This window comes from Malurus melanocephalus, unplaced genomic scaffold (assembly GCF_030028575.1).
Source record: "Malurus melanocephalus ecotype Western Australia unplaced genomic scaffold, MMel_1.1 scaffold_244, whole genome shotgun sequence".
NCBI lineage: Eukaryota > Metazoa > Chordata > Aves > Passeriformes > Maluridae > Malurus > Malurus melanocephalus.
Genome location: NW_026623476.1, coordinates 36629 through 98393, shown reverse-complemented (window position 1 = coordinate 98393; position 61765 = coordinate 36629). Strand labels below are relative to the sequence as shown.

Here is a 61765-nt window from a genome sequence, read left to right as displayed (position 1 = left end):
TATAATATATAATATATAATATATAATATATAATATATAATATATAATATATAATATATAATATATAATATATAATATATAATATATAATATATATTATAATATATTATATGTTATATGTTATATATTATATTATTTTTATATATTCCAGCAGCTCCCCAATACTGCATTGCATAGAGGAAAGCTGGTGGTTGCAATGCACCCAGAGATGCTGCCTCATCTCAAACCCAGAAAAATCCCTCTGGGGCTGCAGCATCACCTTCTCAAAATGGCATGCACAGAGCAGAGGTGTTTCAGGAGCTCCCATGCCTCGACAGAGCAGGGGGGCAGTGGGAGGTCAGGACTGTGGAGCAGGAAGTGATTCCCCYAAACTCAGCCTGGTTTGAAAGCCTAGCAAGCACTAACACTAACAAACAGTCAGTGTGTTTATATCCCACCTTCCTGCTGGAGAGCAGGGGTTATTTTTGGCATATTTTGTCATTGTTGGAGATGTCAGTGAAGGCCAGGAACAGTGCAGAGCTGTTGGGAAAGCCCAGAGGCAAGTGCCCTAGGCACAGGATGATGAGATGAGGGGTGTGGGAAGCTGCTCCAAGCCATTTACACATTGGGTTTTGCCTGCAAGATGCGGAGCACAGCCCTGGCTTCAATAGACCTGGGGACTAAAAMCATCATGGACCATCCTATTCCATCCCTATTGCAGCCCCACACTGTTCCCATTCCCCCCATGCAGCAAGGGAGCAGGAGCATCATCCTGAGCCCTCACTCACTACGTGTTTCACTCATTGCCACCTTTCCTGCCTGTGCCCAGCTGTGGCCATGCCCTGGACACCAACAGTGCTGCTCTGGCATCAGCAGGCACCTCTTCCAGCTGCTGCCTTTCATCAGGCTTACTGTTCATGCTGGCTCAAAACAGAAAGGAAGAGGAGAGCACAAAGAGCAGCGCTCCTTGCCCATCSTGCTGTAGGGCCTGGCCACGTTCCTTCAGCTCACTGCTGGTTTTAAGATCAGTTCAACCACACACCTCCCCCATTTTCTCCTAGCAAATGACCTCCTTACCAACAGTTTTGGATCTGCTTTGTCCTTCCTGTGAGCACCAGACATCCTCTGCAGCCAGGACTGCTTTTCCTAACAAAACCAGCAAGATCAGCAGGGAGAGCACACGAGTTCCTGCGAGCGCTTGCAGGCTGATGGCTTTGGCAGATTGCTGGGTCTCCTCTCCCAGACATGTAACTAAAATAGGAAGCATGAGTAGCTGGAAAGTCCAGGTTTGATTTGGGCAGAAGTTTAGACTGGTATCAGCCAAGAGCAAAACAGGTAAAATGAGGATTTTGGCAGGTCAGACCTCAGACCAAGTGTGACAACCCTGACTGCCCCATTGCAGCAGGGAACGTGGCTGGAAACACCATCCTTTCACTTGGCTTGTCCACAAAACACAAGATTTAAGCCCAGAAAGCAGGTGGAGAGGTGAAGAGAAATCTTTCTCAATGCCAGCTCCAGATGTGGGGTCTCCCAYCTCCCCCAGCCTTTGCTGCTGCTAATTCCCCATGCATCACCCAAGGATTTGGCCACCCCACACTCCTTGTCTAGCACAAGCAGTTTGGAAGGCTGCATTCTACCTGAGAACTGATCAAGTCCCACAGTTATGCTGCAGCTGGGAGGAGAAAGTGCCATGGAGTCTACTTGGCATCAAGAGCCTGAACTGAGCCCTACCCTTGCACACTCATTCAGACCCAGCACTTCCTCTGTGCTTTTTTGTTGTAACCCCAACCAAACAGATGACATTAAGACCATCCCAATTAATTTGCCCTGCATGTGAAAGCGTTGAGGACTTCTCCCCCAGCTCAGGAGCCCYGTGGCCTCACCCAACCCAGCACTGGCTTCCAGTCTCACAGGCGTGTTCACCTCCTCCTCCCCAGCGCTGAGCAGATAACAGGGCAATTGCCATAATGAGTCTCTGTCTGTCCAGCCCTGCTCAAAGCAATTAAYGAAGCCAGGCACTAATGAACTTGGCTTCAGAGCGTCCCAGAGATGGGCCATTGCCATCTGAAGGGGAGGCAAACCAAGAGCAGGTGGAGTGGCTGACCCTGGTCATGAGTACCTCGGGATGGATGCAGGACAGAGCTCCCTGCCTGCAGCAGGGAAAGGATGGCAGGGTGACACCAGGGTGACCACAGCTCTCTAATGTGCTGTCTGTGGCTGGAGAGACTGGTTTGTCCACGTTTGGGAGGGCAGGAGGGACTCCCCACCCATCCCAGTGCTATCTCATCCTTGAGTGGCTCTGGGGAAGCTGTGTCTCTGCAGCCAGAGCTCCCAACACTGCAGAACTCCCCTGCATCCTGCCCCTCAAGTTTTGCAAGACACGAAATGTGGACATTGAGGCACAATGYGCTGGGTCCCCCTGCAAAAAAACTTCCTCAGTTTGTGACTCACCATCCCATCCTCCCTGGTGTCACTCGTGACTCTGTTTCACTCTGCTACTGAGCATTTCACCATCTCTTATCAATGAGGAAGRCAGAGCAGCCCGACCCGGCTGCAGACACGTGCCCAACATTTCTCCCTGCAGCATTTTGGAACCAACCTCGCTGCTGTTGTCAACTGAACATCCTCTTGCAAACAACAGGTTCCCCTGCAATGCTGAGGGGGTCACAGTGGGTCTCTCCAGGTCTGCCTGCAAGGGTAAACACAGCTGATAAATCACAGGGATGTGGCCTCTGCACCTCATGCTCTCACAGCACACACGTCCTCACATGCACGTTGATGGCATACTAAAAATATTCTTCACTTTTTGACCGATTAAAATTTTCCAGGAGAGTTGGAACCACAGCCCCCACCCTATTTGGACAGCCAGAGGCTTCCCCTCACCTCCCCCAGCCCTGCCAGGAAAACAGAGAATACTGAACAACAGTTCCGGTAATTTGGGGGTTTTTTTGGTTGTTTTAAAAGCCTGACTAAAATACAATCTTTTTTCAATAGTTTATTTTGTGATGTCTGGCACCATCCTAGAGCCAAACTTGGCATTGTGACATCCTGTCTTGCACTCACACTCCCACTGAGAAGGCTGTGGGTGAGCTGGGATAATCCCACTTCCCACCCMAAATCCCATTTTGATGGCTCAGGAWATTAAACAAAGAAAAYACATTTTTAAACCAGTTCCCACCTTGTGTTAGGCAGCAGAGAGCTAACCCTGGTTTGGTGACAGCTCTGAATGATGATGGCCAGTCACGATTTTCTGGTCATATCTTTCAGAGGTGCCTGTTGTGCCAGGTAAAGAAGGAATTTGAAGGRGGTTGTCAAAGCCCTGGCCACTGGCCAGGCCCCTCTGTGCCATCCCTGATGCTTGTGGCAGCATTTGCTTTGCCTGATTTGGCTCTTGGCCACAGAGGAGGAGCAGGGGAGGCCACAGAAGGTGTTTGTACAACATGGGGATTGTCTAGGCGAGACCGGAGCCTTTGCCAAACCCGGAGCTGAGCTGATAGGAAGGAGATGTCATCAGTGTGTTTTTGCTAATTATCACTAATAATTATTTGTGTGTAGYTTCCCTTAGGAGCTCCAGTCCTGGCTGAGCCCCTGCTGCTCTTGCAGCCCTGTGCAAGTGGAACAAACAGGAGGGTCCTACCCCCAAATCCTGCAGGTGAGAGGACAGGGAGGGCAATGCAGAGCTTGGCAATGCCCTGAGCGTGGTGGTCAGCACGATGCATCCTCCCCTTCGATGTTCTCTCCCTGCTCACATCCACGAAATGAATCCACAGCCAGTTAGACCCTGTCTGTCCTTCCCTGGTTTTTCYGAGTGTGTTTGGTGCCTCAGCCTCTTGTCAAAACCCAGATTCATCAGAGCACAGCTATTAGCTGCTCCCTCCCATGCGAGATGTCTTTCTGCTGACATGGCAATCATTCTCCTGTCAACACGCCTTGACAGCACCAGGATTTCTCATTTCAAGTCCTGCTGTGTCCCAGGGTGATTCCCAGCTCCTCCATTAACCCCTGGCCCTGCAGGATGGGGGGAGCCAGCCCTGATGGATGCTCTGCTTTCCCTTCCAACTCTGGTTAGCAGAAGCTGCCTCCTGTTTTTCCTCTCAGCACTTGCCATACCTATGCAGAAGAGCATTTAACCTGGAAGTAGAGGGTGTCAGACTTTTATTCTCCTTTGCTTCTTATTTTCTGTGCTGAGAACAATGGAGGCAAGGTTTGCAGAGGGAGGTAATGTCTTTTTTTAGACTGACTGAAATAATTGGAAGAAAAACCAGGCAGGCTGTTGGGTACATGAGCCCTCCAGCAGGCCTGAAATAGCTGCAGAAGTCTGCAAAGCTGAATACCAGTGGAGAACAATAGCTCTGAGCGTGACTAGTGTTAACCAGTTCTGCCACCAAAGACCATTCCCCAGCTGTTTTCCTCGGGGGAATAAGTGGCATCACCCTCTGCCAAAATCCACTGTCCAGAGGTSACCCACGGCCAGGAGCCACCCCTGTGGCTGAGGGAGCCACASGGGTACAGGGATCTGAGCYCTGGGCATTGCTCCACGCTGGCTTYGTGGAGCATCCCTCACCTCTCTACATTCTGTGCCCTGTCCTGCTGCTCCTGGAGCCCGACCTGACCCACCCTGAGCCTGCCTCACCCCTGGGACCTTGCCTGACCCTGGAGTCTCTGATTTCAGGCACTGTCTTGCTACAGGGGTCTGCCCTGACCTCATGGGACCCTCTTTGAGGGGACCACGTGAGATACCAGGGASCCCCTTGACCCTTGGGACCTGCTGATTCCAGGGATTCTCCTGGAATTCTCCTACCTGGCCAGAGATGTGACCTGATCCCYGGGGACCCTGCCTCACCCCAGGAACTATACCCGACCCAGAGGACCCTGCCTAACCCTGGGGATCCTMTTGGACCCTGGGGACCATGACAGACACTGAGCACCTTCTGATTTCAGGGACACTCCGATTTCAGGGATATTGTCCGACAACAGGGGTTTTTCCTTATCCCTGGTGACCCTATCCGACCCCGGGGGATCTCTCCCACCCCAAGCTCCGTGTCCCGCCGCGGGTATGCTGTCATCTCTGGTTATCCTGTGCCATCCCAGGCTCCATGTCCCACCCCGTTCATCCCGTTCCCTGCGCTCATTCCCAGCCGGTCCCGGGGCTCGCAGCGGGGCCGGGGCCGGGCAGGGCAGGGGGGCCGGGCCAGGAGGCGGCGGGGCCGGGGCCGGCGAAGGGGCATCCCCGCCTCCTCGCTGGCAGCGCCGGAGCTGCCGGAAACCCGGCGGTGCTGCTGCTGCTGCCGCCGCTCCGGCTGCCCGACAAGTTGTTGTTGTTGCGGAGGGAGAGCGGCGGGGCCCGGGCCGGCAGCACGGCATGAGCGTCCGGCCGGAGCCCAGCGGGGCAGCGGGGCCGGCAGCGAGCCCCTGAGCGGTGCCCGGGAGCCATGGAGCGAGTGAGTGCGGGGCGGCAGCGGGACGGGAGCGGGACGGGAGCGGGGCGAGCCCGGGACAGCGAGACGGGACCCCCGTGCCGGGCGGGAGAGGCGCCTGCCGGGGCGGAGGGACCGCACCGCCACTTCGGGGGCTTTTTGGGGTGTTCGGCGGGACATCCCGGGGGACAGCGCAGGAGACGGCGGGGCGGGGGTTCCCCATCGCCGGCAGCCCCGGAGCGGCTCGGGCAGAGCCTGGGCACAGCATCCCCGCAGTCCCCGGGATGCTGGAGCCGGGAGGGGCTCGGGCAGAGCCTCGGCAGCGCATCCCCGCACTCCTCGGGATGCTGGAGCCGGGAGGGGCTCGGGCAGAGCCTGGGCACAGCATCCCCGCAGTCCCCGGGATGCTGGAGCCGGGAGGGGCTCGGGCAGAGCCTGGGCACAGCATCCCCGCAGTCCCCGGGATGCTGGAGCCGGGAGGGGCTCGGCCGGCACTGCCAGAGCCGGGCTCGTTCCACGCCTGTGGGGCCACCCCGAGTGACTCCGCTGGGGTGGTGTCCTGCCCTGCTGGAGCCCAGCCTGCCTCAGATCGCCAGCTTGGACATGTCTACGCACCTTCAGCCTTCTSCACTTCTGTTCTCCTCCTCCTCTCTGCTTGGGACGGGTTTAACTCGGAGAAGGGCAGTGGTGGTACTTCTGCACACGTAGGTTYTCTTGTCCATGGGATCCCACACCCCAATAATCCTTCTCTGTGAGATTGATTAAGATGCCACAAATTTGTTAGCAAGTTAAACAGGTCGTTTTTGCCCCTCGTCTGGCCACGCAATTATTCTGCTTCCTTTCCTTAGATGAGGTTTTGCTGCTCATGCACAAAGAAAGCTCCTGTTAGGATGGACTGCCGGAGGACTTCAGCCTCTGGTACATGCGATCCCTGTAGCTGTGGCTTGTCTCTCCCCCCTCACACCCCCTTATTTCAGCTCCCAAMATTCTGTGGCAAGAATGAAAGCTCTTTTAAAACAGCAGGGAGACGGCAAAGCGGCCCAAGTTGGTAGTGACTGAGAGTTGTTATTATCCGCTGGCATCCATGAAATTAATCCACAGCAGAGAAACTGCTTCCAGCTGGCAGCCGCCGGCCAAAGGGGCTTCGCACCTACCCCAGCACTGACTGACCCTCTCACCAGCTTTACTTTCTTAGTGATCCATGAATCCTCCAGGGATTGCTTGCAGAAGGGGTGTCAGAGACAGTTCCCCAAGTTGCACGTGGATCTGAGCAGTTTGTTTCCAGTGAGGCAGTTCTGCTCCAGCAGGCTGGGGAAAAGTGGCAGTGCTRACAGCCAGGTTTGGGAGATCATGTGGAGAGGGAGAAAAAGAGTGGAGGTGTGGGGATACAGGTTGTGTCCTGGGAGTTGTTCATCAGCGCCTTGGTAGAAAGGAGTGTGTGATAAGTGAGTGCTTGCTTGAAATGAAGTGGATGTAACTGGCTGAGGCACTTCTGTGCTCTGTGTAACTTTGAAAGCACCATCGTGATTCAGCTCTTGGGGGTTTGTTTTGTTGGAAGACATGAAGAGTATGTGGGTTTGTGGGCCTGTAAAATACAGGGCAGGGGAGAAAGAACTGCCTGATTGTTAAAGAAAAAGCCATCTTGTCTGATTTGGGTTCTCTGCTGAGCTGTAAAATGTGAGGCGAAACCAAGCTGAAGGAGTGGGACTCATGTTTCACTTSTAATGCCACCATGATATAAAATGCAGAGGTGGCCCCTATGGATTGGGTTTGGGAGCAATACCTTTGGCATGAGCCAGCACTGGGCTAACTCAGTTCTTCCTTCCTTTACACTGGCTCATTGGCTGATGTCAGGCAGGTTCTTCCCATGGATTTACCGCAGCATCAGGAATGAATCCAGCCCAAGAACATCCCAGGAAGGATATCTTAATATTTCTTTGAGAATGCTCCAATACAGCTGAGTTAACAGCAGCAGCTCATGTCTTTGTGTCATGGTCCCTTTCAATCTTGGAATGTCAGGCAGAGAACACAGGATAGGCACAATGCCCTGCTCCAGGTGCCGTTCCCTGGCCAACCTCTCCTTGCCAGTTCAGGGCAGGGCTGGCATAAAAACAATCTGCAAAAATGTTAGGCACCATCTCCAAGACTCTTCTTGCTTTTTCAGGAACAAACTGCCCAGTTGCATCAKCTGGGATTGTATGTTGTTAAGATGCAGGTGAGGGATTACCTGTCCCCCTCATGGGATGTGCTGGGGGAAGCTGCTGACCCAGAGCCCAGCAGCTCAGCATCCCATGGAGTGCAGGATCACACCCTCASATCTGCCTTGGAGCAGGGAGAAGGCAGCTCAGGTGACTCCTGTGCAGTGTGAGGGGCAGATCCCTCTGCTTGTGGCTGCTGAGACCAGCACTCYCCATTTCATTGCCCCTTCCCTTGCCTGAGCTGCTCAGTGGGGCTCRGAGTCACGGATTCTGTGTGTGGATGCTCCAAGGTGCTGGCACAGCAGCAAGTCCTGCCTGGTGCAGAGAATGCCCCGTGCATGGCTCCTGTCAGGCAGGGGTTCCAGCCAGGGCTCCTGGGTGATCCAGGGAGTTTCAAGGCAACACTTCAATGCCAAGGAGGGGAATTGCTGTCCCTGGAAGGCCAGAAAGCCAGACCCCAACCCAGCTCTGCCCTCTCTGTGCTTTGTGCAGAGGCGTCAGCATGAGCCCCAGTGCTGCTGGGGCAGGGTGTTTTTCAGAGGTAGACATTATGTWTGTGTCTTCACAGGGGATACTTTCATTTTAAAACCAGAGTAGTTTTCACACTGCAGAGCAGAGCACGGATAGACATATCTGCCATGTGACTTTAGCCTTTCTGCCAGGTGGGGGAAAAAACCCAGCAAAAATTCACCTGCCAAGCAAAAAAAAAAAAAGCCTTAAAGAGTAAAAACATTTTAGCAGTTGTTGGTCTGGACTCAGTTGAATAAACTGTTCATACAGTTACATCCATGCACAAGTGCTACGAGGGAGGTTAAAGTCCATGCCCAATTATCTAAAAATGACATCAAAAGGGTTCTCGATCAGGAAACCAGCAGGTCTATATTTGTGCAGGAAYTGATGTTTGCTGAAGTCGCAGATCTCAACTGAATACAACTTCCTGGCAACCTAAAAAGTCAAGTTTAAAAAAAAAAAAAMCAGCCTACGCAGTCCCTCTCATTTCCCGGAAAACTTTTTGATGCTCAGTCATCCTGTATTGTGGCTGTTTCAGATGAAGCTCAGTACATCTGAAATAACTGCTCCAAAARGCGCCAAAGTTGTTGCAGGTTTCAGTTATTACAGTTGTGTTACCTAAAAAACACAGTTTATTTGAGTTTCTTGTTCCCAGTCTGCACCCAAGACAACCTGCAATGCCCAGCCCCTTCCTGACCTTAGTCAAAATAAATGTGGCTGCATGGGGTGTTTAAGCTGTTTTTTCTTCTTTTCATGGATGCAAGCCCCCTCTTTGGAATGAGAGCTTACCCTGATGAAAGCTGCAGTCCAAGGGTGTGTTCAGTGGGAGTTTGGTGCATGAAAACAGATTCGTTAGCAAGGCTCTCCTCCAAATTTGTGAAGCTCGTCCGTACACACTTGCTCTGTTCTGGCTGTGGGAGTGTCCAGCTCTGACTCTGTTCCATGCACTTGGGATTTTCTCATGTTATGAAACAAGATGCCTGAGCTCCAGCCGGTGCAGTTTGTGCAGKGAGGGCCATTTTGGGATGTTTGGGGGCCTCTTCATACATCCTCATTTTGTGTGCTGGCTGTCTGCAGCAGGATTGCTGCTATTACATAAGGGGACATGGACAAAACTGAGTCTGGGGGACAGTGGGGTTCCTGGAGGAGGCTGGAGGRTTTGAGCTTGGCCTCTCCTGACAAGTCACAAGGCTGGTGAGGTGTTTGTGTAAGGGGATTTGGCTCAGTGAGGGATTCCCTTGCCTTGCTCCRGGGAAAGAGGCTTATTGAGGGATCCATGGGGTGTTGGAAACAGCAGGGTGCTCCCAGCTCCACAGGGATCCTGCCTTTTCACTCTGTCAGTGCACKGGAGAGGAGCAAGGCTCTCATCTGTTACCTGCTGGGAACATTTTAGTGCTGGGATGATGAAGTCCTGTCCCTCCTGCCACAGGAGYTGGTTTGAGGACAATGACCAAGCATAGACACCCAGAGGAGAAGCTTGCAGGAATGGCCTTGGGCTAAAATGTAAATGTTGCTACTGATGGCAGCAGAGTCCATCCTGCTGGGATACATCAGAAAGCTGGAGGAGCAAAGAGGAGAGGAGGTTGCACTTTTCCAGGATCACAAGTGAGCAAGGATTACCTCCCTAGAGAGGGAAGCAGAGCCCCTGGGGGAACAGAGGGGCAAGGTGAAATTGCTGCCATGCCAGCAGGATCACCAGGGATGGCTGGCTGGGGTCTGTGCCACTCCCCAGTCCTGTGGGAGCTGGTGGAATTTTCCTCTGGAAGATGCCAGTCTCCCATTGTGATCTGGTGGGGAGAGATCACGTTTGGTGTGTGCCAGAATTGTCTCTGGGCAGGCTTTCTGATAATGGAAAGTACTTTAGATGTAACTCCTTATCCCTTCTGTCCTTGCAGGATACAAAGGAAGGCTCAGAGAAASCAAAGTCTGCTCCAAGTGCAGAGAAGCATGGTTGGATTAAAAAAAGCAGCGGGGGCCTGCTGGGACTGTGGAAGGATCGTTACATCCAGCTACGGAAAACGCAGCTCGTGGTCTACGAGGACGAGGTATGGTCACAGCAAACGGCCTCGAGTGAGGGGCAGGAGCAGGGCCCTGGGGACACATCCATCTCCCTGTGTTCTTTACTCTTCCCTCCAGCCCATTCCTTTCAAAAGGCTTTTCCAGTTATCTCCAGGAAGGGWAAGAGCTGTAAAAGAGACGGCAGCTGCGTTTTTAAATATATTATATTTCATAAATAYTTTAGCCACTGAATATTTTGACAGAGTCATTGCCAAAACGAGGGGCAGGACATCCTGTGAGAAGGTGAACGGGGTAAAGCTTTGGGAGGAAGCAGGATATGTGCTGTGAGGTTTTGGCTTTTGAAGGATAAAAGTGATTGCAGCAGGCTGACTTCCCACCTTGAGGAGATGGCAGGCAMCCCTGCAGCTGTTTGGCACCCCTCAAGCAGCTCCAATTGTTGCCAGCCAGACTCTTCAGGGTTTCTTTTAGCCACTGAAGGATGCAGAGTGAGATTGTGAGTGCTTGCTGTCCTCCTTAAGCACGGACAGTCTGAATTTGGCTCATCTTTTCCCTTTACTTGAGCCAGTTCTGAGCAAGGCACCCCTGGGAGCCTTGTCCTGGACTTCCCTAGATAAACTGCSTGCCTGAAGTTCATGGCTGCACTTAGAGCTGTTTCCAGACAAATGAGGAATMAGAGCCAAGCCAAATCTGTCCTGCATTTTCAGGCGAGAAGAATGGAAAGTGCGGGGCTGGTCCTGCTCTGATGCAAAGGTGGCTCTTTCCTGAGTCAAGCCCCTTYTCCTGGGCTGGAAGCAGCTTCTGCAAGAGCTGAGTTTGCCCCACAAGTTAGAAATTACAGTGCAGAGCACAAGCTACAGCCAAGAGAGGCTTGAGATGAGGTGTGGGTAGGTCTGAGCCTTGTGTGTGCAGCAGGGTGGGGAACTGTGATCTGCACAACGTGCCTGTGAGTGTCTGGCCCAAGAGGATCTGGGTCATGTGTGGCCATCAGGATGATATAAAAGCAAAATCATGTAAAGCTTCATGTGCACTGTCAAGGGAAGAAGAATGGGGAAATGTTTTAGCAGCTGCATTGCTGCTGAACAGCAGTTTCGGCATCAACAGGCCTGACATTGAGTTCAGTTCTCTTTTTTTAAAAACATACTCTTGCCTAATAAAGAAGATTTGTTATAAACAGTTTAGGTTAAAGGGTATTACCTCTTCACTTGTGCTGTACACTTCTGCTCTTCCCAAATCCCAAGGCTTTCTGGTGTCATTTGTTCTTAGCTGTGAAATGTCATGGGGAGTGTGAGAATAATGACAGGAGAAGCCAATGTCAGGTGATGAGCGGCTCGAAAGGCAGGAAAAGCAGGGGGTTCTCTTCCCCAGAGGGATGCAGCCTGGTCCTGCAAACTGTTGRCTCTCTGTAGATCATTTCCCAGTGCCCTGGACACCTGTTGACTCCAGCTGAAGCTTCAGGAACTTGCAGATTCAAAATCTATAAACATGACGTCGGGTTTTTTTTAAAGGGCATGCCTTTAAAAACAAGATACATTGAGGCTCTCATTACCACAAGGGAAAAGGAGGCTTTTAAAGTAAGATTAATTTTCACAGAYATTCAGAAGAAGGAAAAATCCCAATCATTGAAAGGGTTATTTTATTATCTCAACAAGGAAAATGGCATTTGTAACAACCAGGCATAATGTTTTCTGGTAGCCTGCGGATTGTGGTAACATCCTGTAATAAATTGCATCTGTARGCTACAGTAGCTGCAAGGTCCCATTATTGTGAATAAGGGATCATGTTAATATCTATAGGCTATTAAACTGGCTTACAGTGAAGTCAAATGTCTTAGGAGAGGAAATTGCTGCAAAATTATCTGGTAGCACAATAGGATAACATGTGATTGTACAGACTTACTACGAGGAAACCAAAGGAAATGGCAATTTTCTGCACTCAGGAGGGGTCTTGTTGCCGCAGAATTGAGGCAGTTCATGTTTATTACTGTATTTATCTTCCTTTAATGTGAGTCAGGGCAGTGTGGCTGTCTCTGTCTTACAAATGAGGAACAAAGTTTTTGAGCTTTTGGGAAGGGCTGATGTCTAAGTAGAGTCTTTGTTGCAGTGTGCTGTGGTGGTTAGCGTTTCTGGAGCTCAAGGTGCAATTTTTCCCATTTGACCCTCTCCACATATCTGCTCTGTGTGACCCTGGAGAAGGACAGAGCATTCCAGACCATCCTCAGGCTGAAACATTTACAAAYGGGACTGTTCAGTGCTTGCTGAAAAGAATCGAGATAAAAACATCAACAGCAACAGAAGGCATCTCTCCTTATGTATCCTAAATTAGAGTTGGGTTAAACGGGAGGGAGGTCAGCTTCCATGTGGGCAGGAAGGTTTGGAGCTGAACATTTCAGCTGCTCCGAGCCCATCAGATTTCCAGGAACTGAGCTGTTGCCTTGCACTCAGTGTGCTTTTCTCAGTGCCCCCGTGTCCAGCTCTGCACAAGGACGTGCTGATGTTGCCTTTAGCAGTTGCYTCCCATGCAGGACACCCTGTTGATGCAGTGGCATGAGCCTGGCTGCACTTGCAGCTGAGCTTTAGGTGCAAAACAAGAGTGGAGGGGGCGGCCAGCACAAGATACAGGCAAGAACATTGTCCAGTGTTACTGGAAAGTACAGTCTGAGCTGCACACAAACATTGTACATCACCATCAGCAGCAATCTCCAGGAATGCGCTCCTGACCTGCCCTGGGAATGTGTTCCCATTCTGCATCTGCYAGTCAGGCTTTGGGTTTGGTTTAAAGCAGAGCCACCTCCTGAAGGCAAATGGCAAATGGCAAATGGCTCTTGTGTTACCTGGAGCAGATGGGCTGAGAGTCATCCCACAGGGCTTCAGGTTTCTGTCGGTGCATGGGGAAAGAAGTGAGATGGGTTTCTTGTTCTCTGCTGTGCCTGCATCTACAGCAYCCTGCATCTGTACCCTCACCTAAATAAAGACTCAGTTAAGCAAGATGTTTGTATGATATTACACACCCAAATGTCACGAGAGGAGGCACTGATGCAAATACAGGGTGCTTGGATCTCAAGCAACTGCTGTGCAGGTCCACAGAGAACAAAGCAGGTTATTTTGTAATGGTTTTTCTCGTCTTCTTGTCTCTGCATATTCTTGCCAGAATAAAAAAAACCTACAGAGAGCGTCTGAAGACCAGGCAATCCTATGTAGAGTGACCAGACAGATCAGTATTATCGCTTCATGGATAGAAAGCATCAGTCTTCAGTTTGGATTTTGTTGTCCTTTAAACAGTGCAGCTACTGCTTAGAGCTGTTTTCTTGTTGTTTTAGGGTTTCTTTGTAAGTGTATTTGACAGAGAAAGGTCTTCCTGTGTTCTAGAGATCAGAGGATCCACTTGATGTTCAATAGTTGGACATTTAACATCTGCTTTTTGTCCCTGATAAAGTGATAGCAAGTGATACACAAAAGTGATTTATTAAAACTTTGAGAACTTCAAATACAGAAATAAATTATTATTTCATGCCTAGATGTTTTACACTGAATGGAGGGTCTCAGCCCATGAGTGTGTGTCAGTGAGGAGGAGTTTGCTCTGAATTATACCTTCATATAAAAAAAAGGTTCCAGAAATACTTTTTCCCCACTTTTTATTAACTTTTTGTTAATGAAATTGTTTGCCAAGTGTGGTTTTTCAGCTAAGCACATGCATTAATGTGTCCAGGTGTTCGGTACTTTTCTTCTTAAGGGCCAAGCCAACAGACACAGATATGTTTATGCCAGAGGATCTGCTCCACAAAGAGTTAATGGAATAGTTTTTCTCTGCATTAAATAATGAATTTAGGGGTTGTGTACCAGGATTAAACTTGGGCGTGTGTCAGGGCAGTGCTCTGGAAGTGACCTTGTCTCTGCCTGGTGCTGAGTGTCCTCCAGGTCCCAGGAGGCTGAAGGGACCTGGGGACCTGCCTCAGGGTTGGGTCTTTCGTTCTTTATCTTAGCGGTGCAGGACAGACATAAAGGCTCTCTTTGTGACCCAGGTAGGCTCACAGAGAGGGGATGGCCCCTTGCCAAGGGTAAAACASAGACAAAAGCCCCATTCTGGTGCTCCCTGAACTCAGATGCTTTTCCTTTACCTCAGACATGGAGTTTTTATGTTTCTCTGGCTGCTTTCTTCCCTGCCCTGCCCTTCCCTTCCCTTCCCGAAGAGGATAACTCACTTGATGAGTTCAGATCCTGAGATGATGGAGCCATAGCCTGCACAGCCAAGGTGTCCCTAGCAGACAGCACCTGCATGTCCCTGTCCTCTCTGCCCTTGTTCCTGGCCAGCTCGCAGTCCCCACAGCCTCCCCAGGGAGAAGAGAGGCAGCTGCAAGGCAAGAGGCAATCTCATGGCAAAACCACATCTGTCCATGCTGCCAAATCCTCCTTGTTCCCCAGCCCAGTGCTTCACAGCCCTTAGTGAAGCTCCATGTGGGAAGTGGGAGCACAGCTTGCACGGGATCAGAGGAGAAGTTCCTGTCCCAGAGGCAGAAAGCACGGTGTGAACAAGGAGAGTGGCAGGGGCTCTGCTGGGGACAGAGCTGCTCTTGGGAGCAGGAGAATTGGGCTGGTGTYTGGTCAGAGCACGGCCCAGCTCTGCATCCTGAGCCCAGTGAAGAAGGAGCTGGAGCTGCACCGTGCGCCAGGGCTGTAACGTGGGCGGTCGTTCTCCCAGGGCCAGGATGAGATCACCCATCCCCGAGCCATGGATTCCTGACCTCACCCTTCTCTGTCATTTGCTGGCCGCGGAGGGGTTATTATTTCCATCCCTGTCCTTTTGCAGTGACATTGYGATACCAGGATTGCAGCAGGAGCCTTCCAAGGGCTCGGTAGCGTCAGCAGGATTTTATCGGCTGGGTTTTAGGTTTTGCCAGGATTAATCTGCTCCTCCTAGTATGCATTTTCCCAGTTCACATTCACCTACTCAGTGTTAAATGAAATAAACAGTAATGTCATTAAAATAATAAACCYAAATTAGATCCAGACGTCCCTCGGTGGCTCAGGACTTGCTCTGTGTACTGGCATTGGCTCTGCCGGGCCCCCATCCCCAGATAGGAGAGTTAAAAAAGCTGAAACACAGCCTGAGTTCTGCACAGCGACTTAAATGTCAAGTGGTAAAGGGAGGAAATTCCCCGCAGCCCACTTCCCTCTGAACTCTCCATTCCCTGCCTCCAGCCACGCAGCAGCTTCCTGGCTGCGACATGTTTCCTCATCCCACACCCCCTTCTCYGCTGCAGGAATTGCTAAACACAAACTCACACGGGCACAAGGAGCTGCCTCGGGAGCAGAGCCTGAGCTGGGGGTGGTTATGACCAGCGATTTTMATTCAGGATGGTACTGGAGAGGTTCCTGAGCCATGCTGACTGTAGCACTTCACTGGCAAGAGCTGCTCTGAGATTCTCACTGCTCATTTCTGCTTAGCAAAAGGGAGCTTTGGTCTCTGCTGGGCTACTGAGACATGAAGAATATTATCTGCCTGGAGTTACGCTGCGATTCCTATTAGGGATGGTGCTCTGCAGCTGAACCGAGCCACGCAGCACGTGTGGAATTTTAGTTATGTTACCRGCAGAAATGAGCCAAGATCGTGGCCGGCAGTCATCAGTGGAGATACTCCAGAGATAAATATTCCCCACTGAGATGCTGGCCCAGACGGTTTTGCTGGCTGTCCAGGGCTGTATTTCCAATCCTAAGCGTTCTGACAGCTCAGAGCGTGGCTGGAAGAGGGCTGTGTCCATCACACAYGGCTCCTGCTGACCCTTGTGATGTGAGGAGCAGCCTGCCCCAGCTCTTTGTGGCACCAGGGCTCCCCTCTTATCCCTGCCGTGCCTCAGGCTTCCTGAGGGGCTGCTTGGACCATCATGATGCTTGTGTCATCTTCCCTGCAAAAAAGCAGGATTACATCTCCTCCTTTCATTGTGGGGAGGAGGTGGTGTCACTTCTGGCTGCAGATCCCTGGCTGAGGCCACCAGCAATGGCAAAAGCTGGTGTTACTGTCCCCAGGCTGTTATTTGCTCAGCCACTCTGGACCACTAGRCGTGTAGCTTGAAGGCCAGGGTGTTTTCTTAGTGAGATGCCAGCCTGATTTATGGGGCTTGCTGTCTGCATGCAGGTCATTTTTAAGGCAGAGGAGCTTTTAGACAGATGCAAAGGGAAGACATGCAGAGTTTGATGGTCTGTGATTGATTTCAGTGCCTCCTATTCATAATAATGTTTCATTCCCTCTCTGCAGGATGAACAGAAGTGCATAGAAACAGTGGAACTGGAGAGTTATGACAAGTGCCAGGAGCTGCGTGCGCTACTAAAAAGGAAAAATCGTTTCATTTTAATTCGCTCCCCGGGTAAGAAGGTAGGATTGCCTTTCTCATCACCCTTAAGTGGACTAACTCCAAAGTGAGCTCCCAGCCAGCTGCACCCAGGGCAGATGAAAGGCTCTGAGACTGAGCTCCTTCACAGCTGTAGCTGTGAAAGGTCTGCAGTGTGTAAGAAGGAAAGCCACTGCTGTCTAGACTTCCATCTTGTCATGGGGAAAGGGTCTTCCTGTAGGAAGAATCCCTTGGCTTCTCCTTTCCCCTTCATGATTTAACATAATGAAGTATGAAGTCATTGTAGGCAGCAAGAAATGACCTCCCCTCTTCATTTTTTTCCTGCCTTGTAATCTTCTTTCTTCCAGTACTCCCTAACAAGTGGAGAATGACCATTCCCTGTGGTTCCTCCATGTCCTCTGAGCTCCTGTAGATGCTGCAGCTTTGCCCAAGTTCCAGTGAAATCAGTAATTCTGGTCCATGTACTGAGACAATTCCTGGAGCTGGAGYTATTGATTTGAGAAACTCCACTGCAAAATTACTTAGAGCCAAACAATTCCTCGGAGAAAAGATTTATTTTGCAGAATCTGTGAAACTCTACATCTGTAGCTTCCTGCACAGCATCTGGTTAGATCCAGAACCTAAAACCCAGGCTGGCATTGCAAAGAGACTRTTCATCCATCTGAGCACTGGGTGGATGCAAGGATACCGTGCTTYAYTTCCTATCTATATTCTTCACCACTSCATATCTCTGGAAGTTCTCCTTAGTTCCTACTTGCACGTTATCCATTTCAGCATCTTTATGGGCTGAGATGTTTCATTGTTGCTTTGGGGGGTCACACTTTGCCTTCTAATTTCAATGTGATTTTGTTTGCCTCAGAGTTCTAACTAAATCTCCCCMTGCAAATCTGAGAAGTTGTGAGGGACGAAACACATTCATTTCCGTAAGAACATGAACAGCCAAAAATACCAATTTGCTGCATTCCCCCATCTCCATTTTGTTTAAATAAATGGAGATTGTTTAGTCCTTGTTGTCACTGTTGCTTATCCTTTCACTCCAGTCACTTAGTGTTTATTCGTATAATAAGACCCCAGCTGAGTTCAGAGCACCATTGTGCTAAACTTCATTCCAAACAACAAAACAAGGACTGTCCTTCTCCAAAACCCTGGGCTAGTGAGCTCCTGCAGAGTGCTAGAGCCCAGAACACGTTAGGAAGGAGTTCTTCCCTGKGAGGGTGTGAGGCTGCCCAGAGAAGCTGTGGCTGCCCCATCCCTGAAGTGCACAAGACCAGATTGAAGCARYCTGCTCTAGTGGAAGGTGTCCCTGCCCATGGCAGGAGGGCTGGAACCAGATGTTTKTTGAGGTCTCTTCCAACCCAAAGCATTCTAGCCTTCTGTGATCCTAAGGGTGCACCCATTCCCTGGAGGCCAATAATAAATATCCTGTGTGCTCAGAGATGGGCAGCACAGTAGGGAAGAGGAATTATCTGCGAGTTTGTTACTGAGAGAAGTTTGTGTGATAGCTGCATATGTCTTTGCACTGCTCCATGAAKCAATTCAGGGTGAGACCTGTTCCTAAACTTCTTATTTCTTGCTATGAGAAAAATATGCCCAAACTGTGCCCAAAAGGGTAACTTCATCCTTTTGGCATGCTGGCAAGTTTACAGCCACSCTGTTTTTCATGCCACTGATTCAATGGAGACCTAGATAGAGGCTACTTTTTATAAGGCTCTTTTGGTGAAAGGAAGGGCTTTTATAAATGAAAAGTTCCCTGTTTGTAGCTCCCCTCCCGCCCTTGGTTTGGCTGGGAATCTGGTGAGGCTGTTGACACACAACATACTTTGGCAGATGCTAGCACAGGCTKCAATTAGGAGGCCAACATACACAACTGTCCTTCTTCTGTTTTGAAATCGCAGCTGTGGCGATATATATCAGTTAAACATTTTCCATTTGGGAGGCTTGCTGCCATCCACAGTTTAAAATCACCCTGGGAGCCAGCTTGCCAAGCCCTGCCACATCTTGCTAGGGTTTTTTTTTTTTTTTYCCACCCTCTCTCCTGAGCATAATTCTGAGGAATGAGTTTGAGGGACCTAGGAGCAAGCTAGGAAAGGCCATTTCTGTTTCAGTGCACAAATCCTGAATACAGGGAGCCTAGTTTAGTTGTAGGGGAATCCCAGTTTAAATCTTGCATGGGATATTTTTGAGCTGAGATGAATCAATCAGTTCAAACTACTCTGCAGCTGAAGTTGCACCTGAATAAATAATTTGTCTTGYTAGACACYGGTCGTTGAAGAATGTAGCCCAGATTCTGCTTGGCCTGTTCACAAGGATGACATTTTTGTTAAGCTGTGACAATATGAGCATGTCACACGCCTGCACTGGTATGGAACTGAAAGAAAGCTCTGCCCCTTGAGCTTCAATTCTTCAGTGAAGGAAGCTGGCAGTGTGCAAAAGCCCCGTTCTGCTTAGAAATCCCAAATGCTTCATTCCATCCACAACAATTAAATGAAAACTTTTGGATGCAGAGAGCTGGGCTTCTAAGAAAGGGCAGCAGCCTTGGCCCTGAGACTTTAAAATGTACTACTCACAGTGCAAAAAAGCAGTGCAAGTGATGCTCGGTGTAAACTCTGGAAATTACTGAGATTGGCACAAGTCTGGTATTCAGTGGATCTGAAAATCTTCAGCTGCAGGGAAGTATTAATATGGGGAAGAGGGTGGTAGGAAGGGAAAGTCCTTACTTTCCAAGCAGTCCAGCAGCTCCACACATGTCCTTGCACCTGTGGTCAGGGCTGGAAACTTCCATTGCTTATTTTTCCCTTCATCAGTTTTTGAGGTACCTGGAACTACCCTTCACGAGGGGCCCAGTCTGGAAGCTGCTCTAGAATGCAGTGAGGTTTGGAGGAATCTGCTCCTGGGGTCTGCCAGTCTGGCCAAGATGCTGCATTATTCTCAGGGATAACACAGCTTTCAGTTCATCTGCAGAAAACCACCAGAGTCCTCTGATAATCATCTCACAGAAMCATGGAATGCTCTGGGTTGGAAGGGACCTTAAAGATCMTCTGGTTCCARCTCCGCTGCCACAGGCAGGGAATCCCTTGGCTTCTCCTTTCCCCTTCATGATTTAACATAATGAAGTCATGAAGTCATTGTAGGCAGCAAGAAATGACCTCCCATCTGGCAGATAGACTCTGCTGCATTCATGGTAGTTTGAGATGTTTCTGACCCAGCTCTGCTCCAGCTTCTGCTGGAGGTGGCCACCCTGTACCAAAAGTCTGCAGAACGGAACAGATTCCCCCAACAGTTCACAAGCAATTCACAGTCCAGTTCAGCACAGCCCCACCAGGATTTGCACTGGAACAGGTCAGGACCAAGCACAGATTTCTGTCACCCAGCTCTGCAGCAGATCTGCAGAATTGATCAGCAAAGAAGAAGTGTTGGGAACAGTCTTATCCTGCAGCCACACTGCTCTCCAGAGCTTGCCTGTTAAATCATTTCATGCAGGTTCAACAGACTGAACACTGCTCTTTCCTGGAAAGCAGGCTCAGCACAGCCATCAGCCTGTCAGTGCTTGAGGASACTGATGTCTCAGGGAAGACAAGGAGCAATTTGAGAGCCAGTGGCCGCTGCTGTCACGGCAGTGATCTGCTGGGAGCTCTTGTTGTGTGACATCTCAGCAGTGATTCAGCAGGAGCTGTGCTGTGCTCTCAGGAACTGTCAGTAAATTGTGCATTCGTGGCTTGCAATGGTCACTAGGTTTGGCCATGACAGCTTTTTCTGGCACTCCAGCCTGTTGTTTAGGGCATGACTCAGTCTCAGCTGGCTTAGCAAGAAGGAGTGCAAATGTGTTCCCCTGCCCCTGCCCTCTCACAGTGCTGTCACTGACTCTCTGCCTTAAATTCCTGCTGGAGAACAGACCCTGCTTAATGTTTAGTAGGAAATATCCATCTTTAGATGCATCTGCTGGTATCTGTAAATACTTAAATGAGTAAAATACAGACARGATAAATTCATTTGTTCCTTGTTTGTTGAGATCCTGGTAGTCTCAGAGTAGTGTGCAGTCCCAGTGACAGGCAGCTCCTTCCTGCCTCTCGGCTGCAGCTTTCCTGCTTTGCAGAGAGCTCCCATCCCAGTTTGGGTTCACCTCCTCCCCCAGTGCCTTGGCCRAGGACAGGAGCCACAGATGGATGCAGACAGACCAGGACTGCAGGGCAGCACAGAGGCTGTGGCTGGCAACAGCCCGAGCGTGAGTCTCAGAGCCCTGGCAGCCCGACTCTGCCTTGGTGTCTGGGGGTGTTTTATGAAAAGGAAAAAAAATTCTAAGMTACCTGGGCACTGGGAGGTGCCTGCTCCTCTGTGTGACAGCCCCAGGGAGATGTGCAAGCAGGGAGCAGGACTGCAGCAACGTGAGGCTGGCATTGCCATGGCAAGAGAGCAGGGTGCCACTGTGCTGCTCATCCTCCCTCACCCAGCTCCCTTCCACTGCCACCTTCCACCAGTCCCTTTCTCTCACCATCCATTGGATCTGCATTTGCATGCCAGAGGGACATCTCAGCTTCTCATTAACGAGGAACCACCCCCGTGCCCCGAGATCTGCTCTGCTCTGCCACAGAGCTGCTGACACCAGTGCTTAGTCAGTCTGGGAGGCTTTATTTGGAATGAGGCACAGAAAGTGGCATTGGAAGAGGAAGCTTCAAGTGAGTTAGGAATCCTTCCCCTGAACAACATGTACAGAGATTTGTAAACCCTGGTATGGGCTGCCAGGTCTTTGCCAGGCAGTGCAGCAGCTCAGCTGCTCACAAGTAGGGCTTTCTCATAAGCTTTTATAATCACAAAGCTTTGGGGCAAAATCGTTTCCAAACAAAAAAAGTTTTTAAGCACACACAAAACCAGGCCAGCTAGGACTAAAACAAAATCTGGCTGTTGCTCTAGTTTGGAGCCTTGCCTTCCCTTAGGTTCCTGGTTAGCATGGCCCTTCTGCATCCCAGACAAAGGGCTCTTTTTGCAGAGAGCTGTGGGTCAGGCCCCAACCTCCCCTCTGAGCTCTGGGAAGGCATGTGGTCCCTTCACCTTACGTGCAAAATGATTGAATAAAGAACTTTTCCCCARATTAACTGCCTGCTTGCCATGCTGGTTGTGACTGTCTAGCACTTGATAGCTGTGATGTAAATCCATGGCATTGACATGAGAAATAAATACAGAAAGTAAGAACAGTTGGTTTCAAGAGTGGGTGTAAGGAGATCAGGCTTTAGTTCTGCAGAATTTCTGATGGTCCCTTCACCCAGAACAGTTGCTGCTTTGTTGTGCCATGAACAGGGAGCTGCTAAGAGCACTCGACTGTCAGTCACCATTAGCTTTGTCTCTYTTATTTAATATAGTCCCTGTTTTATACAGACAGTGCTGTGATTTTGGAATGTGGGGCCTCATTTAGTAAAAAGCTGAGGCTATAACTGCTCTTGAAAGCAATGGGAAGGTACAGAGTACCTATAGTAAGTTAAATACCCACAAAAAACTATTCCAAATGAGAACCCCATGAGGCTGTGTTTTGAACAAGCCTCTCTGTGGCTCACTTGCCCAGCTGTAAGAGGGGGACAATTTCAGTTAYTCTGAAAAAGAATTTGTGAAGCCCCCCAGATACTGTAGTGATAAGCAGAAAAGAAACAAATGCTGTCAAGGGAATCAGTAATTCTGTTTTCAGGGCAGGGCTGGAGCAGAGTGAAATCAATAAGACACATTGACCCAGGAGGATAAAACACATGATGGAATAACTGAGTAAGAAGTGCCACCCTGTTGTCAGGGACGGTGCTAGGAGGAACACTCACAGCAGGCTGACATCCCTGCAGTCCAGAAACACTGGGAGTGTCTAATTTTTAAGTGTTTGATTTTGCAACGTTGCTGATGTCCTTTAGCACAGGAGTATTCCTGCATGCCTGTGCAGTGTGGATYAGGGCACTACATGGAGCTTTTTGGATGCCAGCTGCTGTGCCATGGAGCCATGTGTGATGTGAGGATGATATTTCTCTCACCTGAGGTGCACTCTGGGGCAGTGCTGGTGAGGTGCTCAGAGAAAACAGCAGCCAAGTAAATAACACCCTGCCTGTTGTCCCAGCTGGAGTCAAGAAGAGTTTGGAAAAGCACAGAGCAGTGCCATGGGGCTGTCCTGAAGGAAGGGAAGATCTGTCTGGCTGGAGGATAGGCCATACAATTACCCATCCTCCCTCCTTATTTGTGACCCACACTTCCTGCCAGCTCCCTCTCATATGGCCAGCTCTTCCCTTCTCCTTAGGACAGCTCTTCACACCTCAGAGAATGCACGTCTGCAGCACTCATTGCTGGATTTCATTTGCAAACAGAAAAAGATRCGGTGAATTTTTGCACTTAGGTTGCTCTTATGCCTCATGGTGTCCATGTTCAGCTGGGTCAGGGTTAGTGCAGCCCATGTCAGTGCCCCACATTCCCGTATCAGTTCTGTTTGCAGAGGAACAGGAACAGGGAAGCAGGCAGAGCCCACTGCATGCAGCCTCCCCATTCCTTGTCATCTGGGGGAAGTGAGAGACAAAGTGTTTTACTCCATCTCAACCAGCCAAGATGACTTGGACTTTTAGTCTGACTCTAAACAGTGTGACCATTTGCTGTACAACTYACTGCTGCTCCAACAGCTATTCCAAGTGTTTTGCAGAAGGAAGAAACTTACTTTTTTACTACTGTACTTACTAGTTACCAAAATAAAACTAAAGCAACAAACTGTCCAGCATAACAAAATCCTGTTGATGGGAGCTATGCCAAAGCACAAAGGAATCTGTAGTTTAAACACAGGCTAGAACTGGATGTTACATAGAAACTGAAGTGATTCAGAGGTACCTCTGGTCCTGACAAGGAATGCTCAGGCAAAAAWTGTCTGTCTGCTCTTGCAGGTTCATGACATCAAATTTCAAGCTCCATCCTTGGAAGAGAAGGAATCGTGGATAAAAGCTCTTAATGAAGGGATCAATAGAGGCAAAAAYAAAGTATTTGATGAGGTAAGAACCAGTTTTCAAACTCCTGTATTTCTGTGTCGGTTCTCATTCATGGCTCCTTTAGCTAAAAGCAGAACTTCCCTGAGTCACTGTTCTCCCCATCCTTTCTGCAYGCCAGCCATGGTCCAAGGAAAGAGAAAGATGGTGTGCAAGACAGGGCAGGTTCCTTCTCTTCTGAGCTTGGATCAGAGGATTTGTGGGAGTTCCCAGTCCCAATGCAAGGCACTGGTGCAGRGAAGAACTGCAATGCTGGGTTGTGTTAATAACTGAGATGCAGCCTGGAGAGACTCATCTTCCCCATGCTGCCATGGTCCTCAGCACCAAGCAGCCTGGAAATGGAGGTGTTTGGTAGGATATAGCCGAGTCTTCAGCACTGGAAAAATCTGMAGTGACTCAGTCCAGCAGCTRCTCCGCCTGCAGTCTGGGGAGAAGTCTGGTGGAAAGTTTCTCCATGGCCCTGGTCAAACCTGCCTGCCTCTCAGCTGGCCCCAGCACACCTGCACTTCCAAAATCTCCTCTCATCCTGCTGCACAGAAGGAAGGATGAAAATTGCACAACCTAGAGCTTGTTTAACCTTGCCCTACTCCCTCTTAGTTGATCCCTGAGCTAAACCAAAGGACCAGCATCTCTTCTGCAGTTCTTTCAGCAACTGAAAGGAAGTGAACAAAACCACCACCACGGGAATGACACAAGAAGAAACACGCAGGGTAAAGAGGGACAAAGCTGTTAGCAWGATCTGTTTAGCAAAGGAAACCAAAGCAACGAGTAAAAGTTTTGAGAAAAGGGACAAGTGAAGTAGATCCAGTGCTAGAGGTGGGAACTCTGAGAGGCTGGACTTTGCTTTCATTCAGCAGAGGGCAAAGAATACGGGCACAGTGGGCAGTGAACTCTGCACACCCTTCAGCAGCACAGCAAGGTGGGATCTCAGATCACCTCCCTGCCCTGTGACCTGGGSTTATTCTCCTTACAGAGGGAGCCAGCCTCTAATTCTCATTCATTCCATTGAGGATCAAACCTCAGATTTAAAGTGTTYCCACATAGGCCAGGCACAGGCTATTGGGTCAAACCCTCAGCTGGCTTGGATTATCTGTTCTCCCCTGAAGGAGCTGTGAAACCACTCTGCCAYACCAGCCATTTTTCTCTTTAAATCRCYATTTCACCCTTGCCAGCTTTSCTACTGTACAAASTCGTGGTAGCAAGGACACACAGATATTTCAGTGTCCCTGGTCAGTGGTGCTGCCCCTCCATGTGCAGCAGACTCCAGCGTGGCTGGGTGGTCACAGCAAAGAGAAATACCTGTCAGGGCACTGGGACCTCCCTTCCTACACGTGTGGGGCAGTAGATTTCTCATCTGATTCCAGGAAGTAAATTTGTTAATTCAGCTGGAGTTGCAATTAATCCAGGTCACTGCTCACACCTTCTCCTCAGCATCCTGCAGTCATTAGAGCTGTGGAAGGGAAGTGCTGCTGATACAGTTCACAGTCAGGTCACCATTATTAATGAGCTTTCACCTCTGAGATTGAAACAGCATTTTTGGTGCTGTGTTCTGCCACATGCAGGAGCTGGTCCAAGCACAGGGTGCAGTGAGGACAAAGCTCCTTGTGTCCTTCCCTCCCTGCCCCTTATGTGGAGGGAAGTTTAGCCATTGCAAACCTYTGAGATCTTAAAAATCCATCACATCCATGCAGGGCTTTGCAGGCAGGCTGTGACTGAGCTCTGAGGTGAAGACTGGTGGTGAAATGTCTCCAAATGCTTCAACACTTCAGGTGTGACAGTGACAACTTTACAGACATACCTTGACAAATTAATGACCCTCCTCCTTTTTTGTTTTCTTCCTCTTCCAACTGTTAAAGGTGAAAGTGGATGAGAGCCTTTCACTGGACCATGTAACTCGGGACAGAGTGAAGGTGTCCCACGGACGCAGGCCACCCACAAGAAGTCACCTGAAGGAGGTAAGTGCACTCTGTTGGAGTGAGGCATCCTACCAGGTGGGATCACTGAGAGCTGCTCCTTCCTCCCAGGTACCAAACCCCAGAGAAAACCCCAGGTAGGGACAGCCCTGGGAWATCTAACCAGGGAAACAACTTCCTCCAGGAGAGGTGGTGCCAGCACCTCTCTAATGAAGCTTCGGGTTCCCATAGATCTCTGTCTGCTGCAACAGGTTACCATCTATTTAGCTTTTCATAACTCACAAGCTGCTTCACCATCTGCTCAGAACCATTAGTGTTTCATTTTCATCACAAGAGACCGAAGCACTTTTATTTATTTCCTAAAATGTGATGATTTTGTAACCACAGTGGTCTGAGGGTGGAAGAACTGCATGGTCCATGGGGAGTAGCCATATTTTTATTAAGCTAGCCAGAGAAAGCAGATGAGCTTGTAAGCCCTTCCCTAGGTCTGAAACAGAATACATTATTCTCCCAGCAGTTTTATAGATTAACCTGTCTACTTTTAACTGATTTTCTGGGTCTGCCACTTAAAAAAAAAAAAACCAAACAAAACTAGAAAAAATGTAAAATAAACCTGCATTTCGTTTCCAGGGGAGAGGTTCTCACTAATGTTTGATTCCTGTGATTTATGAAAAAGTTTCTACAGACAGATTGATATTTTAGCAAAGCATGAATCTCAAGCAAGGAAGGTTTTTAAATCAAACCTTCTTTCTTCAAACTTCCAAGACTCAGACTTATGTGCCTGCACAACACTCAGATGACCCTTGTGCAGAAAATGAGATGCCTTGAGACTTTTTACTTTGCATAGAAATGGAGGGAGAGTGTCTCTTGCAGAGAAATGCATGAGAATGAATCATAGATTCCCATCCTCCAGAAAACCRCAGAAGAAAACATGACAAAAGTCACAGCAACAATGAAGTGTGGATTCTGTTGCCTAATACGGGTTCAGTGAGATAGGAAGCCCTTCCCCAGGCACTAAAAACATCTCTCTTCCCTATCACTGTTTTCGTGAGATACCTCTGAGGTTGATACCTGTAAAACTTCTCACCCTCAGCCAAAATCAGGAGAAACTGGCTTACAAATTCAGAAGCAGGAATGAGGGGAGAGAGCCTGCAGAAAGATGTGTATCATGGCTGCTGGCTGCAGATTCCTGGAGGAAATGGCAGGAACATTGATTTGCAGTGTTCAAAGCAGGCCAGGTGAGGATGGGTCAGGGCCAAGCTGCCAGGATGCAGCTTGCCTCCATCTCTCTGATGAACTGGAAAGGCAAAGAAAGGCTTGAAGTAAACTCCACACTACAGAGCCTGGCCCTGGCTGCAGCTATGCCTCCCTGTGGTTTTGGGTTCCCTCACAAAGGAACTGTCACCGCTTTTCTCCCTGAGGGGCTCTGAGCTTTCACGCTGCAATGTCTTTGCTAAGTCCATCCTTTTTAGGAAAACCTCCCTACTACAAAGATTTGCACACAGCCTGTGGTCTGAAGGAGGTCTAACCAGCTGAGGCTTGACCCTGGTAAGCAGGGATGACATCAGGTTGGAAGAAGCAGAAGGCAACACGAGTACAATAGTGTCCCTGCCCGAGCAATCTGAAGATGAACTTGGTTTATGACAAGCTCAAAAGCAGAAAAGTGAGCATTTGGGGAGGCATATTGTAAATGAAAGGGGATTCCGCTACCACAGGATAAAGAATAAAAATAAGACAGAGCTTAACAMTAGCACCCACAGGAAAACCAAGAAGTAAGGTTAAAAACAGCTTTAAGACGTTCTTATCAAAGGAAGTAGTAAAATAAATTTTGTGCTTTTGTTAGAATCAAGGGATGGTTTGGGTTGGAAGGGACCTTAAAAATCATCRTCTTCTCCTGCCAGGGCAGACAACCTTTCACCAGACCATGTTACTCAAAATCCTTTACAGCCTTGCCTTGAGCACTCCAGGGTCAGGGAGTCCACAGCCTCTCTGGGCAACCTGTGCYAGGGCCTCACCACCCTTACAGTGAAGAATTTCTTCAAAATATCTAAACTAAATCTACCCTCTTTCAGCTTAAGGCCATTTTTCTTGTCCTATCACTCCATGCCCTTGTGAAAAGTCCCTCTCCAGCTCTCCTGGAAGCCCCCTTTARGCACTGAAGGGGCTCTAAGGTCTCCCTGAAGCCTTCTCTTCTCCAGGCTGAACAGCCCCAACTCTCTCAGCTTGAAGCAGCAACCCCTCATTTGCCATGCTGGTTGTGTTGGTTATGTATTTCAGCTTGAAGCTGAAGGATGTAGCACAAGGATTGATGATAGGATAGATATTGACAGCTTTCTCTCTTGTGTTTCAGGCTGCCAAGTGTACATCAGATGGTATCCTGCGACTAGATCTGGATATAGTAGACAATGGACCACCAACCTTTGATTCCACTGTCAGCGAAGGTGACAATGAACCACCTCAGAAAGAAACTCCAAAGCCACCTATGCCACCTACAAAACCCACTGGCACAAAAGAAAACCAAGAGGCAGAGAACAATGTTCCTGACCAGGAACATAAAAAACCTCTGTCTCCTCCGTTGCCTCCAGATAAGAAGCTTAAGGAAGGCATCACATCAAAGGACAGTGTAAATGCCAAGGAAGAGGACTCTCCAARTCCAGAGGAGAATGTGGAAGAATCCCAAGCACCAAGTGAGGAGAACAAGGAGAACCTTGCTGAGGTCAGCAACAGGGTTATATCAAAAGCTCCAATTCCACTTCCTAAGAATGTGCCGGACAAGCTGAAAGTAGCTTGGGACCARCCAACCATTGAACCTAAAAAGACAGAAGACTTGGAATCATCAGGAGATGACGGCAAAGACAACCTGCCTGAGATTGCTGCTGCAGATGTCACAAAGCCTCCTGTTCCTCCSAAGGCTTTGTCAGAGACAAAGAGACAAACACTGCTTGCCACAGGGAACTCCAGCCATGGTGACCTGGAAGCTGGGCTCTGGGAAGAGCAGGAGTCTGGCAGCTCCAAGCCCCCGGTGAATGGGATCACAGCCAGCGAGGCAGCAGAGTTCACATCCCTGACAGCTGGAACAGAAGAAGGAAATGGGAGAACCGCTGCTGAGAAGGAACAGAAAACTTCAACAGAAGAGGCAGAGACTTCCTCAGCTACAGAAACAGACTGGGAGATTGTAAAGGCAACTCTTGAGAAGAAAGATTCTACAGAAAACACTTCAGGYCTCAAACTTCGCTCTTCTTCTCTGGGAGACTTGCTCTCTGATTCCAAAAATAAACAGAGAGCACTTCCAGGCCAGGGTTTCCCGAAGGATTCCCATCAATGCTTAGCTAAAATGGAGGAGAAAGTTGCTAATGAAAGGGAAAAGGCAGAAAAGCTTCTGCAGAAAGTTTTACGTGAAGGGTTGGAACAAGCCCAGGAGGGAAACAGACCCCCAGTGATGGCAGAGACGTTGCTCAATGAGGCAGTAGAACAACTTCGGCAAGCTACACAAGTTTTGCAAGAAATCAAAGGTCTTGGAGAACTGAAAAAAGAAGCAACACAGAAACAGAAAGAAAAGCAAAAGGATCTAGTGACTCTTTATAGGAGAAGTGCTCCCTGACACACTCTGCAGAGACTTCTTTCCCAAAATCAAAGCTAAACATYTGCATTTATGATCTGTACCATTGCTAGGCCAGTGTTCAAAGGTGGTGTTTTGCTGTGCACACACCATGTCTGTGGGACAGAATTGAGCTTTCAGTTATAGCATCTTTCTTTCTTCATGTTGTACATACCAGTCTGGYTCTAATCCTCTTAGCACAGCAGAAGGTTACAGGACAGTGAACAGTTTCAAAAATGTGAATGCTCTTTTAAGGATTCTGTCCAAAATCTTTTCAATGGATCAGGCCTTAAAAAGTACTGGTAATCAGACCAAGCCAGATTTTTTGAAAGGAGCAGAATGGCTATTCTAGCAAAAGCCCCTGTCTCTCTGTATTTACAAACAAGCAAATACCAGATTACACTGGCACTTACCTGGTTTTCCCATTTAAATCATTTAAGGATCAATGTAGTCAGTGTTTGTTCGCTTACTGGCACTGTTTCCCAGACCACCTGGCCCAGTGACATCTAGGAATGTAAAGATAAATGGTTTAATCTTCTCCAAAGATACTCATAAAACCACATCCACAGTTAAAAAGTGACCGCACACAGAGACAAACCAAACGGGCCAGTTCCTGACTCCAAGCAGTCCCTGATATGGAGCAGCTGCATGAAGGCATTCTGAGGCTGGCTCTGCAGAGTTTTAGGTGTGCTAAGCACTGAGTAACTGAACACAAGTCTCAAAGCATCATTGCCAGGCAAGTATTGATTGTTCCTCCTTTGTTAATAGTGAAATTGAGGTTACATTTGGCCTGTGAAGGTGTCTGCTGCCAGCTCAACATGTTTATTGCTGAGGACCGTACCTATCTGGTAACTCTGAATTTCCTCAGCATTGTTAGGAACAAACAGCCAGGCATTTGGAGAACTTGTGTGCAGGAGATCCCCAGGTGCTTCCTAGAAGAGCTGTCACTAAGAAGCTTTGGGGATGAGTGTTTCCTTAGTGTTGTCTGGGGATGGAACTGATGGGAGCGTGCACATCAAGCAGTGGCTCTGGATGAGATCCCCCTCCCCACTGAACACCTCGCTTGGCTTTGGTAGTCATTCCCCTCTCAGGACAGCCATAGATGTCATATGAGAGTTCAGTTGTTATTCTGTCAGGTGGAGAGTTCCACATAGTCAAACACTCAGAGCTCAGGTGCCAAAAAGCTGTGCTTTGAGACAAAAAAATTCCAGTTTCCTAAGCCCACCCTGAGGCACACAGCCTGGAGCAAACCCTGGATCTGTGCTATTTGCTGCTGTAGGTTCAATGTGAACTATGGGTCATATTCACCTTTCCAGACACACTTAGGACAAGGGCTAAGAACACAGACAATATTCAGTGCCTCTCTGCTATCGAAATGTATTTTTCTGCATGTGCACTTTTGTTTACCGAACACTGTGTGGTGTGAATGTGAGCTGTCAGAACCTGGTGTGCACTGGAAGTCGAGGGACATCAGCTCCAGAGAGCAGGCAGGCTTTTGCAAGATACAGTTCCATAACAAGAGAAAAATGGGGGAAAACCCAGTTCACACTAACAGAATTATACACAAACCAGGGGAAACTCTGGGTACAGAGTTCATATCCCAAAGCTGAAGCCAGTCCTAAACTTCAGGACAGGCAAATCAAGCCTGGAATCGAAATCCAGGAGAATGACAACAGCTTATGGGGTAGCTCAGTCCCCTAATTTATATACAGATTTTGCTTTTGCTCTCCCCAGTGTTTTCTTGTGGCAGTGTGTTCTGTGGATACTCGTCTGGCAAAGCACTGCTGACAWTACCCAGACATCCCTCTTTGTTACACCCAAGCCTACAGGATGTGCTCATATTTACTGTATATTTTTATATTATGCTCAATATTCTAATGAATAAATGTCTGACATTTTACTGAATACCTGTCAGTAGGGATCCTAACAGATAAATACACTATACCTGTTAGGAAACGGGCAAATAACATCATTTTACAAGCTACAGCTAATTACTGTATATGCTGTACTAACAGATCCTACTAGATTTGTATTATGTCTTGTAAATAGGTATAACTTAAGTGAAATYTCTGTATCACCCAGTAACTTTACTGCTGCCAATGCTATTTTAGAGACTCTTGGTTTTAACTATTTTTTCTAATAGGTTTAGCAGTTTCATCCTAAAAATCCAGCCTTCTATGACAACTCCTATCTTCAACACATATCCTGCCACCATGCACTTTTTTTTTTTTTAAATCTTCCTTTAAACACACATTTAAACTTGCATCTAATTCCTGGCTGCACTAAGGCTGGGGTTTTTTGTGCCTGAAAACCCTCTGGGCTTGGAGTGCTGGGGTGTGAATGTGTTTTGGGCTGTGCCACCAGTTGACATGTCTGTGACAGGAAGGAAGTGAGTTTGCAAGTGAGCGAGTGTGGATGACGATCTGAAAAGCAGCTGCTGCAGCCCGTGGAAAGGCAGCACTTTTGTCTCCTGCTTGTAAAGAGCTTTGAGATTTGGCAATAAAASCTCCTTTTAAAAATCTGCTGTTTCAGAGCTGTTTGTCCCAAAGTGGAGCGAGGAAGCAGCACCAGCAGCAGCACATTCAGGCTTTGCTCTGGAGCAGGGAATGCTGCACAGGCTGTGGTCAGGCTGAGCTGAGCTTGCTGCTGTGCTAACCACAAGACAGGAGGAAGGAGAAGCKCTGGGGGCTGCAGCTGGCACAGAGCTGGAGCTGCTGCTGCACACAGAGCCATTCCTGCCCCATCCCTGCCTGCCAGCTGGGCTGCCCAGGCCAGAAAGCATGGCCGAGGCCAGGATCTCTGTGCAAAGCAGTGGCAAACATCACCTCACCCTCCAGCAGAGCTGCTGGGCTGCTCTTAATGCCTTCATGTGGATTTGCTGGTGTAACAGAAGATGGAGCCCACTCAGCACTTGTTCCCCGGGTGGTGAGCAACACCAGAGCCTTGTTCTTCTCAGATGCCAGGAAGCTGCAGCAAAAGAAGGAGGKAGTATCACAGTGTCTGCTTCCTTTCTGCAAAAACYGGTCASAAATTGGTCAGTAGGTTCAAAAGTKATGAGGAAGSAGGGAAAAGAGTGCAARTATAYGTGYCATCCTGTTGCACAATAAGAACATTCATTTGGGTAAAAAATTGTGGTTAGCAAACTGCCTAATCCCTTGTTGGGAAGGGTCTGTTCCTCAAAGGAATCTCCAAGACAGGGTGATTTCTACAGATWCGCTGTAAAGAAAGGCACTGGCTTCTCTCATTAAGAAAACACACAACACATCATATTTCAGGCTTAAATTTGTGTTGGTAAGGACAGGAAGTATCCAGCACTCTGTGAAACAATAAAAAATGTAAAAAAAAAATGCAGAAGAAAGCATATATCATATTAGGAAATGAATAATTTCCCTGACTTGCTCTTAAGTCAATGGATAGTCATGGGTTACCAGTTCGAAGAGACTGTCTTGTGCAACAGACTCTGAAATAGATAATTTAGGTCCTGGATTCCTTACTGAGATTCTACAGAACTCAGTAATTTGCAATTGAAAAGGAGCAGAAAGATCTCTTCCAATCCCAGGGGGCCAAAAAATTTACTACAGCCCAGGCTAGCCTACACTGATGACTAATTATTCTTGCTATTAAAAAATGTGTCTTTTATATTAAATACGAGTCATCAACAATGAAGCTCTCCAACATTTCCCCTTTCCAGTTTAAGAGTCAGAACATTCATAGACATTAAAGATACTCACAGTGTTTAGAGAGTGGAGATCACTGTTTTGTTATGCTGTGAAAATTCACACACTTCAAAAAGCCAGTGCTTAATTTATTCCGGGAAACTTAGTCACTGTGTTCTAGCACCTTACCCCCCAGCTAAGCAACCCATCACATTCTTGTGACAACCACTGGTAGGTGATGTTACAAAACATGAACAGTTCTATTCTCAGCAGCAATCCTGATGTCTGTGAGGTACTTTAGGTCATTTTCCATCCCCTCATGAGTATCAGGGACCCAAGTCCCACCAACTTCAGGGAGCAGGGTTAGTCCCCTCTGCCTGAGCTAACACATCTGGGCATCTTAGAGGTTGTAAACACAACATCAGAAGAAATGGTGAAGGTAGCCTACCTTAGTGCATCTGTACTAAAGATGATACATAAAACATACCTTCACACATATAGCAAAAAAAAAAAAAAGAAAACTGGAATATTGCAAAATGCCACTTGAAAGAAGTTATTGCAGGAGGGATGGGTATCAACAGATTATCTCATCGACTAGGTAAAGTAAAAAAAAAAAACAATTTGGCTTAATTTGCTGAAAAAAAGAAGACTTCTAATTAGAACAGTACTCCAGGCCCAGGGTGGGATGTGTTCTAGAACGGGACCCCCAGAGGGACCTCCATCACTGGGAATTTTTAAGAGCAGATGTGCAAGGAAGGTGGATGTATCTCACCTTCTTGTGCACAAAAAGGCAGATTAAACTGTGGCCTTCTCAGCCATGTGGTTTCCATAGGACACTGAAGTGTCACACCTCCACAGCCTGGCCTGCTCTCCTCTTCTTCTGCTCCACATTTCAGTTCTCCTTTCTCCCCACTTTCCCATCTCATGCCCCTTCTCTGCCAGAACAACTGATCTCTAGAAAGCTCAATGCTGTGTTGATAAGTTTTAGTTTCCCTAAGTTTAGTTGTGCTGCTGCCAAGAAAATCCTTACTCCCACCTTCACTGGATTCACAATSCACTTTTTACATCCCTGCATCTACAATCCCTGTGTTTGTATTTCCTATTTCTACCCCACCACACCCATGAAGGGTAAGTTTGTGTTTTGGAACATGGGCGTTCTTCAAAGACAGGAAATGAATTTTAAAATTATTAGCTCAAAATAAATGAATTAAAAGAAGAAAAATATTCAAAACTATAACTACCTCTATTGGTGGTTCTTTTATAATGTCTTCCAGTACAAAGACCTAAAGGTTTTTTGTGGCCATGAATTAATTTTGCCTTGTGGTACAACCAGAAGAGATGACAGAGCTTCTCACCCTGCAGAATGAAGGCAAAGGCACAGAGTATTGAAGAGGTGGGCTCCACCCCATTCTCCTGCAGCAAACACTTTTATTTTTAGTTTGTGATCTAGTGACATTTTGCAATAAACATTAAATAACCAGAAAAAAAAAAAAAAAAAAAAAGAACCAAAAAAACACACACACAAAAAAAAACCCAAACCAAAAAGCGAGTTCTGAGAATTTGTCCGTTGATGATTTTTCTAACCCATAGCACGGATTGGAACGGACCTCCAAATCCTATTTGTTTTAAGCAAAATGGCCATTAAAAAACTTGTATTCCCAGCCCATAAGTGGATAAGACATACTATGAAAATACTGTATATATCTGTTATATCTATGATTTTGTAGATTTAAAACAAGAATTAAGAACTTGAAGGATTTTGGAGACATTCTGGGGGAAAAGACAAAGTCATTTGGAGCAGAGACTATCAGGAGAATAGGTCAGAGGCAGGAAGAGGGCAAGATATGGGAATGCAATGCCAAGTACTGGCTGTCATTTATGGATATGACATTTATGCAATGCAAACAGATTCAAACTCTCCTTCCCCACAGAACTACACAGCAGGGCATATGCAGAAATCAGGATATTTGAATGCTGATTGCTGACTTTCCGTTACCCTTTATTGAAACATTTAATTCCCTCTTGGTCTCTAAATAGTTTCAGATGCTTGTGAAGGTCTTAACTATATTAACATTTTTCCCTTCCCTTTCCACAAAAAACTCTAATTTTGGAGGAAAGATTTTTCCTYCTAGAGAAACGTGCCTTGCACAGAAATAAATGTTTCTTAGAGGACAAATGCTAATCAGTTTAAGACACAAGTTCTGCAGCCCACCACAATACACCGGGATATTTATCACTGAARCTGATAAAAGATGAGAAGATCTCCAAAAGTCCAACAGATATGCAAGCCGGCATGACTAAGTGGGCAAGGATTTGTGCAAACAAAACTGCAAGTTCCTCTGCTATTTCATCTGCAACAAGAAGTGAGTTTTGAAATACTGGCAAAATCTTCTGGGTTTGTTTAGACCACATCACTATGACAGCAMAGCACTGCCCCGTTCTTCATGCATTGTACAGCTTTGCAAGAGACAGTGGTGAGGGGGAAATGAGACTCAAAAGAAAAAACACAACCAGATGTCATAGGGGAGATCACAGGAGATACCCCAGCCCATGGATAACCTTCCTGTGCAAGCACAGAGACTCTGATGGACTCATCTGCTGAAGAAATGCTGAATTTTCAACAGCATGGGTTGCATTTCCTGAGCAAGGCAAATCCATACCACTTGTTTTCCATGGCCAAGAGCTGATGAACTTGTGAAAGGTCACCAATGCGAACAATAATCATGCATTCACAGGGCAGCACTGCTCTCAGCTTAAACACACTTGGGCTGTACTATCCAGGTGCTTTCAAAACCACTCACCTTCAAGGGTGGAATCAGGGCCTCATTGGAGTTTCTGGCGAGAAATTTTCTGGGAAAACGTTTTCAGGTCAAAACAGGCTGTTAACAGAGGCTGTTAACAGAGGACTGCAGATAGGGAAAGGTGTGCTAGTTTAAAAAAACTATACAAAAATAATTTAGAGAAGTTGACATTTCAAAAGGAGACAATTTTGCTCTTCAGCTCAGAAACAGAATTTCAACACTTTATCTGATTATATTTTTTTAAGTAACTAACCCAAATTTTTTAAAAAAATTAAAAATATGGAATTACCTATTTTGATGGAGCTCATGCGATTGCTTCTTGTTTGCTTACAAAAGTTTTAAATTTTTAAAAATGTTTTTCCTTGTTCTAGATAAAGAGAAGAAACTTTAAACCCTTGGGAAAGCTGAAAAGATGTGAAAGCTCTTTTAGTGTGATCTAGGCAGTCAAAGCAGGATTCCTGACAATTCATTCAAAATGAGGCACAGGGTTCCAGTCTGGCTCCCCTGCTCCTCGAAGGGGCAATGTTTTATTCTCAGATTATCCAGTCAGGCTATGAGCTGTGGTCCATTTATTTTGGCTCAAGACAACGGTAGCTGCACAGGTACAGGGTTGTTTTTTGGTTTTTTATTTTTTAAATGAGAGAAAATGCCTACAAAATCCCAGTAAATTTGCAGACATCAAAAGAAGTCCCTAGAATGTCTGTAAGGAGTCTGGTCTCATTTCTGTGATAAGTTTGCATTCAAGAGTGTCATGTTCTTCCAGTAAGCTGCTTGTTTGAAATTAAAGTATTTTCAGCACTAAGCACAAGAGATGTAAATTTGGGGGCCTGCAGCCAAGGCCACCACTCCTATAGAATAGAAAGAGCACAGGCTGTTTTCTGCAGCTCCTATAGAATAGAAAGAGCACAGGCTGTTTTCTGCAGCTCCTGTTCTGTTCATTGAGACAGAGGCAGAGGGCAACATCCACAGCAGCCCCATCCTGGTTAGACATCCTTCCCATGGACTATGAGACATGTCAGCAGAATAGAAGGAAATTTTCACCCTTCAGATCAGGACCCATGGAGGACCCTTCCCATTCACCCCAGTGAACAACAGCAAATTGAAATGCAGCCACTGCCTACACCAGTTTCCTGGCATTTAGCAGGCACTTGCACTGGCTGATTATCCCCAGTCCTGTCCTACCTAGAGCCCCCAAATATTGCACCAAACTGCACCCAGGGGTCTGCACACACCATAAACACCGTGGGAATAGCATCTGGGTTGGAAGATACAGCATCCACGGTTTGGTTCTGCACAAATGCACTGATGAGAGGAGCCAGCCATTGGCTGACCCCAATTTCTAGATTCAGCAGACAACAGAGGCCAACAGAGTTTAATTATTATTTTTTTTCCAAATGGTTGGGCACTCAGCTGAGTTCCTGTGGCTGTAACTCAGCTGTGTTACACGCCATCTCCAGCAAGAAGGCACTGGAGCAGGAGGTAATTGAGGGTTGGCTCCCAGAGGGAATTTTCCCTTAAAAGGATAAGTACATTGTCATGAAGAAACCAGCTCACTTCCACTGCCCGCAGAGCTTTTTGCAAACACGGCTGCCAGAGCTGGGGGTGSTGGCGGGTATTGAGAGCAAACAGCCAGGAGCAGCAGGGCAGCTCTTGCTCCCAACATGCCACAGAATATTGCAGCCTCTCTCAGCCACGCTCTGCCATGCAGGGCAGCAGGACACACAGGCAGCCCCAGGAGGTCACTTCAGTGCCATGCAGCAAGAGGACAACTCCCATCGTCTGCTTGAGGCAAAAAGAAACCCTAGTGAGGGATTGCAACCAAAGAAACCAGCTTCACAAGAAGCATTTGCACTCAAAAKCAGCAATATTTTCAGAGAGGGGCAGGCAGTGTGCCAGCTAAAAGCATGCCAAGGAATATTTCCAATTAAATATTTTTCCACCAGAAAATAACTGAAATCCCAACTTTTCATTTGATAGTCTGTGGAACAGCACTTATCAAAACTCTTAAGATGGGATCCAGGAGAATGATGAGAGGGCAGAAGCCCATGGTGGCCTCTCACCCAGCAGCAGGCTGCAGAGAAAGGAGTGCCACGTTTAAGGCCAAGTTCCCCTCTGGAAACTCAGCCTGGTGACTTCAACCTCAGCTTCCCTAACCAAGAGGAAACTGCCTGAGCTCTAACACAGCTCTGCTCCAGACCCAAGACACCTCCTTYCTCCTCTGCACAGCCCACCCACCTGGAGCTTTGCACTGTGCTCTCCTGGACAGTTTTTACATGGAATGACACTGAAATGGGAAAGGCTGGGTTTGGCCYAGCTTTAGTGGCAGGCACCAATTCCCACCTCCCAGCTAAAGCTTCTCTTGGGTGAGGTTTTCAACTCTGACTCATGCTCCTGTGGTCTCTAGCACGGAGTAAGCCACCCATCATGCTGCAAGAGAAGGAACCAGGGCCTGATGTTTCCCTGCACCCTGTGAGAGGACAAAATATGTTCAAGGGAGCCACAGCCAGGCCTGAAGTGAGCAGAGACTCCTGAGCTGGCAGTGCAACAGAGGCTTACACAGAGTAAAACACCATCCCTTTCTTTGAGGACTGGCAGSCCACAGAATCACAAGCAGCTTGAGTCCTTCCATTGCAGTGGGGAGTCTCGCCCAGTGAGTGGATGAGACAGATTTCTGGTGACTGAGAAGTCACCATTGCTGGAAGCAGAATCTCCTAGCACTGAGCACCTTTAAGAAACTGAGAACCAGCAACCTCCTCCCAACCTCAGAGTTCAGCTCAGGGACTGGAGCAATGCTGCAGCCGCTCCTACTTCTGCCTGCTGGTTGCTCCATCTGGTCCCATCCCATTGCTAACTTTGTGAAGTGTCCACTTGAAACAGTCCCGTTTCAGGAACTCCACAAGCAGCCATGGAGGTTCAGCACACTTCCTCTTTGCTTTAGGGGTAGAAAATTTTATTTTCTAATCAGTCTTCCTCTGTAGAAAGAAGTATGAAAAGCTTCAGCGGGGTAAATGTGTTGGAGTTGATAAACAGAAACTCATCCAGAGAATAACAGCAGAAAGCTGGAGAATTACAGGTGGCTACAGGCACAGACTGGTTGCCATTCRGCTTTTCCTTTCTATGAGTAACAGCAAGAAAATGAGTCAGACTGTATGGCTGAGTCACAGTGAGTGAATATAAACTTGCTTTTCAGACCAAGAGAACTTGGGCAGGTGGAGGAAGAGCTCTGTATAATCTGCCCTGGATAATCACAGCAYGGTCCCTCCATGTGCAAGTCCTGCTCTGGGCCCAGGATCTGCAAGTCTGTCCCAAAGGAAGACCCCGTGGTGGAAATATATGATCATCATATGACAACATCTGCCTTCTGTTTCCTGTGCTGTGCACAGATTGTCTCTCTCTACAGATAACCCAGTCCTTCTCAAAGAGAAAGCTGGGGTTGTGCTTTAAAAACTCTGCTGAGATCAATGACWATTTGAATTAGAGCATTTAATACCTGTTCTCAGACCACGTGTATCACCACATCTCAGCACCATCTGCTTGAAACTTGAGTGGTGTGATTGCACATCTGCCCAGAGTTGTTTGCTGCCTCCCTCCTGAGCAGGGAAGCCAGAGGCAGGACAGGCAAAATGTGCTTTCWGCATTCACATGTGCTCTCTGCACACAAGGAGTGGAGCTGACGCCCAGCTGAGCTCCCCCACCTCCTCTCCACTGATGTCATTATTTTCCACGTTGCTTGTTGTGCCCAGCAGTGAAGAAGCCCTGGGAATTCAGAAGCCCMTGTCAGAGCTGTTCTGCACTGATCACCAGCAACTCTAGCAGAGGACTTTAAAGGGAAGCCTGGTGGGTTGCAGTAAAATAAAAATCATCAGGCTACAATCTGACATCAGCAGAGCTCCTTGTAGAACACATGACTCCGGCTGCTGTCCCAGCCCCCTCCCCCTGCCTCCAATTCCAAGACCATAAAATTACTCATTAGGCTTGGAACAAAACACTCTCGGTGCACTTGCATGTGGCTGGAGGCACAGACAGATGTTTCGGGCTCTGGAAGAAAATTGCTGAGAGACAGAAATGAAACACTTCCAAAGCTACACTGACTTTCCTGCTCCTGTTGGACTCCATGGTTTTCCATGGGGTCAGATTAGAAGAGAGTGATGGCATCACTGAGCAACCCTTTGCTTCTACTTTGCTTTTATTAAATCCTCAAACACAATTCTCTGTTTCACTTCAAGTTTTGCGACGAGTCCTTCAGTGTGGCATAAGAGCAGCCACGTTGTGCCTCTGGAAGTAGGTTTCAGCACTTTGGKTTTATGGTTAAAAAATCCTACAATTTATCTGCACTTTTGTCTTGAAAAGAACAGGGAAAAATTGCCTTTAGGAGCCAGATGGTCCTCAGAGGCCCAGGAAGCAGAGGATCCTCCCTCTTTTTACACATGCAGCAAAGTGAGAATAAAAACATTGCCTGCGGGCATGTCAGTGAGGGGATTAGGATTCAATGTTCCGATTATTGCTTGGTTTACACTAGGCAGCCGTTCCCACCTCCCATAACCAAACACTTGCTCAATTAACCATCACATTCAGACCAGGGAGGGCTGGGAYTCCAGCTCCATCACACTATTTCTCTTCTTAAATTCAAGAAAGAATATTCTGCCTTTAGATCCTTTCTGGCTACATTTGCTTTTGGTCACACAGTAGGTGTTTTCAGACCATATTAATGTTMTATTCCTGGCTTTGAAAGACCAGGTTCCATGATTCCAGTAAGGCAAACAGTTCAAAGCACAGCCAGCATGACCACTGTGCCCTGATCATCACCATGAGACACAGATTGTCAAATCAGTAATCTCCCAGCTACTGGYTAACTCTGTTACTCAGGTACTAAGACAGTTTGAACACAATGGGCTAATACAGCGATCTCTCAGCCAAGTATCACAGAAATACCAATTTTTTTTTTCCTACAGTAATTTCTAAGGTATTATTCAGGTACAAAATATACTGGCCAGGTATTTTTTTGCCTCTCATGTATTCCTGCAGGATAGATGTGAGCCCAATTCTCCACAGCTGGCAGAAGAATAGACTGAATTGGAAGATGCAGTGGACTCATGTCAGTAAGCTCTGTGGAGGTCAGGGATCTACAGGAGTGCTCTGACCATCAGAACAACCCTGCCACACTGCTAATTACATGTAAGCCTCACTTTCAAAGCTACATAGAAGCTTAAGCTCATTTATCTTTACAAGGGATTTAAAGGCCTGTTGGCTTTGGGAAGTGAGAGTAACAGGAGAGGGAAGTGCCAAATCACCAGCTGAAACTTCCAGTTGCTGTWAATATGGACTGAGCTGTGTCAGTCAGCACATGTAGTACAGTGGCCAGACTCACTCACCAACCCTCTCTGACATCTCTGCCTGAGACTTTTTCTTACCAACAAACAAACCCAACAAACTCTTCAGTTTCTCTAATGTGCTTTCCTCCCAATCCCATAATACTGGATTATTCCTCAGCCTAAAGCAAAGAACATCACTTTGTGATTCAGGCTGCTCCCTGAGTTAGGAGCAACAGCTCTGCTGAAATACCTCATTCTGTGTGTCTGAAACACTACACAGGATGAGCAAAGTCTGGGAAGACAGGAAAAATGGAATTATAGGCTCGTGAAATGGACACTGACAAAAAACTGAAGTATCAAACTCACTCAGATGCAGTCTGTGTTTAATCCAGTCATCAGACAGTCTCTGTTTAGCTAAATATTTGACTTCAGAATTGGGCCTGAATTATTATTGGCAAAGCYTCCAAGCTCCACAGGTCCCTCTAACAAGCTGTTCCTCTGTGGAAGCCTTGCAAGGAAATGAATGCAGCCTTTGAGGAAACTGCTGGAACCTTTCTCAGGCTTCCAGAGTGGGTTTGTGGAGTCCCGTTAGGTGTTCAGGCCTTCTAAAAGCTCCATATGTTGAATGTTAGAAGCTACAGGGCTGATGTTTGTGTGCATTGCTGGGCTGTTCCCAGAGGAGTTCTGGTTCTGCAGCGTGTCACAGGAACAGTTATCAAAGAAAGCACCAAAAATAACCTAGTCACAAAACAACTAAAAGCCAAACCCAGACAAAAAATAAACAAGCTGGAGCCACACATGAAGCCATGTAGCCAGAGCTGTAACGTGTACTCCATTCTAATGCCACATATCTGAAAGAGCAGTGTGCAAGCCAGGGCACAGAACTGGCATGGTTGGTCCCTTTCAYATACCCACAGCAGGGATGTGAAGCACCACAAACATAAAATTCCTCACRGCATCAATGGCAGCCGTGTACCACAGTGCCCAAAGATTTGGTTCGGTTGCTATCTCAGCACACTGGGCTGTTTGACAGCCTGTCATGTAAAAACAGTCCATCAGCACTGAAAGAGGAACGTGGTCAACCCCTCTCCCATGCAATATCCAATTTCCTGTCTGGCAGCACATGCCAGAAAAGACAATCCTCCAAGGATGGAGGCTGYTCAAGCCCGGCTCCCCYGCTGTGGGCAGCTCCAGGGAAGCAGAGACTTGGCTTCCCAAACTACAGGCAGCTGCAGGCAGGAGGAGTCACCTTCCACTTTTGCTTCCAAAGGAAGATTATAAATTAARGTCCAATTTGCTAAACCTCTAGGTAAGCAACTGTTTCTGCATAAACACATACTGGTTTGTGGGCTGTATTACAYGGCTAACTGCAAATCTGACTGGCTTGAAAATCACAGTGTATACAACTAAACCAGGGAGCTAACAGAGGCACATTTTAAAATTACTTGGATTCAAGCAGCCTGGCTCATGATTTTTGAAGGTGATTGAAAAYAGTGATTATCCTAAAGCAGTACATAAGAACTGTACATGCAAGATAAGAGTACAAAATGCTCTGTCAGAGAGCTTCACTTCTAAGTAAGAAAGAGCACATAGCTGGCTCAGCTAAAATTMTTCTTCAAGTGAAATAAAGTTGAAGACTTTAACACCATTCTGAAGATGGGGTCAATGTCTGGAATATATTGCAAAAAGGGCTCAAATTACCACCTCCCTCTGTCATTCTTTATGCTACATTAGTGGAAAAATCCAAAAGCTCTTTTAGGTCTGTAAGCTAATAAATGGATTGCTAGGAAAATGTTCAGTGTCATTAACAAATCGTCGCAGCATTCTCTACTTAGTATCAGCAGAAAGTCTTGGTCCCTTCCASCCCTGAACACATACCACTTCGGGAAGAACAGAAGGAACTGCCTACATCGCCTTTTTCCCTGCCTGCTGGAAACATCTAAGCTCACAAACAGATGCGAACTGTCAGTGCATCTGCGCTATTTCTCCTCCGAGATCAGCAYAGAAGCCGTGGGTGATGAGTCCTGGCTGATCCAAGCTCTGGAAGACAATGACATTAACAGTGGCAGGTTMAATCCAGACCACTTTCCATCCAAGGATTTCTTACAGTATAACAAAAGGCTAGCAAGAGCCAGAGGTCCCACCTAAGGCTGGGATGGATGATACCTCCATAGTCTGTGCAAGCAGGGATTATTCCCTGCCCTATTCAGGGCTCTTTCCCCAGCCCCCAGGCACTAGGATACCCAGTGGGAAGGGCTCAGCCCTTCTCAGTCATTCCTGCTGGCACCGTTCCAGTTTGTCTGAAGACACTTAAATATTCATCGAGAAAGAGCAAGACTCTGTCTTGCCGGGTGCACAGACTGCTCTCCGGGGAGACSGGACACCTGCCTTCTCCACTCCCTGCTCCATCAAATCATCAATTATTTAAAATAACAGGAAAGAGCAAGAAAAACTCTCTGACCAGACATGCTTGCAGCCTGTTGTTTACAGTGCTCTCTGGGGTCTTGTGTGGCCCGAGGTTTGCATCTCCCCTCCGGCAGAAACAAGGATCAAACCCAGCTTTCCCCTTTCCTCAGGGAGGATGCTCTACCCACTAAGCTGTTGTACAAAAGAAGGGCTTCCCCTTAATCCAGACCGACCTTATGTTCGCTTTTCCTACCAGAGACAGTGTCTCCTTTTTTTTTTTTTTTTTACTTCAATTTGAATAGAAGGCAAACAAAACACAAATCCAAATCTCTGAGAGCAGCAGCTATCCATAAACCCCCACACATTCTGTGTTTGCTCATGAGCTTAGGGTCCACCTCCCCATTTCACAGCTGGCCAGGCCAAGCCATGGTTGTCTAACTGCATCAGTGAGCACTTGGTTGCTGAATCCCTCGGTGATGGGTTTCAATGAGGTGCAAACCAGCGTCTCCCTGCCCTGAAGAAAGTTCTGGTGTAGCTGTGCCCACAGAGGAACATGTTTGGAGAAGCAGAGGGTGTTCTGCATCTCTGTATACCCCGAAGACATCGCCTGCCTCCCCCCATCTCCCACCACACCAAATGCCCCACACTCTCTCACGGGAGCAGCACGGACTMACACAAGGCTCCCTGAGACCTGGATGTACCCCAAAACGGCCCAGAGCCCAGGGAACAGCCCCATCTACACCCGGGAGTTTATTGCTGGAGCAGGAAATGGTGGCAGGTGAACAGCACTGGCACCCTCATGTGGTGACAGGCATCAGAGTGAGATCACAGCCAAAATCGGAGATGCAGACAGACCTCTCCAGGGGGACTTTTCCAGGGAGTCCTAACAAGGCCCCCATCTGTGGGCCAGCATGGTCCAGGGARGGAATACAAACCTTATGTCACCTCTCCCATCCTGAGACCAGCGGCAAAGAGTCACAGAATGGTCGGAGCTGGAAAGGACCTTAAGGGAGGCTTCACTTTCCATGGGCAGGGGACACCTTTGGAATAACCCGGGTTGCTCCAAACCCCATCCARCCTGGCCTTGGACGCTTCTAGGGATCAGGCAGCCACAGCTTCTCTGGGTAACCTGTGCCAGGGTCTCCCCACCCTCACAAGGAAGAACTCCCCAATATCCCATGTAACCCTGCCCTCTGTCAGTGGGGAGTAATTCCCCTTTGTCCTGTCCCTACATCCCGTGTCCCAAGTCCTATCCAGCTCTCCTGGAGGCCCCTTTAGGCACTGGAAGGGGCTTTATAGTCTCCCAAGAGCCGTCCCTTCTCCAGGTGAACAGCCCCAGCTCTCCCAGCCTGGCTCCAGAGCAGAGGGGCTCCAACCCTTGGAGCATCTCCATGGTCTGCTCTGGACTGGCTCCAGCGGCTCCACATTCTCCTGATGTTGGGCAGTCCTAGAGCTGGAGGAAGTGTTCCAGGGGAAGAGTCCTGTGGGGGACCCACAGAAACASATCTGATTCTCCCCCCCCAGCCTCAGCTCAGCCTGGTTCCTTCCTTATCATACTATCAACATAGATAAGAAAATAAAGGACAAAACCAGCCCCAGACGCTGAAACCAGAGAATTCACTAAAATTCTGAGGGGAAAACCGTTTTGCCCCCTCCTGCACCTGCTGAGGGCCGGGTAATAATAAGAGCACCTCATTCCTTGGAAACACCAAACACTGAGCCCCACTTTCAGGAAAAACAAAAAAAAACCAAAACAGAAAACAACCCCCCGTATTTCCTACTGATTAGAAATCCTCTCTTCCCAAATCGCTTTGTAAAAAGAATTAAATTAATTTTAAATTAAACCACCCACCACCTGGAAGCAGCAGCACTCAGCAGCCCCGCGCTGAGGTGAAGGGCGGCACCTGGCCCAAGTGGCGGCAGCTCGATGTCCCCCCTCTAGTCATCCCCAAACGGCCCGAAAACAGCGTCTTTGTCGGAAAATGGGCTTTATTTCATGATCGTTTGCTTTAAAGAGCAGCAAAAGAGCAGCTGTGCGGCGGCGAGATGGAGGCGGGGACGCGCCTGAGCCCGCCCCGAGGCGGCGGGGACGCGCCTGTCAGCCCGCCCCGAGGCGGCGGGGACGCGCCTGAGCCCGCCCCGAGGCGGCGGGGACGCGCCTGAGCCCGCCCCGAGGCGGCAGCGCCGGCCCTCTCTGTCGCGACATGGGCGACGATTTGGCATCGGACGGCGACACCCGTGAGTGAGGCCGAGGCGGGGCTGCCCCGGCGGGGTGGGGAATGCAGCGCCGTGAGGGGGAATTCGTGTGGCGGGGGTGAGGGGCAAACCGAGATGCTCTAAAGAATAACCGGGCACGTGAAAATCCGCTCGGGAACAAAGCAGGTGTATAAACCTACCCACGAATCAAGACTGCTGCTGCCCCAAAGCATCCTGTACCCCTGGGATGATGCACATAACTTTGGTACCTCTCGCACTTGGGGGTTTTGGCTCCCTCGGTTCCCCGGGCCCCATCCCGGGTTGTCTTTGTGTCCCGCAGCCCCAGGTAGAGCCCAGTGGATGGTTTTTGCACGTTCCTTTGCATGTCTTTCACCTCCTTTGCTGCTTTTCTACATCTCTTGCATAATAAACTGCCTGTGAGTTGGTGCATTGCACTGAGGGTAAATAATTTAAAATGTTTTCCACGCTGTTTGGGATAACTGAATTCCTATGCAGTAACACCAACTGTGAAATACCCTGGAACTTGAGCTTGAAAGAGAAGGGAAATTGCTGAATACCCGCTGAAATGTTGCTGTTGGACCGGTGCATGCCATGATGAGGAGCACATTTGCACTTAGAGAGAGGCTGTGAATTTTAAATCAGAGACTCAGACCATCAAACTGATACTCATGTGTTGCTGGAAATAAATAAATTGCGGCTCCTCTGGTCTTAGCGATGCCAGGTTTGTTACTGCATGTTCATAGGTTGTGGAAAGATTAAATAAGTCAAGGGGTTGTTTGRCATCTCTCACCGATGATTTGTGACCATAAAATGTAAGAACATGTTTCTGTCACCTGGCGAGCAGGGGCAGCAGTATTTGCTCAATTGAAACATAGGATTTACTCCACTGAACGGAGATAAGCATTTACAGGGAGGTGGTATGTGTGTCACCACTGGTGTCAATCATTAACAAAAACTCARTATGTTTTTCACAAGTTCTCCTGATATTTCCTCTCAAATGAAGGGTCCACATGGAGTGAAATGCAATCCTGTTAACACACCTGATCAGGTGATAGCAGAGTCTTAATGTGCAGTATAGGAAATCCTGTTTCTGCAGAAATCARTGCCAAATCCTACTGCCTTCATTSTAGCAGSAAGTTTATGGYRCTCTTGAATAYAAACTCATAGATGACCATGTCTGGTGTTAAGTAGACAAACACACTGTTGAGTGACCTGCCTAGCATTAAAATTCGTGTTATTAGTGTTTTTCTTGAGCTAAAGTTTTTWTGTTTGAAGGTAAGGGGAATGGAAAACTGGAGGATGACATTGTACCTCTGTCGCTCTCAGAGTCCACAGTAGGGATGCCTTTCTTCTGTGCTGATTAATAGTGCTATTTAGGCAGCAAGTCTCCTGTTTGTCTCCCTCAGTGTGGTGGAATGGGAACAATAATATGTTTTGATGCTTTTTGCATGGCACGTGATTWGTATGCAGTTGATATGTTGGAACAAACTGAAGTTGCACTGAGCCCCTCAAACTACAGCCTGAGCTCTGCAGAAGTGTAGAAGAGAGCAGAGCCTCTGGGCCAGCTCTCCAGTGGCATGTGAAAGGCCAGGGGTCTGATTCAAGCACTTCTTGAAACAATTCCCCAGAAGCACTAGACAGAGACTGAGTCCAAGAAACACTGACATCAGCCTTGCCAAAAGTCTTCGGAGCCTCCCTGTCAGGCTGTGTCCGTCACAGCCTTGCTCTTGTTTCTTGGCAGGAAGGTTTATTCGMTCAAGGAGAAGATTGCTGGGGCAAGGCCCAGTGTGGAGAGTAAACACTCTTAAATCATGCCTAACTGTGCAGGACAAATACTGCCAGTCATGGTAAATTATGTGCAGAACTGCCCGGTTTATTAAGAGATGCAACACTAGTCACAGGCCAGGCTGGCAGTTTTGTACTGCTTGGCTGGTTCAGGTTGCCTGGAGGGGGACCATGTGTAAAGACCTCCTGTAGAGCAGTGGGATGTAGGTGGAAGGATGGAAGAGAGGGTCTGTGTCATCTCTCAGAGCCTTCACACTGATTCTGGGTCTTAGAATGTGTCCAGATGACATGGACCTCATGGATCAAAAGGTTTTRCAGCTGGAGCAAGTCCATGAGAAGAGAAGTAGGTAGGACTGGAAGAACACTAATGTGGCACAGGGATAGTCAGGGAAGGAGAGACTGKGGGAGAAAATAAATCCATCAAACTGCCAACATCTGTGGGGCTGGGATCCTTGCTGGAAGAATCTTTCTGCAGTCATCTTTCACTGAGGCCATGGGGGCCGGTGAGATGAAGGGGAGGTTTGTTGGGGCATGCTGCACCATGCTACTTGGCAACCCTGTTTTAATGCTCACTCTTCTGCTCTGCTGCAGTGCTTCAGTCAGAGAAGGAGTTCCATGATGCAGCGAAGCGAAACGACATAGCCAGAATGGAGGAACTCATCAGGAGAGGAGTTGACATCAAAGCCAAAAACAATGTAAGTCCTGGGTTTTTCCACCCCTAAGCTGCAGGAAGTGCTGAGGGTGCATTTCAGAACTGCAGCTCCTTAATGCAACTCTTCTCATTGGTGCTTAATTTGTCAAAGCTTTAAAATACACCAGCCAGTGCCAAATCGGGCCTGTGGCACCCAAGCAATTTTCACAACACACAGAGCCCCCCAGTATTATTACCCTGTTTGTCTGTCCAYTGATGGTCAGCAAGGTTCTTCACTCCTGTGTTATTATGGTCCAGAACTGCAGTTCCTGACTGGAAGGTGACTAACACCTGTCTGCATGACAGGGGAACAGAGGGATGTGTCCAAAGAAAACCCTGCACAGTGTGMRAAATTCAGGCTCCATAGATGGCCARGGATATTTTGACCTTAAGCAAGGCTGGTGGATACACACACACACTGCATWCATCAGCCTTSCCTGTCTCTGTCCTTCCCTTCCAGACGGAGCGGAGTGCCCTGCACTGGGCTGTGGGAGCAGGGAATGTGGATGCTGTGCGACTGCTCCTGGATCACGATGTCCCTGTGGATGATGAAGACAGTGTACAAAGGCGACTCCCCCTTGCATGTGCTGCAGATGTGTTTGGTGTTCGGGGAGCACCAGGGACTGGGTGCTAGTCCTGCAGTTCTGGACTGCATCTTAGCCCTGGGTGGGTGGGTGATACAGGGTTGCACACTGCACCTGCTGAGCCAGGGGCTGGAACAAGCCTTGTTTGCACGTGTGTCTGTGCTCCCTATTTTGGCTTTTAGCTTGCCTGCACAGTGATTTGGAGTAGGCTGRTAAAACCTGTGAAGTTGTCTGTAGTGCATGATGATGCTTGGCTTCTTCTGGTTGTATTGATGGGGGGCTTGTGGGAYGGCAGTGACAGCCAACAAGTTTTCTCTCCCCCATACAACCAGGCTAATACACATAATTAAATAGGAAGCAGCTGTCAAGAGGGGTGTCTTTGTTCAGCTGCTGCGAATATCTGTGAGAGGAATAATAATAATTGGAGAAAGTGCAGCTAAAAAACAGTGAGAAACAAATAGATTTGGGAAACTTTATGAAGCTAAGGGGCTAGCTTTCCTCCGGGAAAAGCAGTACTCTGGGGATGTTTATTGCTGCACTTTAACAGTAAGTCTCTCTCCTTTTTGCCCAGTTTGGAATGAGTGCTCTTCTCCTGTCTGCCTGGTTTGGCCACCTGCGAGTCCTGCAGATCCTCGTCAATGCTGGGGCCAAGATTAMCCGTGTCAATAGGGTGAGGGTCTCCCTATGTGGATCCATCACTTGGCTCTAGACAGAGATGCACACAGCTTCTTCAGCTCACGTTTGTGCAGTGCTGGTGGGAGGAAAGATGTTACAGAAATGGGAAATGGGTTTGGTAAATGACCAGACCTTGTTTGGGAAAAGGAGTATTAATACTTCAGTCATAACTTGCTGTCTGYACCTACAGGTGCAGGGAGGGATGAAATGGATCTCTGCTAACAGGAACAGGTTGTCAAAAGAGACTGACTGTCCCACCSTCTTGGACTTACTTGTTAAATGAGCAGTCCTTTATCTCCTCTCCAGAGTGGCAGGAACCTGCTCCATTGTGCAGCTCAGAGGGGACACATCCAGGTTGTGGAGTTCATCATGGAGGACTTGGAGGATGTTTACATGGATGAGACAGACAAGGTAGGAATGCTTTTCATGGCTTTGTTTCATGAGGTCTGGTCTTGCTTTGCTGAGCTTAGCAGGAATGTTGCCCTTGGTCTTGGGAAGAGAATCAGAGTCAGATGCTAATCCCAGAAGTCTTCCTGCAGAGTGAGCTTGGGGATGATGAGGATTCTGGCTCTGGTCAAGCTTCTTGCAGCAGATGATCTGATGCTGTGCTTTCTGAACCTTTTGGACTGTGCTTCTCTGTTTCCTTTCAAAGATGGACAGGACAGCRTTTCACCTGGCCGCAGAGTACGGGCATCCGGAGGTGGTGGAGTTCCTCATTCGACTGGGTTGTTCTCACAGTGCCAAAGACAAGGTACAGGCACAAAACCACRTGCAAGGGAGGTGAAATCCACAGATTAGGGGATGTAAAAACCAGGGAACAGGATGCCAARTGAGGCTCATGCGGGCAAGTTGTCCACAGTTGTAACTATGGCTATTGTATGCCAGGGCTTTTCTTCCCTGTCCACTTCAAGCYATTTGCTTGCTCAGCCCATGATTTCTCTCCAGGACTTTTCAGGCAGAATACACAGCAACCTTGATGGACCATGYTCCACTTTAAGGTAGTTGGGCTTCTTCCTTCCCTGCTGTAACTGCAGGAAGATTAGATCCCTGCTACTGGTTACARCCTCCTTCTCAGCCACGCTGGATATACTCTGTGCAAGGTTGTGGTGTATGAACACTCAGTCCTGTGAGACATATATTTATAAAGTAATGTTTACTTTCAGGAAGAAAATACAGCATTGCATTTAGCTGCTAAAAATGGACACCTCTCTGTGCTGGAGAAGATTATAGATGTCGGAGTGGACCTTGATGAAAAAAACTCAGTAAGTACATTTCAATTAAATCAAAACCACATCAGTTTTGCCCTTTTTCTCCCTAGAAATACTCTTCTGCCACAATCGTCAGGCTGAAAACTCAGTATTGACAGGAGAGATCTAGAAAATAGCTGATTTTATCTAAAGCCTGCATGGGTAAATGCAGGTCATGCTTGCAGAGTGTCGATGAAAGGCCACATCTGTCTTGGACCAATTTCCAGCGTTAAAGTGTTGCCTTCTCTTCCTGCTGTATCTGCTCACCTACCCTACCACTCCATTTAATCTCCCTTTCTCTCCCTGACCCTTGTACATTCAAGTGCCTAAATGGTTATTGAGTGTGTTTCAAACTAAACTTCACTGTGCTTTAAAGTATTGACTTAGTCATTGAACATATGGACCTTCTGTTTGAGATCTCTCTTTTGATAGATCTGCTCTGGAAAATTATGTGGCTGGAACACAGTTAATGATTTAGATAGCAAATATTGGCYTAGTATAGCTGTTATTTATTCTAGGGCACACTCCCAGTTAAGTTTATCAACATTTTTTTAAGTCTTATTTGGTTACCATCTTTGAAAAGTGTATTTGATTGTGATTAAGATATGAAGGAAAGGGGAAGCCACCTTCTGTGGTAACAGGTAGCATTTGTCACCCACCCAGATGAGCTGCCCTTTGTGCAAAGAGCAATAATGAAACCAGATTAAATCACTTAGGAATTCTGCTTGCTTCTGTTTTCTGGTAATGAAATGAGCTGCAACCTTCAGAAGGGAAAAGYGGTGATTGAGGGTCATAGGTTTCCAGTTCTGTCTCTGGGCTATTCCAGGAAAATGRTTTGTCTTCACTGTCCATGTGAAATCCTTTTTAGTTTATTGATGGGCTAGAGGGGTGGAAAGATGGTGAACACAATGTCTGTCTTGTGGCCCAYAGCCAGTGACATTCAGGACAGAGCAGTACTCTGGTATGTCTGCGGCAGAAAATTGTGTCCTCTGTTTTCCTAACAATCTGTTGGAGATCCCTGGTCCTCAGAACTGGTACTGTAACATGTCACGGGTTGAGAAGATAGGGAAGAGTCTGACTGATTCTGCTGCTCTGCCTTGGCTTTGTCTACAGAAATGCTGCTTGTGTCCTTTCTTGCCTTGTGCAGGAAGGACTCACGGCTCTGCACCTCGCTGCTGAGGGGGGACACAGCCACTGTGTGAGGCTGCTCGTGGAAGCAGGTGCTGATGTCAATGCCCAAACCCAGGTGAGCTCCATGGAGGTGATTCCATTCCCAAACCCTACTTTGTGGATTTATGCCCAGACCTGTGGTTTCCCAGGTCAGCTGTTATCAAGAGAGCACGTGTGGAGCCCTGCATTCAGGAATAGCACAGGGAGTTTAGAGGAAGGTAAACGTGGTTTTGTACAAAGAGGCAGGTGAAGATCTCTAGGATTAGTTTGGCTGTGGAGACAATCGCCATGAATTTGTCAGTGAAGAGCCATTGGACTCTTGCAGGAGGGAGCAGGGAGCTCTCTGTGGACAGCCTGTAACAACTGCAGCCTCTGGAAAGAATCCCTGAGTAACACTCCTCTCTTCTGACTTGCTTCTCAGAAAAAGATGAACTGCCTTCATTATGCAGCACTGCATGGCTATGAGGAGATAGCCAGGATCCTCATGGATGCAGGAATCCGCATGAATGCTCTCAATCATGTAAGTCTCCCTCAGTGCTCTTACCACTAACAAAAAGGTGGAGCTGCTCAAGAGCACAAAGYAACTCTGGAAGGACCAGAGCTGCAATATCTCCATCAGCCCCTAGTGCAGACTGGCAGCTGTTATAGGACATGCTGGGCACACAATGGTCCTTTTAGTGCTAAGAGCCAAGCTCTCCCTAAGTGCAGGATCTTCTTTCCACAGCAAAATACATCAGCAACACACATCGCAGTGCTGCAGAACTTCCCAGCCATGGTGAAGCTCTTCATCAATGCAGAGTGTGACCTTGACATTCYAGATAATGTAAGACTGCAGCTCCTGTTCTTTGTCTTTGAAATGTGAACCAGTTTCATGGGAGATTTTATTACCTTGGGGACAGGGTTAAAGAAGAGTGCTTTAAAATGTGGAAAACCTGGAAGTGCAGCTTAGGAAATGTGAAACCTGTGAAATTATTCTGAGTATTGTAGTGAGGTAATGGCTTGATGGCATTCAATACGAGGGCTATGCTGTGTCCCCTGCAACATTGCATGGTCAGGCTCTCCTCCTTGCTGGAAGCAGGTAGGAAAAATTTCAAGATGAAAGATATTCTTCAAAATGTTTGGAGGGCTGCAAATGGGAGGCAAGCATGGAGGTATCTGGTTGTCTCACCYAATTGTAATTTTCTGAACAAGGGCCTTTGTGTGGCTTGTTTYGGTTAATCTTCATTCTTGTAGCAATGTTCTCTCCTGATGATACCATAAAATTGACACATTYTATGTTTGATTTTACTAGTTTCCGTTAAATAGTCCCAAGGTTCCTCCTTCTRGTATTCTGTCCTTTCAGCCTCACATTTGTCCTTCTCTGAAGTGTGGTCCTTTCTCCCTCCTTCTGCAGAGGCAGCAGACCTCACTCCACATCGCTGCAGAGCACGGCAGGCAGGACATTGCTGAGATGATTCTCATTGCAGGAGTTAATCTGAAGCTAACAGACAAGGTAAAGGTCTCCATGKGTGAAACAGGTTCTGTGCAAGTATGGAGGGAAAATATAGATAAGATGGACTTTGTCACTGTTTTTCATAATTTTCAAGGAAGGCTAGTAATAGTAAAAACTGGMTATTTCCAGGGATAAGGCCTTAAAAGGCTGCTAAGTAGGTTATTTTGATATGTTTACCAGGAAAGAAGTGACTGGTTCTTAGACAGGTAGAAGACAGTTCACACAATGAACATTTTCCTTCTCAAAGTTGTTCTAGCTACCATGCACAGTAATGTCAAAGATTTCCACAAACAATGATAAATAATATGCGTCAATAATTACAGCACACATTTAATAGGTTGAAAGGATATATTTGATRTAGATCTGGTGTGGTTCTACGTCTTTTGCCATATAATAAAATCAACAGAACAAATTTTAGAGGAATCAGGTAAATTGTAAGTGGCCTGAAAAATATAGTTTGTGCCCAGAAAATGCTGGAGGGCCTTGGGCAGAGATTAAAATAGTGTTTGCCATTTGCAGTGGTTTAGAGCAAGTGCAGACCTGAAGCCACCTGGCTGAACTGGCCTTCAGCTGTGGAATATGTTCACCACCTTGCAGCACTCTGTGGAACTGCAGTGACACTCAGCACAGCTGACACATTTCACACTTCTCTGTGTGCAGTTTGGTTTCTGCTCACATCTGAGGCTAGAACTGTTCTTCCTGGTRTGCGTGAGCTGACTCGCTGTCCTTCATGGAGATTTCAAATCTTATTCTTGTCTGCTTTATGATTTTAGAAATACGAATCTGCCCCGCCCAATCCAAAATCATATTCATGAAAGGAACCTAGTCACATTTTCATAGTCCCATCAGCCTGTAGTTCTCCTAGGAGACCATTTCTAATCATGTGTATCTGGAGCCTATAAAGTTAATGAATTTGTATAAATCACTTTGGTTTCATGTGTCAGCAAACCTGCTGTGCGAAAGGCTATAAAATACCTTGGATTGCAGAGCTGAGCTGGTCCTCTGATGACTGCTCCCATGTTGGTGGGTTGCAGGAAGCTTTTCCAATGGCACTTGCAAAAAGGGCAGATCCCTTGTAGCAACAGAAGAGATGCTGCAGGGCCTGGAAAACCACTCCCCATACCCTGAACACAGGAGCTTGATGCCAACTCACATCTGAGTTGTTCACAGGTGGAGAATAGGTCCTGGCTGGGTTCAYTGGACTCAACAGTCCATGTTCCTGCTGCTGCAGGTGCTGGGTGGGCATGGAGATTGTACCTCCTAAGTTGCAAAGTCTTTTCCAGCTTGTTTTCCCTTTCTAATTTCAGCAAGGGAAAACATCTCTGGATGTCGCTGCCCGAGGCAATCACATCAACTTGGCAGACATGATTATCAAAGCTGATCGATTTTACAAATGGGAGAAGGTGAGCAGCTTACACAACAGCCCCCATGCTTTCTCCTCCCCAGCAAGACTCCAGATACCAGCTGTCAAAGGAAAAGAAATACAGGACATCCCATGACAGCCTGACCTCTATTTTCATCCCCTTACTTAAGGAAAACAGAAGTCCTCACCATGCCAACAGCATCTACTTAAGGCTTTCCTTATTTAAAAAGTCCTCTGTTGTWAGAAATCCCAGGCTGCACTCATGGGAATAGGGGTTTTCAAAAATTATTTAACAGCTGTTCCCAAAGGGATAGAATTAGTTCCTTTTCCCAGAAGGAGAAACTGAAGGACTGAGAGGGAAAATGCTTGGCCCAAGGTCACCAAATGGGATTTTGAGAGTTTTTCAGCAGTGGAAGGAGAYAGCTCTTGTTGGAGTCATTCAGCCAACTTACCCCTCCAAGTGCAGCYTCTTAGCCTGTGTCCCCTCTGAAACCCAAGCCTATGCCCAAACCAAGCTGAGCAGAGTGATCTGGAAGTACAACCAAATGTCACATCCTCTGCRTGTTCTTAAGATCTTGGACATCTTCCCATGCCAGTCCCTTAGAGCAGGAAAAAAAGGAAGGAAAGGAGGGCACGTACCTGTGGCTCTGGTGCCACTTCAGGAGTCAGGCTCTGTGTGTCAGGCCCTTGCACTGGATTCCCATTCAGCCTTTTTGCAGCCTGGCATGTAAGGGCTGTGAGCACGAGCTGATGTTGCAGAGAAGCAGGAGATTTAATTAAATGATTCTGCACCAAACCCCAGATAAAAGGCAATGGAGAAATGCARAATCGTGATCTGCATGGGCTTCCACTGCAAAGTGACCATTAATGGGAGTTCCAACCCTGATTAGCACAGAGTGAAATGAGAATAAAGATAAGAACAAAACCCGCACATGTGGGAGGCTGCAGAAGGACAGGCACTGCTGCAGCTCCCCATGAACCCCCTGTTCTGGCTTTGCAGGACAACCTGAACAGCGACTCCAACTCGGGGGTGGCCAAGCACTTGACGTTCAAGCAGGATCACAGGCTGGAGACACAGCACATTCGCTCAGTCATGTGGAGATTAGCCACCAAGTACCTCAAGCCCGGGGAATGGAAGAAGCTGGCACAATACTGGAAATTCACGGATGACCACATTAGGGCCATTGAGCAACAGTGGACAGGTATAAAAAAACTTCYCRGGTATTTTCCTTTCTTCCTTTGGASTGTGTTTCTGGGAGATAAAGCTGCAATGAGAGCAAAGCGTGAAGAAAACCAGTTGGTTTATTTTAATCCASCAAAAGATGAGGTTAAAAATTCTGGTTTTGCTGAATGTGGAATTACCTCCACACTGGAATTTATCTAGGAATAAAGCATGCAAGCAGGGAAATTAGTGGTTCATTGCTCACTCCTTATGAAACCCTTGCCAGGCCTGTGAGTTCTTGTACAATTCTTGTTCTACAGAAAGAAGAAACTTGCTGGTTTTACTTTTTTAAGAACCAAGAAGGCAGTGAATTCTTTATAATTTAATAGATCCATTAGCAGAAGCAGGGTCTGAGGGTCAGAAACAGATCAGTGCTGGTTTGGCTGTTGTAAGGACTCTGTAGTTTGGTTGACATGAGCAAGAGGCCAAGCTGTTCTCTGAAGACAGAAACTGTATTGCCATGARAGGCTGTGCAACAAACCCAAGCTTATCCACGGCCACTCCATTAAGTTCCACAAATCCAGCAATCACATCACAACCAGGAATTAAAACCATACTTTAGAGCCTCCTAGTAAAATCTAGAGAGGAGGGAGGGGTGTGAAACCCACCAGTGCAGAAATCCACTCTGGTCAGARTTGTACACCCCGAGTGTGGGATTTCATCTGTGCTTTGATCTTGCCAGGCACKAAGAGCTACAGGGAACACGGCCACAGAATGTTGCTGATCTGGCTTCATGGTGTGATCACTGCAGGAGAAAATCCAATCAAGGGACTGTATGAAGGCCTGGTGGRCATCGGGAGAAGAGATTTAGCAGGTAATGCTTTTGTCTTCCTTCAAATAATGCACACTGAACATTATTTGAATCAATTGACCCAAATGCTGTGGTTAGACAACATAACACAGAGGAAAACTTCAGTGAAGCCACTTTGTGCAAGCTGAAAGCACCTGCTCTGCCCCCTTGCTTCCATTACATGTAATGTCTTTCTCTRAAGTTTGACAAATGAACAGATCCTGCCATGGCTTTGTATGTCTATGCAGCAGATGATTCTTTTACAGAAAGCATCCGGAAAAAAGCCAACGCAGACCCCACATCTCCACGGAAGTGCWCAGCAATGTGACACCAGGCACATCCTCAGCTGGACTCGGAGCTACAAGAGAAACACTCCTGCTGAGAGAAGGCAGATGCAACCTAAGGGCTTCTGTCACAAACAGCTGCATCCTGCAGGGGATGACAACGGTAAAACAAATACTCATGGTCACAAATACTTCTACACAGAAGAGATTTTTATCAGCRATTTCATATGGTCTGGGTACTGTAATGAGAATTTGGTGAGTGACCCTCACTTGTCATACTGCATCAGGAAATCTTAGTTTTACTGTAACTTGTCTACAGTACATTTTTGTATATAAATCTTTATTTGTCAAGTTTGTAAGTTATTGAGGGCAAAGCCTTTGTTTTCAGGAATGTTCTTTACTTACCTTATTTGTGGGGGGGTGTCTGTCACTTATGTCTTAGGTGTGCCCATAAATTCCCACCATAAGAGGAGACCTTAAGCAAAATCAAAGCAACTATTTGGTCCTTTTGGAACCTTAAGAGGCTGTGATCTTTAATGCTCTGACTTGTTGCAAAAAGTTTGAGACGTGAACATATACCATTTATAAATGTAACATTAACATATACTGTTTATAAATCAAATAGGTGWCTAACCTTTTCAAACCATCTTTTCAAGAGATTAGTTATCTACAAAGCCTCTGACAAAGACATCATTTCTTTACATCCCAATTTGACCTGTAATCCTTCATATTTATTTTTTACAGCAGCTCAAGGGGAAAATKATGTTTGTATTTCAATAAATCTAGATTTTACCCTTTAAAGTTGCAAGTTATATCTTGTCATCTTTATTGAAAAAACACKACAGCATTCTTAGCTCTAAACCAGTACACTGTTAAAGTTAAAAAGTTTGAGGGGAATTCAAGGAGAAGGTGGTGGTTTTCTTCATTTCCAGAGGTATCTGTAGAGGCAAACCAGGATTGCAGTGAGCTCAGCTGCTGTTCTCTTGGAGTCAAAACAAGAGACACTTGCTGAAAGTGAAGTTTTATTGAAAACCATTTTTAAGCAGCAAGAAAGTTAAAAATTCAAATGCTTTATTTCAAGTAGAAACAAACTAACTTACAACACAACGTACGAAGCAAGTAAGTGATGGCAACATTGACACTTAAACACCTTTTAAATCAAATATTCAACAAAAATATATGTCAGCTTATAAGTACACAATCTGCATGTGATAATATATACAGCCGAGTGAAAAATATAAAAAGAAATACCATTCTGCTTAAGAACATGATATAGTGAAGACTTTGGTAGAAAAAATGTCTTTATTTTTAAAAGTGTAGTCTTCAAAGATGCTTTCTTGAATCCAAAGACTAAAAATTAAASAGATCTATCCCATTAACTGCTGGAGGTTGCTGTCCACGGGTAGTTCACCGACTGCTGATCCTGTTGGAATCACACAGTGATCATCGGCTGACACAAGGGAAAAGGCAGAGTGGGAACAGTTGATTGTACACAGGAAGACCACCAARCCAATGCCTCCACTTCACTGACAAGCCCCAGCCTACTGCTCTTCTTGCTCATTGCTGGTGTGAAGGCTGATCTTTTGGACTTCCAGCTCTTCTGCACTGACCATRGAGGGATCAATGGCTGCATAGCGGGTCCCGTGGAACTGCAGCAAATGGATCTGTTGGACATTGGAAACAACACAGAAATAGGTGTTCTGGTAAAAGATAAACATTACTTCTGAGTACATTTTGTAAGGATGAAGCCTTGGCTGTGGAGTACAGGAGTTCAGCAAGAGAAAACCCCYGAAGTTTGCCCAGCGTGGACACAGCTGCTCCCAGCCCTGCCTTTGGTATCAGCAGCCTCAGAGCCAGAGCACACAGAGCACACAGACTGAGSGAAGCCAAGAAACAAAAGCATACTCAGGAGTTTCCTTCTGCTGTTGTGGCACATTCATGGAYTGAATTCAGGGACTTACTTGAATGTACAGGTTGACCTCAGCACTCCTGCAGAGGTAGGGGAAGTTGCCTCCTGTTTTGAGGTGAGCTCTTCTAGCATTGGGGTAAAGTTTATACATTTCTTCTTTTGCTTCCGTCGAAAGAGCGCTTTGGTCRAACACCTACGGAACAAGTCCCAGCAGTGAGTTCTGAACCTCAGATTGTGTTGTTACATCAGACTGGCTGCATGCTGCTCCTRGAAGAGACCCTCAGCTTCTTTGTGGAATGGTGTTAATGAAACAGAAAACAAGCAAACCTGGGCATGGGCAGCTAGAAAGCCAATRCTGTGATACTAAAACATGGCTGTGTTACTGCGGGGAATATCCGATCCACAATGTGGCACTGATGAGGCACAGKGCTGCCCAGGCAGCAGAAGGCTTCTCTAAATAGGAACTTACATGCTGCAAAACCTTACAGCTAACAGAATATCAAAGCTCACCTGCCAAGGGGAGGAGATAGCATTTAATAAAAAAAAAAAGAGATTCACTTACATCCATAATAGTTACAGGGATGTCTCGGATTTTGTGAGGTTCTACATAGGAGTTCTGGCAGTTGAGAGTGAGTCTTGAGGCAAGCTCACTCTGGCCCAGGCTCTCGAGCTTGCAGTAGAGAAACACTGATTAACAACATATTTCACTGCAGGAAGTTAATACAATATTAACAATACAGCCAAAGAGAAGAKAGTTTTAAAGGGATGAAGGTTACAATTCCAATTTAGTATTATACATAACACAAATGCTTAAACCATGTTCCATTAGTAGCTCCCACTCCCARAGCATGGCTCACAGATCTATCCCAGCACTTTCTCCTTTTCCACCTCAGTTCCTTAACTCCCTCTCTTGACTGACACAATAAACAGAACTAAGGAGAGGCTCAGTGCATCAGTTCAACTGCTGGGACTGTGACAGTCAACATCTGCTAAAGATCCACTTCTCACTCCTCCCTCATGGGTCAGTGAATCAAGAAAGCAGAAAAATCTACAACCTCCCACTCAGTAAATCTACAGTGACACCACAGCCATCACAGTTACCTACCCTGTCCACCATGAAATCAATCCCATCGGCCATTTCAGGATCTAGAGGACCAGATGCAAAATTCCCAAGGACAATTTTTTTCAGCATAAAAGCAGGCATCAACCAAAAGCTAAAACAGAAACAAGATGTAACAGTATTTTCAAGCACCAAGGACTCAAATGTCACGATGTGTTATAAATGCTCCCTTTCCTTACATAGGCTTTGTGCTTTAGCTTCAGATTAAATCCTTGAAGAAACTTCAAAAGCACAGAGATGGAAAACCTGGCAGCTTGATGTTTGAAATGCTCTCAGCAGCTTTTAGTTTTACATGGCAAGAATATATTTTAAACATGATGAACAATACTCTTCTTGCTCTRAATGGTTTTGTTAGACAGCAGGCAGAGTTCTTAAATCTGACCACACATCCACCGAGGATCACAGAACAATTTGTCTAATTCCACACTCTCAATTGTTAACATTTTCATTCTCCTTGTGGTGTGCCTTTCACAGTCACAAGTATTCCATCCCACACCTTCCTCCCCCAGGCTGGAATCAGGTTAGACACATATCCAACTAATCAGTGTGACATTTCATTGCAAAAAAATTAATGCCATGAATATGCTTGTCTCAGCCTTCTTTACCTGTTTGCTGTCCACGTCTGATTGAAAATAGAAGTGTCACTAAAGGCATTACACAAGATCAGAGACTGGACTCTGGGAGATTTGTGTGTGTATTCAGCAAACTTCTGAGCCAGAAAGCCTCCCAGAGAAGCTCCAAAAAGGTGAACCTAATGCAAGAGAAAAGAAGAAAACAAACAGATGATGTTACTCTTGTGAAATATGACCTCTGAGCACAATGTTTCTTTACAAAAATAGGTCATTCTAGTTTATCTTGTCCTCATAACCCATTTTTTCAAAGAATCACTGTTCCATTCATCTCCTGGTTTTATGTGCAATATGTGATAAATAGTGACAGAAGGAAATGTTTCCCACAGATTCACAGTGCACATTTCTTTGTGTTCATCAAGCTTAAGAAAAAACCTGAACATTTCGCTTTGTTCTCTGTAGCTATTCCAGTTCCAGAGACTCAACTGTGGTGTTCTGTGTTATGTGAGTTAGGAAGGATAACTTCCACAGSATCTCACAAAAAACTGAAGTTAACCCATACAATTTAACAGGCCTGGAATAGCAGTTGAATTTAGGCCAAGTACAACAATTTCCAAGGGCATTCACCTTCAAAAATAAACTAGTTTCTATGTGAAATTGCAACACAGCCYCTTTTATTTATAGGCCGTATTTTTGTGTCCTATTTTTCCCACTGGCTCTTAAATGACTCTTTCAAACATCAGGGTTTTTTTGCAGCAATTTGTCCACKTCCTCATCTTTTAGCACTCACTTTATCCAGCTGAAGGTGGTCTAAGAGTTTCCTGAATCCATCACAGAACTCCAGGTGATCCCAGTACACCGGATACTGCAACTAAAATAATACAAAGTTAGGAAAAACTAGCTGAGATCAATCTGCTTCAAAGCTGCAGCAGTTCTCACATTAAAGGTTTCAAGGCAGCAACGTGCCCCTCCCGCATTGTGAAGTTCCTCTTCAAGGTCCCCAGAGCCCAAGGGTGCAAACAGCTCCCCCTCATTACACAGAAACACAGAGCAGGGTTTGCTGGGGAAACTGCAGCATTGCCTCACTCTGTGATCACTACAGGGGAGGCTGSAATGGTTTTTCAGCAATTTTTTAGCATGTAACAGATACAGAAATCATTAACTGCTGCAAGAGACAGTGGTAGTCATAAAGCCAGACTGTTTAATATATYGTACAAATCAACCAGTTCAGTTTGGCTCAGGAGCTGAGAAGCCCCAGAAGAGCTGGATGGTAGGATTTAAAAAGTGAATAGCATCTGTAGCTGTTCTACAGGCTAAGAACCATGTTATCCACCATTCCTAAGGAAAACATGGAAACCCTGAACTAACTCACGTGTTTGCCTCAGCTAACAGAGATGCAGCTGGAGGCAAAAATGACTCGTGTGCAAGACACACAGGGGGCAAGGTAGGCTGAGAAGTCAGCAGTGTGTATGGACAAGGTTTTGGGTAAATGCTGCTGTGGACATGC

At 47.1% G+C, this 61765-nt stretch overlaps 3 protein-coding genes across 3 annotated transcripts in view; 2 read left to right on the top strand and 1 right to left on the bottom strand.

Moving 5' to 3' along the window:
- The first annotated feature begins 5212 nt into the window (after positions 1–5212).
- On the top strand, positions 5213–31193 carry PLEKHO2 (pleckstrin homology domain containing O2). Its single transcript, XM_057375289.1, has 6 exons — positions 5213–5419; positions 9999–10148; positions 16372–16488; positions 23356–23460; positions 25311–25409; positions 27718–31193. Exons 1-6 carry the CDS (start codon positions 5411–5413, stop codon positions 28966–28968), a joined length of 1731 nt encoding a protein of 576 aa, XP_057231272.1. The 5' UTR covers positions 5213–5410; the 3' UTR covers positions 28969–31193.
- A 14028-nt stretch (positions 31194–45221) lies between these two features.
- Positions 45222–57464, top strand: ANKDD1A (ankyrin repeat and death domain containing 1A). Its single transcript, XM_057375290.1, has 15 exons — positions 45222–45378; positions 47734–47837; positions 48294–48392; positions 48989–49087; positions 49399–49503; positions 49745–49843; positions 50256–50354; positions 51487–51585; positions 51931–52029; positions 52234–52332; positions 52903–53001; positions 54309–54404; positions 55365–55566; positions 56269–56400; positions 56643–57464. The coding sequence occupies exons 1-15, from the start codon at positions 45345–45347 to the stop codon at positions 56702–56704; spliced, it is 1527 nt and encodes a 508-aa protein (XP_057231273.1). The 5' UTR covers positions 45222–45344; the 3' UTR covers positions 56705–57464.
- SPG21 (SPG21 abhydrolase domain containing, maspardin) overlaps positions 57462–61765 on the bottom strand; it is an 11121-nt gene continuing 6817 nt past the window's right edge. The window contains exons 4-9 of the mRNA XM_057375291.1: positions 61049–61129; positions 60295–60440; positions 59675–59783; positions 59132–59239; positions 58622–58762; positions 57462–58324 (exon numbers count right to left, since the gene is read on the bottom strand). Of these exons, the coding sequence (XP_057231274.1) occupies positions 58202–58324; positions 58622–58762; positions 59132–59239; positions 59675–59783; positions 60295–60440; positions 61049–61129 (708 nt within the window). The 3' untranslated portion in view covers positions 57462–58201. The remainder of the gene's footprint in view (positions 58325–58621; positions 58763–59131; positions 59240–59674; positions 59784–60294; positions 60441–61048; positions 61130–61765) is intronic.